Genomic DNA, 72,089 nt, shown 5'->3' with positions numbered 1-72,089 from the left:
ATCAACATATTCATTCTCTAGGCATAAGCTATACATTTAGTTGGCTACCTCCTTCTCTTTAAAAAATATAATAAAATTCTCAGCGGAAATTAAAAAAAAATGTTGAAGTGAGGAAACACGGTTGAGGTAGCCGCCGTTGGTGTGTTTAATGCGCTTTTCCTCCTATTGTCAGGATATGCCGAAATAAAGCGAAAGTAGAAATTAAATGCCGTGCACGTCCGCGCCAACAATGATGCTGTAAGCTTTTAGCCACAACAAAAGTGAAAAGGTAGAGGCAACGCAAGATAGTCCTCAAATTACGTAGGTAACAGAACTCCGGGAATGACAGTTTAGGGGCGGGGGGGGGGGGGGGGGAGAACTCCGGAGGGGGCTGAACCCCCGGAGCCCCCCGTAGTCGCCGCCTATGCCTTGGGACATATCCTGATATCACCCTAAAATGGTCCTCCAATTATATACCAGGTATGCTCTGAGTATCTCCTTGGGACGGACGAATGAACTTGACCAGGAGCTTTTCAGGATTATATTGCTGGATATCCTTCGGATGTACAACTGCATCATAATGCCAACATCCCAGAGACTCACTAAGGATGTCTTTGCGTTGTCTGGGTGGAGCCTGCAGTAGAATTCTACATGGCCGGATATGGAACCCAAAAATCTCAAAGTTATAAAGCGAAATTTAGTGATAGATCTGGGAGTGGCGAACAACGTGCACTTTCAGAACATCTGCCTAAGTATGCAGCCGAACAGTACGTGCAACAAATCTCAACACTCTGCTTAAGATACCTGCCACACTTGCCGTCACCACAGCGACAGCTCAGAGAAACAAATTTCCGACGCTGAAACGCCTCGAAACGCATATTCGCAACAGCTCTGTTGAGGAACCATTGAACGCGTTGGCTCTGCATGATGTCGATCTACAGAGTTGACGTGAGCAGCGTAATCTCAACGTTTACGGAGAAGGCACGGAGACCTCTGTTCTAGTCCACAAAGTTGACTTCCGGACTGAAGCAACCAGTGTGGAGAAGGATTCCGAAGCAAACGGACGCATCGCACCACGGACGACGGTGGCGTTCATCCGTCCGTCGACGGCCCCACGCCAGGCAGTCAGTCAAGCTATAATTCCTATGTATGGGCGGGCGCGTTTGTGTGCATGACCTGCTCAACAAGTGGGCGCATCGCCCGCGCTCTAGTTAATAAATGTCCGCTTGTCAAAAATATCTCGCTATTCACGCCATACGTTATTGGCCGCCATCGATTTTGTCTGAGCGTCTCTGCCGAGCATTTTCCTTGTTTCGCTCGGCAAACCACTTTCAGTTTCATTTTCATGGTAATGGTTTCTGTTCCTGTATTTGGTCACGTGCGGTTACGTCACCGCTAAACTTGACGCCTGCGATGCACTCGCCGGGCTGGCCAGTTTGCCTGTCGTTCTCCAGGCCAATGAAAGCCGGCCGGTCGAGCAGCGCTTTGGTGAAAGCGATTGTGCGAAAGGCCTAGTTTTGGCGGTAAGTCGGCCGTGCGCGGGGTCTCCACCCTGTTACGCATGTTTTGATGCATTGTCCTTGCAGAAAAAAAGAGGATTAGTACCTCGTCGCGTCACCCGGTAAGTGACGACGCGTGCATGCGCCATAATCGGCTCGAGCACGTGGGCTACACCAAACGCGACTCTAGGCGCGTCTTTGGTGAGGACAAAGGCACGATTCGGCACTGCGTATAGCCACCTATGGCACAAAGTAAGCATTGCTCGAGCGAAAAGCAGTAGGATGGCAGGACATTTCGCTCGTCGTTAGAACTATGCCAGATCAGCTTCTCACCGTAGTCGCGGCCCTTTCGCAACGGCTGCCGTGTGCGTTGGTGTACGCCTTTCGCGAAAAAATAATTCGGCGCGTTCGATGGACGTGCGCATGAATGTATATTCGGCACGTTCATCACATTGCGTGTATTCGTACTTTTGTATTATTTAACTCTATGTAGACGCTACATGACCGCCGCTGTTCGCGTGCCTATTCGTTCGTTTTATGGAATTGCGGAGAAGACGCGGACACAACGAACGAGCGCCGAATTGATTAGCGTGTTTTTCACGTTTCGTTAGGGCTTATATATATTCACACCGGCGACTGACAGTTGTTGCGCGACAAAGTTTATCGCAAATGATTGCTTTTCTGGAAAAGCGACTATTTTGGGCCAGTCTCTCGCTGCTCGATTTTTCAATCGCGCGACCGTGGTCCCAAAGCTGCTCAACCAATGAGCGCCGCGCCGAAAGTGATGTTATGTGTTTTTATCCGGCGGTCCTCCACGCCATATGCAATGTCCACGCCACCATACAGACTACAGGCCGGTAATCGGCGTCTCAATTGCCTTGCCTCAGTGGTTATGATGGCTGCTGCAGGGCACAAGCTTGTGGGTTCATTTCCCAGACGTGGTGGCAACACTCCGATGGAATTTTAGAATGCTCGTGCACTCGCGATACAGGAATCCCCTACGGCCAAAATTAATCCAGAGCCCTTCGCATACCTCGTAACCCACTGTTCAGTTTTGCAATGTTGAGCCCCACGATTTAATTTTAGTTTTTGCTTTAAAAAACTCCAGAGGCAGTCAAGCTGGAGCGGCAGATTTGTGCTTCGTGGCATTGCTTTCACCATGAAGGTGATGACAAGGGAGAGTTGGTGTTTTGAAAACGGGGCCTGACACAGCTGCATTTGTGATAAGTTGTAGCCAACTGGTTGCCATAAAAGGGCATTGCATTGCACAGAAATAAGGGACACAGCATACACCACTTTGTCGTCCCTTGCAGGATGGTCTGGCCTGGCTGTAGCACTTGGAAGGGCATGCGAGACTGCCAGTAGGCGCTGGCACCAGAGAAGCCCATGGCGACAAACGGCTGCTTTTTGCCATTGGCGGTATCCTATCTCGTGGCCCGCAGGATCGGGTCCTCTCCCAGCATTCTCCAATTGCCCCTCGTGTCATGTGGCTCCATCATATGCCTGCAAGATATAATCTGTCCTTCACCCCAGTCTAGAGTTGTACTCTGGTTAACCTCCCTGCCTTTCAACTCACATTATCTCTCTATGCCTGCAAATTTCCTTGTGTCAATGCACAGCCTCTGCTGGGTATCCTTGAACCCACTCTGTTGTGTACCACTGCTTATCTGCACTGCCCGACTCTCTAATCTAAGCTAAGACTACTCTACCTGTCTGCTCCCACACTTTCTGTCTCGACATTACAATGCCTGCCAATGTTGTGTTCCACCACTCATCTTCTCACGCTTCCTGTTATGCCCCACGTTCAGCCTCTCTAGGCTACCACTGATCAAGTGCCACTGACTGTGTACTGTTCGAGCATAATGGTAAGCTGTCATTCACAACATGCGAGTGCCTGTTATCTGTGCGTCAACCCATTTCATGATCAATTGTCACCTCAGGGCAAGTTCCCATTTTGCCTTTTTTCAAGAGGCCCTCATTATGCCATGGTCAAGCTGCTGACGGTGGAGCGCGACATGCTAACAAAGTCGGCTCATTTGTTGTAGGCAGTCTTAGCCTCTGCAAAGGAGGAGGGTACTCTGAACTTTTCGGTCATACAGTTGTGCTCTTTTGTGCAGCTACCCTCTCTATTAAGACATGCAGGTCTCAACACCATCGACTAGACCTCAGTGCTGCCCCTCGAGTGAGGAACACAGTGCACGTGATATAGCCCTGTGCTAGCTGCTGTTCACAGTGACTGGAGTGAAAAGGCAAAGGTATGCAGGGCAGTGGATGTAGTGAGCAATCCAAGAGCACCCCACACCAGTTAGCAAGGTTTAAAAATTACACCACAGCATACAATCATGTATTAAGTCAAAGTATAAAATTTAAAAATTATGCAGTATTGCCAAGACCAATCTCTGAAATGAACATTCATTGTCGTGGCGGTGATGAATGAAATTATGCAGTCAAATTTGCTGGATTGCTCTGTTGCAAGCAGTCCCTTGTCCTGTGGATGTGCATGCGTTTTTTTTTTTTTTTTTTTCATTAATTTAGAATCAGAACAAGGGACTTTGCAGTTGGCTTACTTTTTAAAGTGAACCTCAAAAGTTGAGGGACCACAGGGTCTAAAAAAAAGCTGCACATCTGCAAAGCCTGGACATCTGCACTGTAGCCATGCGCATAACATTGCTTTGTATGGCTACAAACTCCTTGGAAATTCAGCATCTTCCTTGATCCCGCAACCTGTAAAAAGAAAGATTTGTTGAGGCTAGTTTGTACATATAGCCGAGCAGAATAAAAACAGCGTGCACTAAATGGTCAAGAAAGGAAGGTAAATATTCATGGCCCGTTTTTCTGTAGTGCTGTTGTACTGCCATAATTGCTTCATCAACTCTCTTCGATGATCTACGGGATAAGGAATTGCTTGGCAAACACTCCATCACTCCTCTAGGGTATTTAACTAAACTCCGGGAGCACCCGCTTACAAAAATATTTCTCGTGTGTCATCATGGAGTGTCTTTGAAGTGCAGCGACTGCATAAGCATTAATTTCTTGGAATTCAAAATGGAGGAATGTTCCGGAATTGTTTCTTTCCACAAAATGAACATGGAGGATTAATGTAACTCTAGGATTGATTCAACATTTAACCTTAGTGTCCATCTAAATGAACCTAAGAAGGGGTAGATAAGGCTCAACTGCTATATCACTGCTCTTAAATTTTCGTACAAACATTTAACAAAATAGGGTATAAGGAACTGGTGGATATAACAGATTAGGATTCCCCAAATTTCATTATGAACAATAATTTAAAATTAAATTTTAGCCAAGCAAAATTTTCTACAAACGGATACAACCAAAAAATGTTTAGTTCAAAACAGATTTATAATTATGCCCTGGCAATTGAGCCACAATCTGGCAGCGCATGCTGATCCAAATGGTTTGCCTGTTGCATCAATTCAACACCTCCTATCGATTTTGGCAGCAGCTGTGCAGCTGAAAGGGGATATAATTGCAGCTGAAGGCCTATCTTGCACACTTTCTTATATGCACATTGCTGTAGAATTTCCAGACTTGGTTATTTTCTTCCCTGTAAGGTATTGAGTGGCCAAGTCCAGTGCATTTCTCTAGGAAAGAATACAAATGCTGTCACAATGGAGCCACCTTTAATGTTGAGCCGACTGTTTTGTCAGCCACCATCTGTCATGTCAGATAGCACCTAGCATAGCACGTATCTGCTTTTGGTTTTTACTGGCACGTACGTACGAAAGGTGTCCACTGAGTTCCGGTTAATTTCACAATGGGATGCAAATGTAAGCACAGCCTCTGCTGGCAATGCTGCTGTGTAGGCTCTGTGTCCAGATGTGAATAAGCATTCTTTTCTAGGAATTTGTAGTGGAACAGCCACTGACGCTAGTGTCAGGGCCACCAGTGACAGAAACTAGGGTGCCATCAGAACTGCAGCATTGCCGACAAAAGTTGCCCTGCAATAAACGATGTATTGGGGAGCTCCGTTATCTAAAAACTGAGAGGAAAGTTCTGAAGTTGTGAAGCATTGAAAATTTAAAAATTGCTTGCTGCGTACTTTGCATCAGTTTGCGATCACGAGTGATGGCCAGCAAGTGTGGTCTTCGTCGGGGACATTGGATCTGCCTGCATCATCAAGTGACTTTATTGTTTGCAACAGTGTCTGGTCCAAAAACTTTGCTCAACTGCCGGTGGGCCTCTGCCCAAATCAGCTTCGTCATACACAAAACCTTGATTACTCTGAAGGACTTGTATTCAGTGGCAAACTGTCCGGGCGGCCATTTCCCGTTTTGTATATTGCAATGAAAACTGCCCTTGCATGCATTTGTGCCTGTGTGGGTGTGTGCTGACTGACGCCATCATTTGGCTATCTCAAACTGAAACAGTTTCTGCATTTTGTCAGTGATGCTGTAGCTCGGGCAGAGGTGACAGCCTTGATTTAGTCCCTGGTGGCAGTTGACATACAAGATGCAGTAGTGAGTGAGAAGAGCTAGAGCAACCAAGGGGCGAGATTTGCTACAACTAGGCCAGTATAACGTAAAACTATTCCAATCTGAGTCGGCCATTAGCCCTCTGTGACAGGTTAAAGCGGCTCCAGCTCTGCCCATATGGGCGGCCGCCACGGAAGGCTAGCGGCCGATTTGGAATAAAAACAGCTCTGAATAGTTTTACGTTATACTGCCTACTGTATGAACCGGATTAAAGGATGAGTAGAAATGCAGGTCGACCTCTTGCCTTGAAGTGGGAAAAAAAAAGGAAACAATGAAAAAATTACTGGAATGCTTTTATTTTCACAACGGCTTTGCAGCTAGCAAGTTGACTGCACTTTCCCAAGTAGCTCTCGCACACAAAGCTCCTGCACAAAGCCTGCAAGTGCATCTTCAAGCTGTAGTAGTAGTCTTCAACACCCATGAATAGGCATTTCAGATGAGTTGTGCGTTGGTAGTTCTTGTGCCCACCAATATCAGACGCTTTCTTCAGAAACGCCAAACTGGTGCTGAGTGGCCATGTTGCCGTTCACTTCGGCAAAGTCTACGACTATCTTGAACCCGCTGATGACTGTCTCTGCGTGTCACTATTCGTTGATCATTATACAAAAACAAAACAATGTAACGCGAGAGAGAGAGAGACAAACGAGAATGGAAAGGTAGGGAGGTTAACCAAGGGTGTGCGCGGTTGGCTATCCTATGCTTGGGGAAGGGGGAGGAGTAGGTAAGGAGCGAGAAGAAACATAATGAGAGTCAGTCATTCACAGAGTCAGTTGTAGAGGAATGTCTGCTATCGCAAGTGTTCATACAGTCCAGTCGCCTTCAGGAAGTACAGAAGGGCTCTTTGGCCTTTTGCATGCAAGAATGCATAGGCCATAGTCCCAGGACCTTTTCCTCCGGGAACACTCTATTATCTAGTAGGCTGAGTTCAGCTTGTAGAGTACGTGTTGAGCCTTAAAGGATGAGCAATGACACAGAAGGTGCTCTAGAGTCTCATCGCACCCGCGCAAATAGCACGCCGCACTGTTGGCCATTCCTATTGCGAATTAATAGGAATTTGTTAATGCAACGCCCTACCACACGATGTAACACAAGCATAGTGCGAAACATTGGGACAAGATGGGAACACGCACATTCCACTGACTCGTTTATTGACGAAGCAGTCGCCTTATATACGTATGGCACAGAGGCATGCGCAAATAGAGATGTAAGCAAGCGAGCTGTCTTATCTAACACCAGGATGGGCATATCACTTGCCACATGTTAACAGTTCACAATGCACATGTACGATGTTTGTGTCAGTGCGTATGATGGAGAACTAGCACATGAGCTATTTCTAATGCAATCCGCTTCTATGATTTAGCGTGCCAGCTGCAAGCTGTGCTTTGTCAAGTCCTCACCAAGCTCAAAGAAGAGCACATAGCCGCTATCACGATAGTGGATACCCAGGTGTTGTTAACCATCTGCTAAGCTCTCATAGATGAACATTGAGGCATCTGGCGTTTTGTCCTGCATATTTCTTCTCTCAAGACAGCGGTACTAAGTATGCCATGGCTGTGACACGGGATGCAAAGTGAGTTTTGTGTTTCACAGAACATCTACTGCGGCGGGCTTCAAAAGCATTCACAAGCTTGCAAAGCTTGGATAGTTTTTTTTTCGGAGGAGAATTAACTACAGTGGTGCCAGCACGCTGACCAAGCCTTTTCAGCCTGTGTTGTGTAGATATGGGAACACAGCAAGAAGCCAGTTCTCTATAACAGGTGGACATCTCAGCTTAGCTTGTTCATCACCTTCAGAAGCTTTTCTGCTATGACAACTATCAACGCCTTTGGGTAATCGGTGCTCAGTAGGCGATAGACCTGAGCTTTGAAACTTCGCCGTCTAAGTGTGGGCACGACCTCCTGAGGGCATTGCCAAGGCTGACATTTATAATGTTCCTTTTCACAAGTTGATTGAGTGTGACGATTGGAACGACAGAAGGCGCTTTCTACTTCTCGATTCAAAGTACCAGCACAATGTCTGCTCGAAAGGCACAGCTAGAGCTCCAACAAATAAATGTTAAAGAATTCTTGGCAAAAAGCTTGTGCGTTGAATCAGTTTGGGCTGGTTTCTGAAAATTCTAGACGCACTTAAGGAACACCTGCAGCCGTTGCAATTAACGCATAGACTTCCTGGCCGTCGTGCTGACATCAAGTGAGATAACCTATCTAAATCAGTTCTCAACATTGTACGTGTGCCTTGTGAACTGTTAACATGTGACAAATGGTATGATCATCTTTGTGTTAGATAAGATGCTTCATTTGCATCCACCTTTTTCTCGCCCATGTCTCTGTACTACACGTATATAGGGCGATTGCTTCATCAATAAGCTTGTTGGAAGTCGGCACAGTGTGCATCTTTCTATCTTGTACCCGTCTTTTGCACTGTACTTGTGCTGCAATGAATTACCAACATGCCCGACTCTACCTTTGTCAGAATAAACAAATCGCACACAAGGTCGGTCGGAAGAGCGCACACAAGAACACACAGCAAAAAAAAGAGCAATCGCATTTAGATATGGATACGGCTTTAGCTATGCATCAGACAAAAATTCGCACTCTGCTAAAGACAAAGAAAGGGCAATTTGCACTTGCCTTTTTGTATTCCAGTTTATTCAGTACGAAAAACCAATAGACAACTAAGCCAGACAAACCATTAGGGATATTCAATGCTTTTGATTAAAGTGTAGACAGTGCTGTGCCATGACAAATTTCAAGGATGGTTCACATCATGAAAAAGAGCCTATGCGTTACTCTATGTGACAATGCGGAGACTTTCTTACCACATTGTTGCCTCATTTAAAACTTATTTGGAATTTTGCCGCTGCTTCTAGTGTCTGCCATTACTTAAAGTGTGGTCTTCCAGCTAGTGTGGCTAGACCTGTTCTATAATTCCATTTGAGCAATTTCTTTTACCTTTGCTGCCTTGTGTTGGTGTCGTCTAGTTAAGCTGCTTGATGTCTGTGTTTTCTGTATGCGTTGTTAAAGGGGCCCTGAACCACTTTTTATCGATGCGGAGAAATGCATTTGAAGTGAAAATAGGCTATTTCAGAAATACTTTGCCGCAAAAAGTACTTCAATGCGTTCAAGTTATTGGCAATCAAACACTGCATCTGCTGTGCGTCCATTCCTTCTTCAATGCCTTGCACTGCGAAGGCTATGGCAGAGTGGGGCGGGGCCACAACGCTCTGCCTTCTGTATGTCACCGTGGCGTGCAGTTCAAATTTCATTTTGGATGTGAATGTAGATGCCACGGCTTCGGATTTTGGTGCCTAATGCGCCAAACGCGGTTGTCCTCAGTGAGCCGCAGTGCGCTAAGCGAGTGGACTCGTGGCGGCACCCCGCGGCGGTGTAACCGACCGCAGCGACCAATAGCAGCCGCGTATTGCAATGTGCTTTATTACCTAATAAATTACCAGGGTGCTTTATTACCATTTACCAGTTATTACCAGTGTGCTTTATTACCTAATAAAGCGCACAGAAGAGAGTGAGGATCATGACATCTGTTGAAATGAGAGCGTTAGAGAGAAAGATAACTTTGCGCTCTGCTTGCGAGCTCCACACACCGCGTACAACAGCAAAACTGAGATGTTCACAGCAGTGTATGCTACCCGCGAACTATGTTATTTCACCAAACTCGAGGGGCGGTTCAGGGCCCCTTTAAGTGTTTCACACGTGGCCGTCCAGGCTGCTAGCAGGCCCAGTAAATGGGGGAACAAGTTCTGGCTTCTTCTGAGGTGTGTTTCATGCCACTCATCGATCTAGGAGCAAAAAGTTAAACTAGACTTGTGTATTACGCCTCTGGAATGCCAAATTGCCAATATTACCGTCACCACAATCCTGGTAAGACAAAAAAGCCCTACACTCTAGAAAGTCCTGGCGGCAGGTAAGTTTCATTTGGCTGTATCACAACGAGTATCTCTTGAAAGGAAAGATTGTCATCCACCCGGATGAAGCTCGAAGTCGAGAAGGAAACCCTTACACGAGTTTCCGGACCTTTATGGGTCTCGGACGAGGATGAATTTTTCCTGAAGTGTGAAGGGCTTTTTTTGCTGTCGTGGCTTCATGCTGCATTTGGGTGGATGCCAATTTTTCTTTTCACGAACCTTCCTCCACCTGGTGGGATTCCGCAGAACTGATTTGCCGGCGAGTACCTTAATTTGGCTTAAGTTGGACATTACTAATGCCAGAAGGCGACTATCATTACAATGCGAAAGTCAATTGTAGAAGAGCTCGAAGCACGTGTCAAACTGGTTAGCAAGAAATTGTACCTGAAAAGGAGATTTCAGTGTGTGTCTACGAATAAGATCTTTTTCCTTGATTTTTGAGTCGAGTGTGCTGTATGGTCCCTCGAAAACTCTGGCCTATATGTTCTTTTATTACGTAAGGGGTGGGAATTACATATAAAATTATTCATGATAACGGTCATGTTGTTCGAGATGTGACTGTGCCGATAAATGCTGGTGGACTGCTGATAGCTGTGGTGCTGTCCAGACATACTTGGTTACTGTATGACGAAAGAGGATGAAAAAGTGACAGTACGGGCAGTAAGGGAAGCAACGCTGAGAGAATGTCCTGTGTGAAGTGACGTGTGTTCGTGGTGATGTGCAAGGCGAGTAATCGAACATATTGGCTAGTATTGAACCTTTTTTCTGGCTTAGTGAAAGTTATGTCATTAAAGTACCAATCTAAACTAACGTGCTGTTTTACTTTTGTGTTTGTTTAATGTTTGCAACTAAATGAAGCATGGTGGTTGTCATCTTTTGCATGCACGTACAACTTTGATTTTAGTTGTGACCCAATATGTGTACTGTATCAATTGGCTTGCATGATTCTCGCACCCCCACATGGGCCATGGAAAATTTTTTTTTTTCATCGAGTTGTCATTGCCCCCTCAAAAATTACTGCACCGACTATCGTCTGCTTGTTCCAGCCGGTGATAATGGTGGTACGTGGCAGCTAAGCACACTGTCAGTGCGCGCACCCACAATCCAACACAAATCACAAGTGAAAACGTTTCAGCGACTTCGTTAAGTTCCTAGTTGGAATTCTGAATGGATAACGCCAGAATTGGTTGTTTTTGTGTCTCTTTGCCATAGGCTGATAAGGAAGCTATGTGGCTGGTTTCAAGCTGAAGTTGGCCCAACGTTGACATTGGTGACGCAGCTAGCGATGAAGCAATAAACGACGACGTGTTGACACTGACTTTGAATAGACCGGCCCAAAATCACGTTATTAGTTCGTTTAGCAACTCTGCTATTGTCTGCAATTAAATTGCTGCTATTGTAGACTCTTTGCTCTTTTTGAAAAAATTAATTTTGCTGCGCATAGTAATATTTTGCGTGAGCTTTCAGTGGCTGGCACGAGAAATGTAATTTGCAGTCGCTTCATTTCTCAGTTTTCCTTTAGCACCTAGAAAAATCATCCCCACATATTTCTCGCATTCTCCAACATTGCATCAATTTTCTGCAAGTGCGAGCATTATGCGAGTAAATACAGTACTTAAATTGCAGTTTTCCTGCTGGAAGATCTTACCTGGTGGCTTTTTACTAGGCATAACTCTCAAGTGCCACTTAACCTTTGTAAACACGCTTTGCGATTCTGCCAGAGTTTCGTTTTTTTTTCTGCTACACGAACAAGCACTCTTTTGGTGGCCTTGTGGATATATTCTTTTTTCCCGACACCCTGTGGTACTTAATTACCAACATTTCATTTCAATGCTTCTGATGTTTGACTGACTGCAAGGCCTGCTTTTGTGAAACTTGCCACATTCACTGCTGTCAGACGTTTTATAAATATTTTGTTGCTTTTCTGAATATCAACCATGAAAGCAATAATATGCAAGCAGTGTAATGGCATAATGTTTGTAGTTAACTTGCATGTTAGCTTAGATTGCAGCAAAACTGCAGTCTAAGCCAAATTGCATTCTTAGCTTAGGGATTGCATGTTTGCAACAGCTTGCATGTATTTTTCTTTTAATGACATTTATAGGACAAAATTCACTGCTGCAAATGGTCAGTCTTGGGAGGAACGGAGGCAATACAGTGTTAAGACAATGTGAGAAATCTGGATTTTGACTTTCACTCAATAATCTGCATAAACACTTACTCCCTACTCTTTACTTGCTCTGTATTGGAAGTGTGTGCCTAAATGCTCTAAAATATTCATTTGCTGCTCCAGAGTCCAAAAATGTGCTTGAAAATATGTCACTGTGAATGCTACCAGCCAGCATTTCTATGACACTCAGTGGGAGCATCACTTTATGTAAACATAGCAAAAAAAACAAAAAAACTTAGAGGCTCAAGCATTATTTCTAAATCTAGTATCCAAGGATTAATCCACAGATGTCTAGTTGTGGACACTAAGTGGACAGAGTTCTTACACATTTTATTTTTATTTAAAATACCTTCAGGGCCAGAAAACAGGGGAGTAGGTTACAGATGATCAGGTAAATGTGGAAGAAACAAAAAGCGAGAGAAATTTAAACCTGCAATGATACAATGTAAGCCAGGACCTTTGGGAAAAGGTGATGTTTTTATAATGTGTTTATCTGTGCAGGAAGGCGATTGTGCTGTTGACCGTGGTAAGCATGATTGAAAAAAAAAATAAATAAAGCAGTTTTACAGAAGAAAAGAAAAGCCAACAACTTATTCGTATTCATGGTCCGAGTGAACAATAAACTCAGTGTGGAGGAGAGGATAATGGAATACTGCGTGAAAAATGATCAAACAAAACAACGGGAGAGCAAGGGATGATCGGCTAGTCATTGCAGATATACCGGGTGTTTCAGCGAACACTTTCAAACATTTTTAGAGCTTGCCTGTGGCAGATACCACAATTCTAGTTTATGAGGTGGTCTACTCGAAGAGGCGGACATTACTTGCACAAGAAATTGAAGGGCATAATCGAATAATTAAGAGAAATTTACTGTTTAAGTTTTTAACTATCTGATGGCCCATATTGCAAATTTACAAATTGTAACCGTGGAGTTTGCAAGGCGGTCGGACCCACTTGGAACAAATTCTCTGGGTGATACCAGTTTCGAGTTATTAATTCCCGAACCTTGCTTAGAAATGCGTTGGCGTTCCAGTTACTTGCTTAGTAAAACGTCGCTTTATGCATTGAAGCATAAAAGTAACTGGAACGCCAATGCATTTTTCCGCAAAGTTTGGTAATTGATATCTCGAAACCGGTGTGATCCAGAAAATTTGTTCCAAGTGGATCTGCCTTGCGATTTGTAAATTTGTAATATGGGCCATCAGGTATTTAGTTAACTTAATTAGTAAATTTGTGTTAAATATTCGATTATGCATTTCAATTTCTTGTGCAACTAATGTATACCAGCGCATTAACAATTGTGCTATCTGCCACGGGCAACCTTTACCAAATTGTGAAAGTGTTCACTGAAACACCCTGTATTTGCAGTTCTATCATTTCAATGAACTGAAGTTATTTTCAGGCATTTCTAGTCCAGCCACTTCTAGCCATTTTTAGTACTATGAATCAATCTGTGTTTAGTTTATTTCCTCGCCTATCGTCAGTCGTGATTTAGATCTTAAGCATAGGCAGCCTATCCTAATTTAGAGCATGATGCCTCGCTGCACACACAATGCTCACTCTCTCCCTCTTTTCCTCTTTTTATTCCCCCTTTCCCTTACCCCTTGTGTAGGGTAGCAAACCGGACGTTCGTCTGGTTGACCTCCCTGCCTTTCCTCACTTCGCTTTCTCTCTCTCTCCTAATTTAGAGCAAATAAGCATTTTTGAAAATATTGGAAGTTTAAGACTCTGTGACAGCTTCATATTGGGTTAGTTGGCAATAATACATCATGAAAAAATTTGGAGGACGCTTAAGCTTTGCCTTTAAGAGTAGAACGAGATAGCATTCAAAGATACCTGAATGCTTGTCAGGCTTCCCGGCAACTGCAGCTTTCTTTTTTCTCCACCTTCGCCTCTGCGCGCCGCTACAGTTTTACGCTGCCGAGGAGAAGACCGCCATCTGGATGGGGATTTCGCAAGTAACCTACTCGAACATGCCGCTGTTGGTATGGTAGAAATGCTGGAAAAAGGGTTTGTGTTTGAGTTTCCTCGTAACAGAATTATGTTCTCTCATACATTCAAATTACAATCCAACGCTATCATGTCTGTAGGTTGTGGTTAAGTCGTACTTTACTATTTTTCTGACTGATTTTACTTTGAGAAATTCAATTTTGTTCCCTAGCGCCCCTGCGTGGTCGGGGTGGTTTGGGATGATTTTCTCTGCCTCAGACGCCAGCGCTTACGCCGACACCGACGTCGGATTTTCTGTGACACGGGGCCCTTAACACTATCGCATTAAAAAAGTTTCCTGCTGACCAACAGAGAAAAAAAAAAGTAGCAAAAGCAAACCGAATTACGTGCTTAAGTGCCTTGTTCCTCGTTGATCTGTGTGAAGGACTTGGTTCTGTTTAGAGAATGACAAAATAATGCCGGTGTTGCAACATTGAAGAAGCTTTTCTTCTAATTTTATCAGTTGACTTAAGATATCTGCAGCTTGCAAAATTTGAAATGCTGAGTAATTCGACCGCACTTCCTTATAGTGTGGTGCGACTTCGACGAAGTCATGAGAACACCAAAACACAGGACAAGCTTGCGGCGTGTTTTTTGTGTTTACGTGACTTTGTCCCCGTCTTGCTGCATTCTAAACAAGTATAAACTAACTCGGCCAAATTTTAGTGTTGGTTGTGGCTCCGAAGAGCACTCGCGCTACCGTCCCGGGGTTGGATTTTCCGTGCATTGGGTCCCATGCTTTGGGGCGGTTGGTGATCATATCCATTCAGATGTGCCTTGGTATACCCGCCGTGGTTGCTCAGTGGCTATGGTGTTGGGCTGCTGAGCACGAGGTCGCGGGATCGAATCCCGGCCACGGCGGCCGCATTTCGATGGGGGCGAAATGCGAAAACACCCGTGTACTTAGATTTAGGTGCACGTTAAAGAACCCCAAGTGGTCCAAATTTCCGGAGTCCCCCACTACGGCGTGCCTCATAATCAGAAGTGGTTTTGGCACGTAAAACCCAATAATTAAATTTTTTTTTTGTGCCTTGGTATGCACCTGTTTAATAAAATGGTTGACTGTGTTTTTTTCCTTCCACTCTTTGCACTCTTCTCGCTGCTCTGGGGAGCATCCCTGTCATTGCTCTCCTACCACATCCACTGCAGGATGAAGGCCTCTCCCATCGAGCTCCACTTAGCCCTGCGCTGCACCAGCTGACCCCATCTTGTGGTGCCTGTGAATGATGACCTTATTCAAGTGGAACATCTGTGCCCTAACCTGTGCCGGCTATGTAATGCTAAACAACCAGCTGCTCTCAGAGCTGCACAGGTGGGCCGTGATAGGCATGCGCTCATGCCTCTGCTCCTGCGTTCGTCGTCGTCTGCTTCCACAGCTACACTGCGTTGATGCTAATCATTCCAGTGTAGAATTTCACTTCTCTTCTGTCATCGTAATGGGGAGGCCGCGTTTACGGGGGTATGAGCCATTGCTTAAGGGGGTATGAGCCATTCATTGTCTTATGTAATGAACAGATTTAGTTCCGAAGGCATTCCTTGGAAATGCATCCAAAATAATCGCTCTCGGGGCAAGGGCTCGTCGTCAACGTGCCGATTCTTGTGCGAGGGCGTCCGAAGCCCAGGCGAAGTGTCGGCCAAGAGCCGCAGACTCCAAGTTGAGAGAGCGCGATGTTCAGGCCAAACGTGAGCGTCCTTAGCTCTCCAGAAACCTGACAATGATGTTGCGTGCCTCGGCAACGCTAGCGCCAACTTCCTCGGTGCGACGACCAGGCTTCAGCGCCAGTTTCTCAACTGGACTTTCGAAGCCAGCTGCAGTGCGTGTGACCGGTTGTGGTTCGAGCACAACCTGGTACTCGTCAGTGCAGTTTGTACGGAGGAACACTGAAGAAACACACAAGCTTCGCTTACCCCCTTCTCCTCGACAGGGGAAGGGCTACTGATTTTTTCATCACACCGTGTAGTCGCACCACGTAGTCCTCGGCTGTGCGTCTCTTTTCTTAGCACCTGGGCCGTGGCTCTAATAGCTAACGTTGGAAAACTGTGTTTATTTTGCATTCTTGATAGCCATGTAGGTAAAGGGTTTGGTGGGAGAGCCTAGGAAGGCTGTCAAGGCTGAGCGTACACTTACAATTGATGTATTCATATACAAGCGTCAAATGGCTCATTGAGCGAAAGAAGCCGGCGGCGTCTGCTGCATCGAGAAAACTGCACACAACTTCCCATTGGTTGCGATGCCACGTCACGAGCACGCCTCGTGCGCTTGCTGGCTCGGGCCTTGACGGAGCAGAGCGGGGGAAAGGGAACACCTGCTGCTGCAGTATTGCATGAGGTGAAATGGCATCATGACACCGCGGCACCCTTTCTCTCGCTCTCAGAAGCCTGTGCTGTCGGTGCGTTCTTTGCCTGTGCAAGGTCTCGCCTGCGTTCTAACTGTGCCTCGGGTAAGGCCAAATGAAATCGCGCCAAGCGTTTCAAGGCGCTTTCTTGCCTGCAAGGAGTTCATAACTCGAAGGACCGCTTAGCGGCAGGCAATTAGACATCACAACTCGTAAGAAGTGCTTAGCTGTCCGTGGATTTCTCAAATGAACTATTGCAAACCATGTAGGCTGGCAGCCCCTCCTCCAACATAGACCAATTTCAAAAAGAAAATAAAGTGACCTGCACCTTCATTGTTAATCACTTGTGCGACAAGTGCTTCAAAGACATGCAAATTCTTAGTAAGTGCTGAGAGATGTGGTGTGATAATCAGGCTCAGTAAATGGATCGCAATTCTGCGCCTGTCCTTAAGGGGCAGTGTTCTCTGTGCAGTTTTCATGAATTGTGCCAAAAATGCCGACTTGTGATGTGCACATTTCGTCGAATATGTACTAGTATCTCTTTTGCTCGGCTCTTGAGTATGAGATATTGTGTGAAGCCAGCTGAAACGGTGTAATGCCCTTGTATGTCCTGCTGTAACGTACACTTTTGTGTGCCCACTTATCTCTACTGACGTGCCTGGAAGTTACTCTGTAGCAAAATGTGTTCAGCTTGTGTAGCTCGCTGGCTATGGGATTCGGGTCACGGCTTTGATTCCCAGCCACAGTGACCACATTTCCATGAGTGCAAAAATGCTGGTGTGCTTGACTTCATTTGCACGTTGGAGAACCCCAGGTTTTGGAAATAATCCGGCTACTGTGCAGTATTTCAGAATGGGCACACTCACTTGCTCCACACACTGGTGAGGGAGGAAGGGGGTGAGTATCGTTAAGGTCGGCACGAAGGAAACTCTATGAGAGAAGCATTGAAATGAATGTAGGTGAGTGGCAGTGAACGAGCAGGGTGCTGGTAAACGCGAATGGAAGCGACTCTGAACGCCGAGTAAGCATTGGTGTGAGCGAGTACATAGCCTGCGAAAGTATTAGTATCGGCTTATTCTGCCTGTTCAGGAGATTAGACCCCACAATTCTGTGCAATGATTGAGCACATTGCTGGTTTGACTAGGGTGTGACGTGCACTTGTGTTTTGTTAGGGACAAAGAGATATGATGCAACGTAGGTTGTGCTTTGTACTCGTGGTTCATTGCAACACTTTATTTTCGTGCTCAAGGATATGTTACTGTAAGCTGGAATATATACAGATAATAATGTCAGTGTTAGCGTGTATGAGGTGTTGGCAATCGAGAAACAAAATGCACTCGTGCCAAATCCTCGTGACATAGAACGTGCGCAGCACCTGCTCGAGACTAGCTGATTCGTAAACAAGCGTTGTGTTTTATAGGAACCATAAAGTGAACCTGTGTATCTTATTGCACTAAAATAGCATGCTAAAATACTTTGAAATGTATTCACTTGCCTGGACTGCTATTTGGGAGTGAAAGATAGGAGAAATATTCATTCAAAAGCAATTGCATATTGAGCAGGTGTTGTTGCCCTTTTGCATCACCATAGCACACATCTGCAAACTCACTCAAGTTTTTCGTAAAGTTTATGTATTCTACTTTTTCATGAACGTTAGAGCCAAGTTTTACGCAAACTCTGTGCATGAAAAAGTTCTCAAAGGGGTGAATTGGAAGATGGAACAGTGAGACATTGCAAAATAATTCAGGCAGGAAAGAAAGGTTTTCTAGAATAGTTAATTGTTGGGCTAGTTGGTTCTGCATAACTGAACAAGTAACTCAGCGCAATATAAAAGACAGAAACAAGGGATGAACAAGGACAAGCACTACTCACAACTGTTTAATAAAGGGACAAACAAGGACAAGCGCTACTCACAACTGTTTAATAAAGGGACAAACAAGGACAAGCGCTACTCACAACTGTTTAATTAAACAGTTGAGCAGCGCTTGTCCTTGTTTGTCCCTTTCTTGTTTCTGTCTTTTATATTGCGCTGAGTTACTTGTTCAAGAAAGGTTTGTGTATCTCAAGTTGCAGCAGTATTTTCATCGCTAAAATACCGCAATTGCAGTAATGTCGATGGATTACAAGTTCGGCCAATTAAAAATGTCCGACATTATAATGCCTTCATTAGCAGACTTGATTAAGCTAATCTTTTTATCAGTATTTCCAGGTTCACTCCAGATTGCTAAAGTTACTGTTATTTTCCAAGGCGGTGATAAAAACAGTGTATCTAGCTATAGATCGACATCTATCCAGCCCGTCTTTTCGAAGGGTATTGAGAAATTGATATGCAGCAGAATGACCAGTTCTTTTGTAGTCTTCATAGAATCGTAACGCCATTGATTTTTTGTTTTACTAAAACGCTTTCTGTGGAAACCTACAAGCTGGAACTACGGTGTTTAGATGTGTAACGAGTGCATTGCACATGTCAAGTGTCACGTGTGTATATGGGACGAGTAGATTTTCAAATAAGCAAGTTGAAAGTCGTGCTGTGTGTGTCTCATCTTCACCTATAGACCTCATCTTTTAATCACACTTACATTATCGTCGCAAAACTTGGGTACTGTGAAAAAGTGTGAAATGTTTTTCATTTGATCTTAAGTCACAAAAAAGCTGCAAGGTTGCTCAAACAGGGTACAAACCCCATCAAGCCTTCATGGCTATTTTGTCTTTGCCACCAGCATATGTGTATGTTCTTTTTGTATTTATGCTGGAAAAAAACATTGTGATGATTCCTGTGCCTCTCTCTTGTGGCAGGTCAAGGTGGCGTATCATCATCATCATCAGCCTATATTTATTTCCACTGCAGGACGAAGGCCTCTCCCTGCGATGTCCAATTACCCCTGTCTTGCGTTAGCCGATTCCAACTTGCGCCTGCAAATTTCCTAACTTCGTCGCCCCACCTAGTTTTCTGCCGTCCTCGACTGCGCTTCGCTTCTCTCTAACTCTAATGGTCCACCGGTTATCCATCCTATGCATTACATGGCCTGGCCAGCTGTTTTTTTCTCCTGATGTCAGTTTGAATATTTGGCTATCCCCGTTTGCTCTCTGATCCATACTGCCCTGTCTTTTAATTTAACATTAGGCCTCGCATATACCAGACGGGTAATAGCTGCGACCAAGTTTATGCTGACAAGCACGTGTATACAGTTGGTGTAATTGGCCACAGTGCAGTTGTAGGAAAAGTAGCTGTGATCTAAACACGGTGCATTATTTCTCGTCATTCATTGTTGTTCGAAGTTAGCTACTGCTTGTGTGCCGAGTCTGGAGATAATTGTTAATACAGTGCATAAATATCCCCCAAAAGGTGTGTGCTTATAGGTAACCAAAATTGTTTGATATTCCTCTCTCTCTCTCTTTGTGTCCATGGGAGTTCTATGAATTTTGAAGTTCACAGGTTGGCAGGAACGTCATAACGAGCATAAAAAGATTAAATAATGTGGCTGCTGTTTGTAATTCTGAATTGCTGCATCTGTTGTGCAATAAGATGCAAGTGCAAGATGTGGCTGTTCTGTGTGTTGTGCCTGTCCACGTGGATGTACTTGCCATCAATCATGCCAACATAATAATCATTCACGATTTCACTGTTTTTCAGGTGACGTTCTCATTGATGGCAAGTGGAAACACAGAAGATGTGCTTCAGAATAGTGTTTGCCTGAGCGTGTTGGTTGCACATTGCACTGTCCCTGTCCATGCCTTCTGCTGGAAACCATTTGTGCTGTGTCGTCTTTTATTACAGCCATCATTGCCTATTTTTGTGGACTTACTCCCCCGAGATGAACAAGTTGCTCATATTTAATGTCTGCCAGTAGTTGCTGGCTTTGAAATGATAGTGTGTCGGGTGGGGAAGTAAGAGAAGTATTCACTTCCTGCCAATTATTTCAATCATTTTATTGCCCAGATATGTCATTATTATGAATGAGAGTTGTGTTTTCTTTTTAGGACAAGGCGCTGTATGCCATAGTAAAACCAAGACATCACCTCTATTCTAAATGGGGGTCATGCAATCACTTCTAGGGAAGTCACCTTCAGTGGATACTTGATTGGCCAAGCGAGCATACATAACTTGAATAAAACATTGCGCTGCATGATACAATTTGCCAAAGTGACTAATCGATAATATGGCTTGTGTTTGCCAGTGGGTCTTTCCAAAATTGGTGCATGCTGTTTTGATGAAGCTAGCTTTGTTATCGTGTGTGTGCAATAATTGCTGGTTGGCAGTCGTTTACATTTTGATGGTACAGTAGTGCAGCTGCTGCTTAAACTGGCCAAGTTTCGATTCTTGGCGCTGCCGTGTTCTGTGTTTCAATGTTCTTATCCTTTTTTTTCATACACGCTACAATTTTTTTTTTTTTTGGGGGGGGGTGCTTTTACCTGATTAAGGAAAGGATAGTAAGTAATTAGCTGCTGAGAACAAGACATTTTTGTAAGAGAGGTGTATAGTGCCATGGCATAAAGTGCAAGCTTTAGTTGTGCAGAGCTCATAGTGATCTGCCCGCAATAGCTGCTGTATAGCATTCCATGTAGGGTCGTACTAAGAGCAAATTGTGGCATTGTGTTTTTGTTGGTCTTTGCTGCATAATTTTGATCGAAATGCTCAACTTCAAAACTAAGTATAGCGGGATAAGGCAAAGTCAATGCCGTGGTGACTTGCTCTTGCCCTCGATGCATGAAGGTGAGCCGCCCACGTTGGATTGGCCACTGGACGAGTCCCCGCGGAAGGAACTGTCGGTGTCCCTGCAGAGCATGGCCAACTTGGAGAAGTCTTTCACCAAAGAGAGGCCTCGGAGTGCAGCTTCAAGTGTGGGCGAGTCTGTCTGCCCAGTCTGCTCTCGCGAGTTCAAGATGCGTTGCCACATGGTTGTCCACCTGCGCAGTGCCCACGGCGTGGACCCAGCCACCTTCCTGGATATGCCGCAAAGCCGGAATCGGCAGGTACTTGGATCTTGACCTGTGCTCTGCTTGCTCTGTGTAGTACAGTCGATTCCAGATTCATCAAACTCCAAGGGGATCGCGAAATAGCTTGATTATTCGAAATATAATGAAGGCCTATCTGAGGCTTATCTGAAAGCTGCGTAGACAGTTTCCCAAGATAGTGAAAAGCGTGAATTTATCGATTTGCTTCTTCAAGCCCTGTTAAACGCACAAATGTTACTTTTTGCACTCCAAAGATTGCATCAATCTTTACGTAAACCTCATCAAATGTGGGCGCTGGGAGCGAGTAGCTGCCCTCATTTCTCTGTCGGCAGCTTTTGGTGTGCATCTTCGGCCCCTGTCAAATGCAAGGTAGCGTGATCCTGTATAGGTTTGCTTTCCAAACCCTTACAAGACCGCATCCTTGGTTCGCACGGGCGTAATAGTCGATCCCGGATGTATCGAACCCACATATATTGTGTATAACGCCCAGCAGTAAAATTCCATTAAAAATATTTCTACAAAATTTTTATATATCGAAATACCTACATATCAAACTTTCTTGTGATCCCCGGGCCTTCACATTCAATATACAGTTAAAGCTGCTTATAACGAACCTCCATATAACGAATTCCTGGATATAACGAAGTTTCTGTATTCCCCGCCGCGACTCCATAGAAGCACGTGTATTTGAAACCTCTACGTAACGAAGTGGCAGCGGGAGGCCCCATCGATGTAACGAATTTTCGTTACATCGAACGCTACCTCCCTTTCTCGCCTCCCCCGCCGTACCTAGAGCGGAAGCGCGCTAGGTACGGCGGGGGAGGCGAGAAAGGGAGGTTAGGTTAGGCCCCCCTCCCCCCTTCTCCCTCGCGTGCGCAAGATTGAGTCTGACCCCCGCAAGCTTTCACTCGCACACACAGCGTACGGTGCGCGGCGACAATGTTGCCGTGTTTGGACTCTACACGGAACCTGAAAGCGACGTCCACGGCGACGGCACAAATGCGCTTCGCAATAAAATGTGCTTCTGCGCGGTTACGACGGCGACAGCGACAGCAAATTCGCACCCCCTACTGGCAGCTTCTCCGCGTTACCGGGAACTTATCTCGAAGGCCATGCCGTTGTGCGCGGCAATCGGCAGAAAATACGTCATGGTGACCATGTTGTAAGTTCACTATCGCTGGCGACTGTTGTCCGGGCGTCGCAACTCGAGAATCGAACGTCCGCGCGCATGAGATTTTGCCGATTTTGTGCCTGTGCGTGTAGAACAACAAAAATAGTACGCACTAACCGTTTCGTGGGCAATGAGCGACTACGGCTTTAGCGGTCAGCCAATACATGGGGTTCATTGGGGGCTGGGTGGGAAAATCTTCGTGACTAGGTTTAAACCGCAATTACGCATTAAGCGGCTACGTATTAACGAGGTTTGACTGTACTATCTGTACTTAGTATAGCTGTCTGCTAATTTGCTGTCGCAATCGCAAAGACCTTCGCCTTTCGGGCAAAACTGGGACTTTTTTGTTCATCGCAACTTTAGTGTATTGGGGGTAAATCTTGTGCGATAGTACATACGGTAAGCGTTTCTTTTTCCAATTTTCGTGCCGAACCTGCATATAACGAAATCCTCTTTATAACGAAGTTTTTCGGGAAATTGTCAATTTCGTTATATCCAGGTTTAACTGTATTTGGGTTCGACTGTATACAAAATGTACGGACGTGAGCAGCCTTGTCTAGAATGCGGGAACGGCGGCTTCCGGGGCTCTCCGGAGCCAGCCAGCGACGTCTTAACGCTAGCTGCTGGGTCCGACGTCTAACCGTAGGTGCTGGGCATGTTTGGGCCCAGCAACTACCATTAGACGTCGCTGGCTGGCTCCAGGGAGCCCCGGAAGCTTGACAAGGCTGCTCTAGTCAAGGTGTTCTAGACAAGGCTGCTCGCATCTGTACTAGATGACGACGCTTATGTCTGACGCCGGTGATATTATTGGCGCGGGGATGCGTTGTCACGTGAGATTTTAAAATTTTCGATGGCCATTTTTTTTTTATTTTTGAAGAAATAAGGACCAACCAAGACCTAGGTTGCTTTATACGCTGTATTGATTAGTTCTCGGCATCCTCCACACCTCTTGTATTGCCACCTTATCGAATAGGTAAGTTCCCTTGTTCTACAACCAAGACGACTTGAAGGTGAAAGCCCGCAGCTAACTCAGTGACACAATGACCACATTTTTGCTGAGTCGTCTTCACTCACAACCCATATTTTGCAGTCAATTTTGCAAGTCATCTTAATTTCAGCAAACTCAGATCGCGACTCGGCAATTATTTTCGATGAGTCATCTTCACTCTGAACCCATTATATGCAGTCATTTTTGCAAGTCATTCTTTATTCACCAAACTCGGACCGGGACTCGGCACTTTTTTTGCTCAGTTATCATTGCTCTAAACCGGCAATTTAGTCATTTTTGCAAGTCATCATGTTTTTTTGCAAGTCACCCCTCCTATGATTCACTAAACTCGAACTGTGACTTAGCACTCTCTTTTGAGTGGTCACTCTCACTTACATCCTCAAATCTCACTTATATATTTTTGCAAGTCACTCCCCTGCTCAATATCCCCTTGATTCACTCAATTGACACTTGATTCGCTCTTGTTTCACCCTATCACCGCTTGGTTCACCTTCATTCACTCAAAATTCACTCTTCATTATCTTAGCTGACTATCTCATCATTCAATGCCATCTCCATATTCCATATCTCGATCCCCATGCCATCTTTTCTCGACATGATCATTCTTTCAAAGTTAATAAAGTGCCATTCATCCTCTCATGCCAACTCATTCATTCCTCACGCAATCATTCAGTGGAACAATCTGCCATCACACATCGGCACAAAAACTGACCAAAAAATTCGAAGATTTACTTCGCTGTGATAAAAATGTGTAATATTTTGTTGATTGTTCTTTTGTTCATCCTTACCTTTCGCATTATGCTTAATGTTTTAATTGCTGTTTTTTATTATTGCCCTATGTATTGTTATTCTTCCTACAGTTAAACCTGCTTATAATGAACCTCCATATAACGAATTCCTGGATATAACGAAGTTTTTCTATTCCCCGTCGTTACTCCATAGAAGCACATGTAATTGAGACCTCTACGTAACGAAGTGGCAGCGGGAGACCCCCTCGATATAACGAATTTTCCCTTCCAACAACCTAGAAATTTCGCCCCAAATTTTGTCATTTTTGCGCGAGCAGCAACTGGAAGCACCTTCTCCGCCGCGACGGAATGCAAAGCGAGCGCACGTGTGCGATGCGGGCCTGGATCCCTCGACCCGGCGATCTTGCCGCCGCGGGCGTGACCTTTCCCCCTCCCTTAATTCAAACCTGATCCTGCCGCTTGCTGCAGCTGGCCTAGCCCGCCAAGCCGGCACTCTCCTTTTCGAGTTGATGTTGCCGACGCGCAGGTACACGCTGTGACACATCACACTCGATGAGCGAGGAAACGCGCTGTCAAACGCTGGCGGCGTGTGGAAGTGCGCTGGAGAAGTGAGCCAAGTGACCTTCATGCTGTTGTCTATCGCTTCAACGCAAACTGAGCGCCGAGAAAACAGCACGCACAAGCTACAAGCCGCCGACGCACCTATACTGCTAGACTCTGCCCCAACGCAGATCGCTTTCAAGATACGGACTGCGCACCGCCGCGCAGTACACAGTTGAGTAGTAGTGATTTTATTGAAGAAAATGACGCTTATTCTTCAATAAAGTCACTACTACTTCTGGCTCGCTTCTCCAGCGGTGCTTCCACACGCCACCAGCGTTTGACAGCGCATGTCTGCGCTCATCAAGTGTGATGTGTCACAGCGTGTACCAGCGCGTCGGCAACATCAACTGGAAAAGCTTGGCGGCTTGGCGGGCTAGGCCAGCTGCAGCAAGCGGCAGGATCAGGTTTGAATTAAGGGAGGGGGAAAGGTCACGCCTGCGGCGGCAAGATCGCCGGGTCGAGGGATGCAGGCCCGCCTCGCACACGCGCGCTCGCTTCGCATTCTGTCGCGGTGGAGAAGGTGCTTCCGGTTTTGCTCGTGCAATAATGACAAAATTTGGGGCAAAATTTCTAGGTTGTTGGAGGGGGAAATTCGTTATATCGAGGAGGTCTCTACGCAGTTGATGCCAGAGTACAGTACAACGCCGCCCCGCTATCCCTCCCCCTCGCTCCCTCGCCGGTGCCTCGAGTGCAACAGAAGGCACGCTTCCTCCCTGCTTTTCTTGCACACACGAGATTTAGACGCGATCTTCAGCTTCCCTCGCACGTACAGCATACGGCGACTGCGTTATCACCCTTGGACTTTATACGGAATATCTATAAGCCAAAACCAATTTAGGGGCCACAACGCGCCATAGACACCATCTTTATATAGCAAATACTGATCTCAAGTTCCATACTTTTGCTGGCGGAAACCGAAAATACGTCATAGTTGTCGCCCCCGGCACTTTGGACGGCTAATGCCATCGTCAAGCCACCAAGCCAAGCGACATGAAAAGTCAAAATGGCCGCTCGGGCCGGTGCTGGGTGGCAGTTCGCAACGTATGATGCGGGAACAGTCCCGCAGTTGCGACGCAACAGTGGGGTTACCAAAAATGCGTTGGGTTCTATGGGAGCTGTGCTGGGACCGGCCGAAAACGACGTAACAGCCGGGAAAACGCAGCCCCCGGGAACGTAACAACGGGGTTCTACTGTGACACTATACGACACTACGACGCCATCGTGACGCTCGCTCTTCATTTCCGATGCCTCATGCTTGTGCGAAACGACACGTGTCCATGCATCCGGTACATGGTGCGACATTCCAAGGATGAGTGCTTCGGCGAAAACGTAAAATGGGTGCGCGTTACAATTGAGGGCACGTTAGAATCGAGTAAGTACGGTAAGCGTTTCTTTTTTCGAATTTTCGTGCTGAACCTGCATATAACAAAATCCTCTTTATAACGAAGTTTTTCGGTAATTTGTCAATTTCGTTATATCCAGGTTTAACTGTAGTAGGTACAGCACAGGGTTCGCACAGCCCCTTGAAGTCCTTGAATATCCTTGATATTGACAGTATAAGTTCAAGGGCCCTTGAAACTACTTGAATACCCGTGAGCTCCTTGTAATCCTTGAAAATCCCGTGGGATTTGTTCCGCTAGAGGAAATTAACGATGTACCTCCGCAAGTCATGCTGATATTTAGGGCCCTTTCGCTTACGAATGGCCATGAAAACAAGCTGTGTTGACTAAAGGGCAACATCAGGAAGTTTCGGTTTTAAATCTCGCAGCCCCTACGTCGTCTGGCAACTAATATGCATTGGAAATCCAATCCAATCCAATGCGAGGCATATCGCTCGCTCGGCTTGCGTATAGTGCCTAGAATATACTCTAAGTGTGCCGTCCACTGAGCGTCTCCAACGCGGGACGGTGGCGCGGGCAGTGATGCCTGCCGCCGCAGGCCACCAGACGGCGATGCCTGTCGGCACCATGCTAAATCCTGCGGTGTTCGACTCGCGTTCGTTAGCGATGCGTTGATTGCTACGCGTCGATTGCAATATGCTTAGTTCATTTCTCGCCTTGCTGCCGCTTTCGTTGCAGTCTTTTCTTCTTGCGAGTGGGTTTTTTGCATCTATGTGTGCACTCGTCTGTCTAAAGAAACTTTGAACAGGTCGTGAAACCGCGATTTCCCAGAGACGCGGAAAGAAACGGCTCATCTCATTACCCAGCGCGTCCGCAGACCCCGGACGTATTGCGGATTGGGACAAGAACATAAAAGGCAGATCGCCGGGCAAATGGGGAGACTCGCGTCGTGTCTTGCCTGAAGTCCGCCCATGTCTCAGCATGGTCCGGCACAGTCTCGAAGTGCAGCGCACCAAGCGGCCGGCGGCGGCAGGCATCACACTCGGTGCTACCGCGACACCCGCTCTCGGCACCCTAGTAAGTGTCTTTTAGGTACTATAGTCGGGCCGTTTGTCGGCCTCGTGCGTGCCGTTTCAGTGAAGTTTGCGTTGTGTGTTTACTTTGACAAGATGCCAGGCGGGAAGTGCAAGTTTCAGCCTGCGTGGCTGCAACATACGGACTATCGTCACTGGGTGAGACCGGAACCAAGCGATCCTTATTGAGCAATGTGCGCATTATGTCAGAAGACGGTCGACATTGCAACGATGGGGGAATCTGCCTTGAAGAGCCACCAGAAAGGCGGGAAGCACCGATCCAAAGCTGCAGCAGGTGAGGGCTGCTCATCCGTCGCAAGTGTGTAGTGTTTAGGGAAATTAAATCGCGTAAGGATGCCGAAATTTTGCAAAATGATTTGTGCAGAATATCAACGTTGTGTCAAAATTGGAAAATGAGTCTAAACGTCCGGAAATGTTGCTGCGTATCATTCACCAACAGGATTCGTAAAGTAGATATAACGTACGAAATCAATAATTCAATTATTAGCAATGAATCTCATTATAAATATTTGGGCGTCTATTTTTTTGACAATTTTAAGTGGATTAAACACATAGATATGACCATGACAAAGGCAGGTAGAATGCTATACTTTATACGCAGAAATTTTAGGCAAGCCTCACAGACCGTGAAACAAACCCTCTATCTCATGTATGTAAGATCTATTCTTGATTATGCCTGTGTAATCTGGGACCCCCATCAGCAATACTTGATCGACAGACTGGAAAAAATTCAAAATCAAGCAGCCAGATTTGTTAGCAACAATTATAATTCCTTTGCAAGTATTACAGAAATAAAACAAACCCTGGGATGGGAGCCACTAATGGTGAGGAGGCAGAAACTGCGGCTTAAATTTCTTCATAGCATTTATTACAATAGAAATGCCATTAACCCTCTTGATTATCTCTTCGCACCAACGTACGTCTCAAATCGACGAGATAATTCACGGAAAATATTAGAATACTCCTGCAAAACCCACTCTTTTGGCAGTACCTTCTTTGTAAAATCAATACAGGAATGGAACCGACTCCCGGATGATATCGTTAATGAAACTGATAATGAAATCTTTTTTTCTTCCCTGTAAAAACACCCACAATACCACTGCCAAAGAGAGTGGTTTGTTGTCCCGAAGCGTTTGGGTGTTTAATGTATGGTTGTGTCACTGTTTATAAATTGTGTAATTCACTGTTGTTCGAGTGTTTTTTTTTCTTAAAAATATCTTGTGTATCGTTGTATTTTTCGTAATTATCATATCGATTGCTATTTGCGTTATGTTACTATCCATATGTACCTCCCCTACGCAATGCCGTATGGCGATGTAGGTGAAGTATAAATAAATAAAAAAAAAAGTTTCATGCAAGCGGCAAATCTGTCGTCCGAGGCTGCTTGTCAGCGTGAAAGCACGGCAACTTCCTCTCGGGCTGCGACACTTGACGAAGACTGCAGAAAGCATGATTCCGTGATCGAAGCCGAGATTTTGTGGACGATGAAAGTTGTGTCCTCACACTACTCCTACAGCTCCAGTGGATCCATTTCCCAGCTATTCCAAAAGATGTTTCCGGATAGTGAGGTCGCGAGAAGCTTCACTTGCTCTGAGAAAAAGTGCGCGTACGTCGCGTGCCACGGTCTGCGCCCATTTTTCACTTCGCAAGTACAACAAATGATGGAGAAGTCTGACAATTTTGTTGTGCTTTTTGACGAAACCTTGAATGAATACCTGCAAAGAAAACAACTTGATATTCACGTCAGATTGTGGAATAACTGTGAGGTGACAACCAGATATCTGACTTCGACATTCATGGGTCACAGCACAGCGGACGACCTTATGCAGAAGTTGACGGAAACACTCGCGTCCTTTCCCCTGAGCAGGATTGTGCAGCTCTCGATGGATGGCCCGAATGTCAACTAGAGTCTTTTCAACAAGTTGCAGCAGCACATGAAGAATGACTTTCAATTTCAGTGCTTGGATATTGGTTCATGTGGCTTGCACACAGTGCATAATGCTTACAAAGCAGGAATGCATGCGGCAAGCTGGCCAGTTGACACCTTTCTGTCGAGCTTATTCTCACTCTTCCATGATGCACCGGCCCGCCGTGAAGATTTTGTTGAAGAAACAGGGAGCAAGCTGTTTCCACTTCCTTTCGTACCCCACCGTTGGGTCGAGAACGTGCCCGTACTGGAGAGAGCCCTGGCTATGTGGGAGCATTTGAGGCACTACACCGAAGCAGTGAGCGACCATAGGCTACTCTTGCCGAAATGTAGAGCGTGTGAGAACGTCAGTGCTTTTCTAAAGGACCAGCTTGCACTTGCGAAACAACTTTTCCCTAAACGTTGCAATGGTTGTGCAGCCTTTTTTGACTGTTTTTCAGAGTGATTCTCCAAAGACATTTTTTTTAGCAAAAGAGCTTGAAACTGTCTTGAGGAGCCTCCTTGCAAAGTTCGTGAAGCGCTCGATATTGACAGAAGCCACGAGCATCACGACACTGCTGCGAATTGATGTTCATGATACTGCCAATTACACGTCACTTGAGAAGGTGGACGTTGGACGTGTGGCTGAGAAGATCTTAAAAAGCGGAAAAGCGAGTACCAAGTGTGTTTTTGAATTTAGGGGCGAGTGTCGTAAGTTCATTGTGAACATGATCCTGAAAATCATGGAGAGAAGTCCTCTTAGGTACCCTCTGGTTCGAGGGTTGTCATGTTTCGACCCCAGAGCCCTCACACTACTCCTAGTGGTAGGGAGGTGATTTATAATTTAGGGTTTGTTTTGACCATAAGAAAGCTTATCTACTGCTTGCTGCCTGCGTTTAAGTTTACGTACCAGCTAGCTCTGTTTCGAGTGTCGAACCTCCAGTGGTGCAATTCAGGCGAAGACAGAAATGTGCCTTGGGAAGCTTAAAGTTGTTCTTAACTGTTTAATTGACAGTAAGCTTCTTTCTGAGCACAAGAGAGATATTGTGTGTGCACAGTACATTCAGTTCTGCCAAGAAAAGTGGCATGAACTGCAAAACTATGAAAGAGACCATGAACACCTTGACGTTCTCTTCGTGCGCCTTTTGAAGCGTGACCCGGCGTTCTCGATGTTATGGGAAGTACTGAAGGCCCTTCTCTTGCTTAGCCATGGGCAGGCTTCAGTAGAAAGAGGTTTCAGTGTAAACAAGCAGATCGCCGTCGAAAATATGGCAGAGCTCTCGTATATCTCACAACGAGTCATCTGCGAGGCCGTGAAAACCCACGGTGGGCTGCTTAACGTTCCACTGTCGAAAGAACTGAAGTCATCAGTGCGCCAAGCCAGGCATAGGTATGCGCTATACATGGACGAACAGAAGAAGCAAGCTGTAGCACAACAGGTAACCTTGAAGAGAAAAGCACTCGAGCTAGAGCTACTGAGCATGCAAGAGAAGACAAAGCTCCAAAAAAACTCTGAAGTGCTTGCAGGAGTCAGCGGATCGCTTTTCGGAAGACGCCGAAGCAAAAAACGACCCGACTTGTCAAGGCAAACAGTTTCCGTCGAACAGCCAAAGATAAAGAAGCGGAGATAACAGCTCTTGAAAGAGAAATTAATGCGAAAATAGGGCTCCTTTCCTAAGTCATGTGAGGAAGTACAATTACGCTAACGCTCCTTGAATTCTGCCTTTTTGCATCCTTGAAATCCTTGAAATGTCCTTGAATTTCCAGCCAAATATTGTGTACGAACCCTGCAGCATTTATTAATGATTCTATCCCCCCTCTATGTAATACCCTCCCCGTGAGGGCCTTTAGAGGTAACATGAATAAATGAATTACTTTTCGTTTGACTCCTATCACCAAACTAAACCATCTTAATTCACCTTCAATTCTCTCTTAATTCATCTCTCTGTATACCCATTTTTTATCCTTATCATAACCATACTTACACCCATTACTGTCATTAATCTCTGTTATTGGCCACTTTTTGTGTTTATCGACCCATTTTTCCCGCTTTGTCATGCTGATTATCATAATTAAATTAATGACTATCATGATCATTTATCAACATCTATTTATATTCCTCGTGTAATTACGTATGGATTGATATATAATGTTATTGGGTTTGTAATTATGTTAAAGGGGCCCGAACCACCCCTCGGGCTTGGTGAAATACAGTTAAACTTGGATAGAACGAAATTGATAAATTGCCAAAAAACTTTGTTAGAAAGAGGATTTCGTTATATGCAGGTTTGGCACGAAAATTAGAAAAAGATACTTTGACCATATTTACTCGATTTTGTTTTTGTCGAAGCACTCATCCTTGGAATGTCACACCAGGTACTGGATGCGGGGACGCGTGTCGTTTCGCACAAGCGCGAGGCGTCGGAAACGAAGAGAGAGCGTATAGTGCCGAGAATGTACTGGCTAGTGTGCCGACCGCGGCTTTCCGGGTGGCACCGTTTGCAATGAATGTCGGCGGCTGCCGCTAGGAGTGCTGCAGTGCGGGTGTGTGCCGCGGCGCCGCCCGCTCTTCATAGACTGCCGTGTTATCACAGGGAAGTTGCTGTGCTTTTTGTATTTATAAAGCCGTAGGAGCAGTAAATTTCTCATGTAGGGAGGTGATTTCTAATTTAGGGTTTCTTTTGACTATAAAAAAGCTTATCTACTGCTTGCTGCCTGCGTTTAAGTTTACGTACCAGCTAGCTCTGTTTCGAGTGTCGAACCTCCAGTGGTTCAATTCAGGAAAAGGAAGCTCTACATTCGTTTTCTAAGACACTCCAGCTCATTGCAACAAAGAATTTTTAAAGTATACTTATTGGGCGACGTTTTACTAATAGAAAATAAGAATGCCTAATTTGTATGGACATGTGAAACTGCACTATATATAGGATGTTTTTCTTTTTGACAATACAGCCTTTTATTTTTAAAAAGTAATGAACGAAATGAACGCGGTGTTTTCGCAGACGAGTTCATAGGCGAGGGGGACATTGCTTCAAATAACGTGAGCTTCAGAAAACTTATTAGGTAATCTTTATGATTACATTTTTTATTCGTGTCTGGGGACCATTGTCTAAATGGAAAATTAGCTAGAGGCAGTGACATTTTCATCCACACCCATCTTTTAAAGACCTGGAGAATCGCACCTAATTCGAGATATTCAAGAAGTGTGCGGCGAAGTTCGAATGACAGCATGCCGCGGCAAATCCTAACCCGACACGCAGCCGCACACGCTTGCCAGGCAAAGCGTATTTGACGCATCAGTAGCTGCCGCGACCTAGCCGAGACGTTCGGTTTGCTACTTTCTCGCACGCTTCGTCACTCCGTTTCGGTCTGATAACGGGGTCGCCTTTTCTGCGCACCAGCGGATAGCCCGAATTTACCTTTGAAATTCGATGATAAATATCTCGAATTAAATGTGACTTTCAAGGTAAAAAAAAAAAAAAAAAACAAAGGTGCGTTAAAATGTGAGTACCTTCATATTCGCCAGTTCAACAACTGTATAAAAAAAAGCTAGGTCATTAATAAATTTTTGTTAATTCATCTTCTGAACCTCACATTATTAGCGGCAATGTATTTTCTCCTTGCCTCGAAACTCATCTGCAAATCAACGCCATTTCGCTGGTCTTATATAGCCTCTTTATAAAAAATCTTAATTGTCTAAAAAAAAAGCACCCTATATACGACTTCTCTTCGATGATGCTCGTATATGTGCTACGAATGTTCATCATACGTTTGACAAACTCACCATTGTATCGCATGCCGTGATGCGACTTACGTCGTGCAACAAGAGCTGCTCTTTCAAGGCAAAATATGAACTTTTGCTTCACGTGCCAGAATGTTCCTATATGGAATTACTCCTTTTGATTGTTCGTTTTCCCCATACTTTCCTGCGCTTTCGCTTTTTTTTTCCAATATAGCAATTGTATGGACACTCCAGGCGAATTTCCACCGTCGCCGTGATGTTCTGTGTATAAAGTCCAAGTGCCATAACATTGCGGCCACACGCCGTGTTATGTAGGTGCGAGCGAAAGCTTGCGAAGGTGAGCCGAGAAGGATGGTAACTTGGTTGGTATATGAGAACTGTTTGGTAGATGGGCAGAAAACACCTACAATATTCCCAGTACATTGTACTTCTTTTCATAAGCTATAACAAACATTTTTTAGCGAGAACCATGTCTCTATAGTACTGCTTCTTTAAAGCAGGCTTTAATTAAACTGCGTCGACCATAAGGAAGCAGGAGCTGTTAATTAAGGCAACTTTCTTGATCAACTCATCACAAGTTGTGCCACCTGTTTTTTCTTCTATCTTCATCTATCTATCATCTTCTTTAAATAAAGGTGGCAAGTAAATTATTTTGAGTTATTCATTTCACCTTCTCAATAGGCATAAGCTAATGATTCCACTGGCCCAAATAGCACGATTCATCCACGCGACTTCAATAGAGATTGAGATTTCATTTCAGTATTGCAGTACGGATGGCGACTTAAACTGGTGGTTTGCAGCCGTTGTGCGCCATCATTTTGCAATCTATCAGCACTGGCGACTTTGAAACTACAGCGTTGGGCGCACTCTTCTGATACAGAACCTTTGTGGTGGACACCAGATTCTTCGAAATTCTCTGATTCGGCGCTCTCAACGGCTGAGCCCCCACAAGGAGGCCACTGACTGGGTGCGCCTGTGCCACTTAATTTGATGGAAGTTCTTTCACACATATATATATTTTGCCTCTTTTAATTTTCTGCTTTGAGATACAAGGTGTGTAGGATACTTATGGAATATTGTACGTATCGCATTGATTTCAGACGGGATTTATTGCGGCGAAGATCGTTAAAAACGCCGTTCACGATGATAGTGAACGTGCATTCGATGAAACGGCTTTTTAAATACTTTTCACACACCACAGCAGTTGGCGTCAGCGTTTTGTCGTTTCTTTTTATCCTTTGTTCCCATTCTGCGAGCTGTATGCCATCAGATGGTGCAGTGAACAAGAATACAAGCCCTTCGCTCGAGCACTGACTACTCCAACACAACCACGCAGACCTGTCTTCACTGTCGCTGTGGTTTCAACATTCTTTCACCGCCGTCACATAGTCGTCCTACTCACAGACACGGGAGCAGACAACCACAAACTCACTTGAAGCTTTGATGACGCAAGAACAAACACGCAACACCGTAATGACACTGAAAACGCAAACACAGAAATCGATGCAACCACTCCGAAACTGCTCCAGCCAAGCAGACAACACGCGGAGTCTGCACCCACCTGTATTGCTGCGACCCCTGTCGGCCACCGTGGGCATTCATTGCAGACGGTGCCAGGCTCCTCCATTGAAAAGAGCGGGTGGTCGGCACACTAGCCAGTATATTCTAGGCACTATAGCGAGCGACACGATGGCGTCGTATCGTGTCACCTAGTGTCAGGTTAGTGAAGTGAAGTGCAGAGACTTGCGCAGTAACCAAAGAGTGTGGCGCTGCCAGCGCATTGAAAAAAAAAAGTTTTTTTTTTTTTTTTCCTTCAGCAACATCAGCAGGAAACAGAGTGCCGGCTTGGCGGGCTGGGCTAGCGGCAGCAAGCGGCGGGATCAGGTTTGAATGAAGAGAGGGGAAAAGGTAACGCCTGCGGCGGCAAGATCGCCGGGTAGAAGGATGCAGGCCCGCCTCGTGCACGTTCGCACGCACACGTGCGCTCGCTCTCACCTCGCAGTCGCCGTGAATTTGAGCACGCCAAGCGCAACGCTGCCGCTTCGCATTCCGTCGCGGCGGAGAAGGTGCTTCTGGTTGCTGCTCGCGCAAGAATAACAAAATTTGGGGCAAAATCTCTAGGTTGTCGGGGGGGGGGGGGGGGGGGAATTCGTTATTACGAGGGGGTCTCCTGCTACCACTTCGTTACGTAGAGATCTCAAATACATGTGCTTCTGTGGAGTAACGGCGGGGAATAGAAAAACTTCGTTATATCCAGGAATTCGTTATATGGAGGTTTGTCATAAGCAGGTTTAACTGTAACATAGTCTGCGGGTAGCATATGCTGTTGTGAACATCTCAGCCAAGTTCTGCTGTCGTATGGGGTCCGTGGAGTGCGAAGTCACCTTTTTCTCAAATGCTCTTGTTTCAAAAACTCCGTGATCCTCGCTCTTTTCTGTGTGCTTTATTTTGTAATAAAGCACACTCCCACACAGGGCTGCTATTGGTCGCTGCGATCGGCTACAGCGCGGCCGCCACAAGGTGCCACCACGAGTCCACTGGCTAAGCCCACTGCGGCTCGCTGAGGACAACCGCGTTTGGCTTACATTTAGCACATCGTAGGCACCAAAATCGGAAGTCCAAAATGAAATTTGAACTGCGCGCCATAGTGACGTCACGGAGGCGGAGCGTTGTGGCCCCGCCCCACTCCGCCGTAGCCTTTGCAGTGCAAGGCATTGAAGGAACGGGAGCACAGCGGAGGCCGTGTTTGATTGCCAATAACTCCACTTCTGCTGAATGCATTGGAGTAATTTTCGGGGCAAAGTGATTCTGAAATAGCCTATTTTCACTTTGTCCACTTCGATAAAAAGTGGTTCAGGGCCCCTTTAAGGAGTTATCAATTTGTAGTACATATTTTCCGGATTTCTAGAACACTTTTTCAGTCGCCTCAAAACGAGACATATAAAAATTTCGCCTTAATAAATCGGCGTTTATTAAACTTGAGTATTAGATGCTTGTGCACAATGACAAAAGAAAAGAAAACAACAGAACTCTACTAGCATCAACAAAAGCCGATCAACATTCACTGGGTGCTGTTTGCCCTCAATTACTTTTTTTTCTTGGCCACATTTAGTTAGCTGTAACTAAACAGTGTTTTCTGAGAAACCCTCATGCATTTCCATTGTAGCTTCATGCTACAGTCGAGAGAATGACAACTTTTCCCTTTCATGAACTTTCCTCCACCTTGTGGGCTTTCGTAGAACCAGACCTGCCAAGTCACCCGGATTACCCGGGAGACTCCCGGAAGTGGACCATTTCTTCTGGCTGACAGGAAAATCTCCCGGAAATTTCAGTTGTGTCCCGTTTCTATCCACGCCCAGCGCTTTGTCAGGCCACATTGCTAGAAAGAATTCAATCCAGTTGGAAGTGCATCGCGTAAAACATTAAGAAAGTAGTAGGGAATGCCCTATACATGCGCTATTTCGTTAACCGCAGAGCCGCTCCTTGTGCCCTAGTGGTCCTAGCTAGCGAGCGAATTCCGCAACTAGCAACACTAGACTCTGCATCGTTCCGCTCAGGCATTGCGTAGGCCTACGGTCAGTCATGGCTTTAAAAGTAAGGAGCGCTAGCGCAAAAAGTGTCAAGTATGTTAATGTAGTGCTCAGCCGAAGTGACGTTGGGCATTTTGTTGATACTACAGAGCAATGCAGAGTGCGAGTGGCAATTTAATATCGTGAAAAATACGAGGAAGCAGTGCCGCTCGTCCAAGACACTGGGAAACGTCGACCTCGCAAAATGTGAAAGAAATGGAATTTCTTACAATCAATCATTATCTGAAGAATTTCTCAATACCCGCCGTGGTTGCTTAGTGGCTTTGGCATTGCGCTGCTAAGCACGAGTTCGCGGAATCAAATCTCGGCCACGACGGCCACATTTAGTTGGGGGCGAAATGCAAAAACGCTCGTGTGCCATCCATTGGGTGCACCGTAAAGAACCCCAGGTGGTCGAAATTAATCCCGAGTTGCACACTACAGCGTGCCTCATAATCAGATGGTGGTTGTGGGACGTAAGATCCGAGAATTTAATTAAATTTGAAAGAATTTTTGAAGCCGGAATTAGCAAAAGTGAGACAGTGACGTGCATGTGGCCATTGGTATATCGTAAATAAAATTGGAAGCAAGTTCTCCTGGCAGTACTTGAAAATGTAGACGTCGGGGGGGGGTTGTGTAACTGACTACCCCTCCCCCCCGGTCGGAAGAACGCCTGGATGGAGGTTCGTCACACTTGGTAGGTATGCAGAGCTGATTTGCCGAATCTTAATAGTGTTCTGCAAAGTCAAATCGTAAATAAAATTGGCAGCAAGTTCTGGCAGTTCTTGAAAATGTAGTCGGGGGGGGGGGGGTTGTGTAACCTACTAACCCCCCCCCCCCCCCCGTTCGGAAGAACTCCTGGATGGAGGTTCGTCGAACTTGGTAGATATGTAGAGCTGATTAGCCGCATCTTAATAGTGTTCTGCAAAGTCAACTAAAGAACACATTTTCTTGATCGGCCTGTATATCACATGTAGAGCTCCACAAATTGCTCCTAAATGCATTTCAACTGCTTTAAAATGGACAATTCGTGCTCCAAACCAGGGGCCAAATTTAACCTTAAGGGCCAATATTTTTGCTCCCAGAGCTGCTCCAAAATTCACTTGGCGACTTCCATCCCGGTGACAGGAAGGTTGAGCGCATTTTGCGTATTTATGTAAGCTGGTGCAGTGTGATGAGTTATAGTATATGGAGAAACATTAGGCTTTCATTCTGGCAGCTAGTAGTTCTGTAGCTGGATGTGATGGCACAAGATTTAGTGCACACTGTGCCATGGGGTAAAGTGAATGTGGTTAAGTTTCAATCATACTAGATATGTGGTGGTTAACATATCTCTTCTGTTTCCTGTTCACCAAGGGGCTTCAAAAAGGTCGCGCGAAGCACACGACGTCCCGAGTAAAAGCTGTGCACAAGCGGCACCGCGAGTTGGCCAGAAAGGCAGCAGCAGAACGAGCAGCACAGCACCAGTTGCCGAAAGCAGCCGCTGCAGTGGCAACTGTCGGCACAGTCTCAAAGGCATCAACGCCTAAGGCAAAAAAGCCCAAGCCAGGTGGCTCAGCACAGCAGCCGTCGTCCAGCCAGCAAGTCACGTGAGTCTGTGCAAGAGTAATAGAGCGAGCGACACGATGACGTCATAACCTAGTGTCAGGTTAGTGAAGTGAAGTGCAGAGAAGTTGTGCATCTGTCGTGCAACTGTGACAGATGCAGAAACGCTGCAGTTAAACCCGTATTTAATCAAGTCGGTAAAATTGGCACTTTACTTCGTTATTTCGAAATTGTTATTTGAAATGCAACTTTTTATGCAAATAAGTACAGTCGCCTGCTGATAATTCTTGCACGAAAGGGGCCCTAAAAGTTTCCCAATTATTGTGCAATCAGAAAAAATTCATTTCAATTACGAAAAACATTTCACGATTTCATTTTGATTCGTTTCATGCGATGTCGATATCTTCACATCAACGGCCCCTGCAACTGATTGTGTCGCCCGCAGTGGGACGACGTCATCAGTGGGCCTATCTCCACACAGTCGAAGCACTGGAGCGTCAAAACCTGTCGACCCCACAAAGGAAGCCTCGCTTGAAGTCGCATGAATTCGAGGCGTCGGGTGACAGCGCGTTGTTCACTTCCGCCATGTCTGTTGTACATTTGCGATGTTGCGTGGGTGTTGTGTCAGAGAAATCAAGCAAGGTCTGCTGTGGCATAGGAAATTTCGGTATTGTTTCTGGTGTTGTTGTACGAGTAAAATGTTTGCCATTTTCTCGCTAATAGACGATAACAAAGTCATCATCATCATCATCATCAGCCTATATTTATGTCCACTGCAGGACGAAGGCCTCTCCCTGCGATCTCCAATTACCCCTGTCTTGCGCTAGCGTATTCCAACTTGCGCCTGCGAATTTCCTAACCTCATCATCCCACCTGACTTTCTGCCGTCCTCCACTGCGCTTCCCTTCTCTTGGTATCCATTCTGTAACCCTAATGGTCCACCGGTTATCCATCCTACGTATTACATGGTCTGCCCAGCTCCATTTCTTCCGCTTAATGTCAACTAGAATATCGTCTACCCCCGTTTGTTCTCTGATCCACACCGCTCTCTTCCTGTCTCTTAACGTTACTCCTAAGATTTTTCGTTCCATTGCTCTTTGTGCGGTCCTTAACTTGTTCTCGAGCTTCTTTGTCAACCTCCAAGTTTCTGCCCCGTATGTTAGCACCGGTAGAATGCAATGATTGTACACTTTTCTTTTCAACGACAGTGGTAAGCTCCCAGTCAGGATTTGGCAATGCCTGCCGTATGCACTCCAACCCAATTTTATTCTTCTGTAAATTTCTTTCTCATGATCAGGGTCCCCTGTGAGTAATTGACCTAGATAAACATATTCCTTTACAGATTCTAGAGGCTGACGGGCGATCCTGAATTCTTGTTCCCTTGCCAGGCTATTGAACATTATCTTTGTCTTCTGCATATTCATCTTCAACCCAATTCTTGCACTTTCTCGATGAAGGTCCTCAATCATTTGTTGTAATTCCTCTCCATTGTTGCTCAATAGGACAATGTCATCTGCAAACCGAAGGTTGCTGAGATATTCGCCATCGATCCTCACTCCTAATCCTTCCCAGTCTAAGAGCTTGAATACTTCTTCTAAGCATGCAGTGAATAGCATTGGAGAGATTGTGTCTCCTTGCCTGACCCCTTTCTTGATAGGTATCTTTCTACTTTTCTTGTGGAGAACCAAGGTAGCTGTGGAATCCTTGTAGATATTTGCCAAGATATTCACGTATGCCTCCTCCACTCCTTGATTACGCAATGCCTCTATGACTGCTGATATCTCTACTGAATCGAATGCCTTTTCATAATCTATGAAAGCCATATAGAGAGGTTGATTGTACTCCGCAGATTTCTCGATTACCTGATTGATGGCATGGATATGGTCCATCGTAGAATACCCCTTCCTGAAGCCAGCCTGTTCTCTTGGTTGACTGAAGTCAAGTGTTGTCCTGATTCTATTGGAAATTATCTTGGTGAATATTTTATACAATACTGAAAGCAAGCTAATGGGTCGGTAATTCTTTAATTCTTTAACGTCTCCCTTCTTATGGATAAGTATAATGTTGGCGTTCTTCCAGCTCTCTGGTACACTTGAAGTGGTGAGGCATTGCGTATAAAGGGCCGCAAGCTTTTCAAGCATGATATCTCCTCCATCTTTGATTAAATCTACTGTTATTCCATCTTCTCCAGGCGCTTTTCCCCTGGTCATATCTTTCAAGGCCCTTCTAACTTCATCGCTCGTTATAGAAGGAGCTTCTGTATCTGGTTCATCACTATTTCGAATGGAAGAAGCTTGGCTGTTTTGGCTACTGTACAGGTCAGTATAGAATTCTTCTGCTGCTTTTACTATGTCATCGAAATTGCTGATATTACCATGCTTATCTTTCAGTGCATACATCTTGCCTTGTCCTATGCCTAGTTTTCTTCTTACTGATTTCATGCTGCGTCCATATTTTACGGCTTCCTCAATTTTTCCCACGTTATAATTTCGAATATCCCTTACTTTCTTCTTGTTGATCAGTTTTGACAGTTCAGCGAATTCTATCTGATCTCTTGAGTTGGACGCTTTCATGTTTTGCCGTTTCTTTATTAGGTCCTTTGTTTCTTGGGAGAGCTTACCTACTGGTTGCCTTGGTGCCCTACCTCCCACTTCAATTGCTGCTTCTGAGATCAACCTAGTTACGGTTTCATTCATTAGCTCTATGTTATCTTCATCTTCCTGTTCTAAAGCTGCATATTTGTTTGCGAGCACCAGCCTGAATTGGTCTGCTTTTACCCTGACTGCCTCTAGGTTGGCCTGTTTCCTCTTGACTAATTTCACTCTCTCTCTCTTCAAATTGAGAGAAATCCTAGACCTCACTAACCTATGGTCACTGCACTTAACCTTACCTAACACTTCTACATCCTGCACTATGCTTGGATCGGCAGAGAGTATGAAATCTATTTCATTCCTTGTTTCTCCATTAGGGCTTTTCCAGGTCCACTTCCTGTTGCTGCGCTTCCTGAAGAAGGTATTCATTATTCGGAGCCTATTCTTTTCCGCGAATTCTACTAACATCTCTCCTCTTGCATTCCTAGAATCGATGCCGTAGTTGCCAATGGCTTGCTCACCAACCTGCTTTTTCCCCACTTTTGCATTGAAGTCGCCCATGACTAAAGTATACTGAGTTTGCACCTTTGCAAACTCAGTATACTAGTTCAACATTGCTAGTTCAACATCTTCATAAAACTGTTCTATTTCTTCATCATCGTGACTAGAGGTTGGGGCATAGGCTTGCACTACCTTCATTTTGTACCTCCTATTCAGCTTCATTACGACGACTGCTACCCTTTCATTAATGCTGTAGAATTCATCAATGTTGCCCGCTACGTTGTTATGCACTAGAAATCCTACCCCGGATTCTTTCTTATCTGGAAGACCTCTGTAGCAGAGGACGTGGCCGTTAGTCAGTACTGTGTAAGCCTCACCAGTTCTTCTAACCTCACTAAGGCCAATAATATCCCAGGAAATGCCTGATAATTCTTCAAATAGTCCTGCTAAGCTAGCCTCACTCGAGAGGGTGCGCGTGTTGAACGTTGCCAGGTTCAGTTTCCATTGGCGGCCTGCCTTCAAGTATTCAGATGTAACAGAAGTAACAAAGTATTCAGAAGTAACAGAAGTATTCAGAAGTATTCAGAAGTAATAAAGTATTCAGATGATAACGAAGGTTCGTAGTTGTAACAGCTGTATTGACCCTTTTCGCGGCGATCCCGTGGGCGCTGCCATGTTTGATCACGTGGTGACGCGTCCATTGCTTGCCTCAACTGCCTCCGTTGCCTCCTTGTTTACAATGGAAGTATATGACGCCGGCGTGGCTTAGAAAACCTCTGTTTTGGTAGATATTGTAGATGGTATAGCTGGGTGGACGACACGAAGCTTTGATCACAGCTTCTGAGATCATGCAAAAGCGCTTTCGAAGCTCATTAAGCTTTGTCCTAACGGTGCGAGCAGCATATAACGTGCTTGTTCTAAAAGCGGGGCTAAATATGTATTCCAAGCTATCCAAACATTCCACTCATGAATTGAATCAGGATTAGTCTGTCTTGCTCTTTGTTCTTGATTTGGCAAATATTTTGAAGCAGCGGCTTGTCAGTTTCTGACTCAGTGAAGTTCCTCGGTGCAGCCACTATTTGATTATTTTCTGCCTAATCGCTCGCGGGTGTGCTCAGTTCCGATAGATTTGTTCTTGATGCGCGCAAGGCTTGGAACGTAGCTGTTTTTTACATTGCAATACCTTGTAGCAAATATATATTACCGCTAGTAACTCACTTACTCTTGTTAACCGTCATGAAACATTCGGCTTCGACCATTCGTGCGCCATCGGTGTAGTCGGTCATTTATTGTGCGTATATCGTGCATATATATTTAAGTGTGCGCCCATTCACTTATTCTTGATGCGTCGGCGATAGAGTGGGCGTAAGTTTTCCTGCCATTTGGGATAGATGTGTATAAATAATGTGCGCAAAGCTTATGTATAAATAATGTGCGCAAAGCTTACTATGACAGGAAGTGGCACTACTTACTCCCTTTGTCATTGTTTAACGAGTGGTACTCACTCTTGCCGATGTTCTGTTGCTCAAGGCCTTTCTTTGAAGGTTAGCGATACAATGCTGGCGGATGAGCAAATTTCTGTATCCTCGAGGAAAGCCGTACATTCCGAAGTGCCGGTAACATGTTCGGACAGTTGCAGCAGTGGTCGGCGAACTTGGCCACACAGATTCATTCTATTCCTTAACATGCCAGTCACTATTTTTGCAGCCAACTACTGCACACGTCTTCAATCCACATGATTCAATCTAGCATGATTGGAGCACAGTGTGTTAGGGAAAACTCAGTTGCATTTCCGACAGCTGATGGCACAGAAGCAAGGTAGAAGCGGTAATGTTTTCGTATTCGTGCGTGGTCACTGAGGGGACGTATGGCGCGCCGCCGTGAGCGCCCTCTCGTTTTTCTAAAACAAACTGCTCTGCAAAAAGGGTCAATAAATTGCAGTAAACATTTGTTTACAGAATAAATTAACAAGCATGGTGGCATGAACAGGTCTCGCTCAATGACTACGAATGCTCGCTACCACAGCATTTCACTGCCTCTCCGAAACTCGAGATTACGTGACTTCCAGCACTAGACACCTGAGAACGCAGCCTTCAAATAGAGCATGCAGGCATCGTGAGCAGGGTATGGGATGCCACCATCCTTCTCGGATCATCCTCGCAGCATACGTCTCGCACTTTATTACGGAGCACGACGGCGAGAGGCCCTCCTTTCGTATTGTGCTCGTACCGCAACGTATCGAGCTTCGGAGTCTGGTCTCTGTCGTACGATTTCAGAGGCGTGTTGCGAGCAACGCGTGTAATTCACCCGTTTGACCGGATGCAGCCATGGCTGTTTCATTTGTCGCCTCGGCAACCCTTCGTGGCCGCAGTGAAATTTCATTTAATGAAATCGCTTATAAACGCATTTCATTATATTGGGGTTCCAAATACAAGGTATTCTATGGAGTTATAAGAAGTTCCACTTATAACAGTTCCAGATATAACGATCTATCGGTTATAACGACTACATATCAGGGCATTTACGATTTTCCAATCCTGCCTGTTGAAACTGCTTCCAGATGTAATGAACATTGTTTGAATCACCATACTGTTACAATTATGTTTAAATCATAATTGAAAAGCTTGCAACCCTTTATACGCAATGCCTCACAACTTCAAGTGTACCAGAGAGCTGGAAGAACGCCAACATTATACTAATCCATAAGAAGGGAGACGTTAAAGAATTGAAGAATTATAGACCCATTAGCTTGCTATCAGTACTGTTTAAAATATTCACCAAGATAATTTCCAATAGAATCAGGGCAACACTTGACTTCAGCCAACCAAGAGAACAGACTGGCTTCAGGAAGGGATATTCTACGATGGATCATATCCGTCATCAATCAGGTAATCGAGAAATCTGCGAAATACAATCAACCTCTCTATGTGGCTTTCATAGATTATGAAAAGGCATTTGATTCAGTAGAGATACCAGCAGTCATAGAGGCATTGCGTAATCAAGGAGTACAAGAGGCATATGTGAATATCTTAGCTAACATCTACAAGGATTCCACAGCTACCTTGGTTCTCCACAAGAAAAGTAGAAAGTTACCTATCAAGAAACTGGTCAGGCAAGGAGACACAATCTCTCCAATGCTATTCACTGCATGCCTAGAAGTATTCAAGCTCTTAGACTGGGAAAGCTTAGGAGTGAGTATCAACGATGAATATCTCGGCAACCTCCGATTTGCTGATGACATTTTCCTATTCAGCAACAATGGAGATGAATTACAGCAAATGATTGAGGACCTTAACCGAGAAAGTGTAAGAGTGGGGTTGAAGATTAATATGCAGAAGACAAAGATAATGTTCAATAGCCTGGCAAGGGAACAAGAATTCAGGATCGCCAGTCAGCCCCTGGAGTCTGTAAAGGAGTACGTTTATGTCAATTGCTCATACGGGACCCTGATCACGAGAAGGAAATTTACAGAAGAATAAAATTTGGTTGGAGTGCATACGGCAGGCATTGCCAAATCCTGACTGGGAGCTTACCATTGTCGTTGAAAAGAAAAGTGTACAATCATTGCATTCTACCGGTGCTAACATATGGGGCAGAAACTTGGAGGTTAACAAAGAAGCTCGAGAACAAGTTAAGGACCGCAGAAAGAGCGATGGAACGAAAAATCTTAGGACTAACGTTAAGAGACAGGAAGAGAGCGGTGTGGATCAGAGAACAAACGGGGATAGATGATATTCTAGTTGACATTAAATGGAAGAAAGGGAGCTGGGCAGGCCATGTCATGCGTAGGATGGATAACCGGTGGACCATTAGGGTTGCAGAATGGATACCAAGAGAAGGGAAGCGCAGTCGAGGTCGGCAGAAAACCAGATGGGATGATGAAGTTAGGAAATTTGCAGGCGCAAGTTGGAATACGCTAGCGCAAGACAGGGGTAATTGGAGATCGCAGGGAGAGGCCTTCGTCCTGCAGTGGACATAAAATATAGGCTCATGATGAAGATGACTGTTACAATGAACGCTTCGAATCCAGTCACGGTGAAGAGCGGGCACACGCAAAGTACCAACGCACAGAAGCATGATTAAACAGCTGTGTGCGTCCTGCTCCAGTTCAGCCGCGACGATGATACGGCCTTCGAAATGTGCGAGGGACCACTGCACACGGATTTGGGAAGCCGCGAGGCAGGTCACTTGCTTTCAAGGCTCACCTCCATGGAGGAGGCGTACAGCATTTTAAACAGCAGGGCGTGCACTGCCGCGTGCGCCACTTTGATATCTGTGGCACTCGCGGTCATTGTAACCAGTTTCACCCTAGTACTAAATTTGTCATGCACCACTCTACTACTCCTCTTCACTGTATTACCTTAAAGGCCCCCAGGATTGGGGGTATTGCATAAGGGGATGGCTAACAAGTATGAAGTAAGTAAATACACAAGGAAAGGATGTTTATGTACGCGCTTGTTCGCGGTTTATTATGGTAGTTATGCAGTTCAAAAATGGCGATGGGCACGTGATTGCGGCGATGTCGTGTGGAAGGCCGTTCCAGTCCGAGGCTGGGCGTGCACAGAATGATGAGGCAAAAGTGGTAGTGTGCGCACGTGGCCGGGCGACTTGGAGGGGATGATCAAATGCGGAGGGAAATGCGTGCCAGAGGACTGATGTAGAGTGGATGATGACGTGAGCTGTGAAAAAACGTACGGAATGAGTACATACAATGGAAAACCGACTATAAGACTTTCAGGGGATCACACAAAACCGTCGTATAATCCGGGCATCGTATAATTGAAAAAAAAAAAATAGTGCATATTTCAAACATACACACGGCATATTAAATGAGATTGAATTAGGCAACTTGGGGCATGTTCCCGGCGCCATACATTTACATCTTCGACCTTCGACGAGTTAACAGCTATTGGTTATAAAGATGTGTAGATGCGATACCGATAAAAAAAAGTTGTCGCAGTTTCACCTGAAAGGTGAAGCATCAATTGCGATAGCAAATTTGAAGAGAGCTGTACGGAGTAATGATAGTAGCTTTATCAGCTGTATAAACTTGGACATGCAGCAGCACCGGCAACACGCAGAACTGTTGTCGACGCCGTCGGCGTTTTGCCCGCGTTCGCTCAAAATGCGTGCGGCGTTGGTGACTGTTGCCGGAGCCTCTGATATAAATAGGCACTTGGTGCCGCAGCTAAACGTCGCCTCCCTTCCCTCCCCCTCCCCCCCACAGCCTTTCGTGCGTCGGAAGAAGGCACGTTTGCTCTACATATATGGTGATTGTAGAGGAGGAAAGAGACGCCTACTTCTGCAGCCCTTAAGGGAGCACAGAGCAGAACGCGCGTTTGTTCTCCGCCATGCGTTCACTCCCCGTGAAAGCGCGCGTCCCTCGCGCCCTTTCACTCGCACATACAGCGTTCGGCACGCGGCGACGATTTCATCTCCATTGACGTCATACGGAACTTCACGGCGACACCGACGGCAGAAATCTGCTTTTGAGTGTCCATATAGTTGCTATCGCAATAAAACTAAGAATGTAGGCAGTGACACTCAGTCTTGCCAAAAAAAAAACGGGTACAGACCACCTGAATAAGCCCACGGCACGAACCTGCACTGCTCCAAAGAAGGTAGATTGAATTATAAAGAAATTACCGTATTTTTGATTTTAACGAGCATATTTTTCATGATTTTAGTTGCTTCAACTCTTGTGTTGTTTTAAGCATTTGTTTTCAAATGACCAATCTTGCTGTTATTCGACTGTAAATAACAGCAAGATTGGTCATTTTAAAGCAAATGCTCTAAATTCCGCGATTTCCAGCGCTACGTTGACAACCTGTAACTTTACGTCTCGATCCAGTCCATATACAAGTCGACTGAAGTTGGAACTTGTTTTTGATTGGAATCGACGCTGTTTTCGCTGTGCTTGTGCCCGGTTGCGATGCCGCAATACCCAACGGCTATTTTGCGGTTCGACTCCGTTCATTTGCGATGTTTAGGCAACGCAGCGCATTCGGCACGACGGCTGCTTCAAGAGACGAGCAATTTTGATGGCCAAGAAGCTGGGAAAGTCTGCCGCGGTTTGGTGTCTCAACGAGTCGATGATTTGCGGATGGCGGGACCAGCGCCTCCTCTTCAAGTGCGAGTCCAGCCGGAAAGGCTTTGTGGAACTTGAAGTGGCCTGGTACTGACCCCGAATGAAATGTTTGTGCGGTCTTTGAAGAAGTGCTTGAATTTCAAACAAGCTTGATGGCACGGAAAATGACTCGATTCTTGGGCGATCACTTCTGGAGATAGTTTCAGTTTCGTGGGACTGTGCTCGTCCCGGTACCGAACTTCTCAAAGTATGCGGAATTTTTGCGAAAGGGAAACTATCTACAAAAGTGATTGCCCGAGAATACCACCCAAGGAAAGCTCTGTCTCCTCTTCGGACGGCAATGATGAGTGAAAAGAACAAGTTTCCAAATTCCGTTCATCTCTCATTACATTCGCGGTTTTATTTGTATTATTTCGCGTGACTGGAAAGTCGCCCCTCGCGTTACAATTGCGGTCACGTTACATTCGGACCTGTTATCAGCCGGCTGCAGTGTGCTCACGCGCTAGCCTGCGTCTCCTAAGGGCTTTTTTTTCTCCTTTTCTCAGACGGTACTGAAAGAGACGTCGTACGAGGCGGGGTCGGCGTAGAATTGCATTGTGTAATGGAGGTTTTTAATACATTATTTCTATGGCCGTTTTGCTGGTACCAAACCAATCTGTCGTAAAATGCGGGTCATCGCATGACCGGGGGACATATAATCGAGGTTCCACTGTACTAGCGATATGACGCCAACAAGCCAGGGTGGATATGCTGGACTCAGCTTTTAATGATGATATACCGGCATTATATGAGTAGCATGAATGAATGAAAATCTTGTGGCACGATTTTGTAATGATTCTAGGCACTTTATTAGGTATTTTTGGTTAGGGCTCCAGATAGCAGAGGCATATTCCAGCTTAGAGCGTACGAGTGACTTGTAGGCAAGGAATTTTAAGTCTGATGGTGTGACGTAGATGACTTTTTAAGAATCCAAGGCTTCTGTTAGCAGATGATATGACTTTAATGGTATGTGCGTTCCAGGTTAGATCATTATACGACGTTACGCCGAGGTATTTATAAGCCTGGTAATTCTATTGTAACGTTCGAGGTAGTATAAGGAAACAGGAGAGGATTACGTTTTCGATTGAACGATACGAGTTTGCATTTATCAGTGTTTAGTTCATAGTTCCATGAGCCATTGGTTGCAGCAGTCCTGGACGCAGTTTAGGTCTCTTTGGAGAGCTAGTTGATCAAAAGGGTTATTAACTGTGCAATAGATAATCGGCAAAGATTACAGGAGTCATGCGTTGGTAGGTCGTTAATATATTTTAGTAGGCCTGTGCGAATAGTAATATTTTGGGCCGAAGCGAATAGTCCTTGGCGTCGAATACTTTCGAAGCAAATTCGAATAGTTTTCAGGTGTCCGAAGAACAAAACTGAGCAGTTTAAAGTTGTTTTATCCAAAAATGATTTATTTCTGAGGTTGCAACATACAAAGGCATCACAGAGAATCTTTTGATAACATATCTTAACCAGTAAAAAAAAAATGGGATGTATATAGACTAGTTGTAGAAGATGCTCCCATCTACACAGATAACAACCTACAGCGCACACACACACGCATAATACATAACAGAAAATAATGGCATATAGACTAGCAGCTCCACAGGCAGTGACGGAGGTGCCACCTTCTACTAGTTAAAAGGCTACATCACACACAGAAAAAAAAGATCGTTTGATAACATGTTTCAATGTAAACAAGATAACACAGCTCTACATGCAACTAAAAGGTGTTCCCTTCTACAATTAATAAAGTCAAAAATTTTCATGCAGAAAAACTAGTTGCTCCACATGCTGGGGAAGAAGGTGCTCCCTTCTACAGGTTACAACGGCACCCGCTGTCGAAAATAACCTTGCACTCGTTGTCTGGGTTGCTGGCACTGAAAGGTACCTGCGGGCTACCCTTACAAGGGACGGGTAAAGGTGGCTGCCTTTGCTCTTCCCTCAATCGAGTGGGTTCTCACAGCGAGGAAGGAGGGGAGATCTCAGGTAGCTCTCAACATCATCTTTGATGGAAGGACCAGACATAATAGAACCATCTGATGCAAAGCTTGCAAAGGCCCCCCACACAGAAGCATCTTGGGAGCTATCTAAACCTGTTTCACACTCACTTGATGTTTCACAGCATACAACTTGCAGTGTTCCCTCTGCTGCTTTGGTGAGAACAGCGCAGGCCCACTTCTTCTCTGCCCTTTCCGTATAGCAGGCATCCTTGAATCTTGGTCTAGCAACATCGCTAGGGCTGTATCCTCGGATGCCTTGACACCAGGAAACCTTGCCTTGATGCTGCGTGCCAGACTTGAAGCAATTGCCGATGACTCACCTGATTGAGCTGCGTGCCGAGCAAGTACAATGCCAGTGCACTCCAGCAATGGAATGACTTGGGACAACGTGGGATATTTGTCCCCAGATAGCTCTGTTGTGGCTTGAGCAAGTGGATCCAGTACCTTCACAGCGGCAGTCATCGGCTTCCATTCAGCTGCAGTGAGGTTATCAACCGCATCACACTCCGAAAGCTCCACGGTGATCGGTTTGTGAAGCATGAGTAGCCTAGTCATCATCTGATGCTCGCTATTCCAATGCGTCGGAACATCTTGCATCACTTCCAGGGCATTCAGCTGCATTTCCCTGTATACTTCCATAAGGCGCGCCCTAGCCTTTGAGCTTTTCTTACAGCAGCCAACGATAGCCCTGGCCTTCGTGCACAGTTGGGAAAATCCAGGTACATCCCGCTTGACATCACTCACACACAACTGCAGTGTGTGCCCAAAATATTTTATGCCTATCCAAGACGACTGTGTAATTGCTGCAGTGATATTTCTTCCATTATCTGTAACAACGTACACTGGCACAGTACCTGGATCCGGAAGTGCCCACTCCTCCATCACGCTTCTTAGAAACAGCACCAAGTTTCCGGCTGTGTGAGCGTCTGCCATTTCTGTACATGCCAGTGCATGCACATGAAGTTGAAATGAGCTGTCCATGATGTGGCATGTTACTGGCAAGTAGATTTCATTAGCACGCAATGTGCAAGTGTCCGTTTTATTGAAATGGCCTCTACTCCACCGTCGATCACCGCCTGAAGGCTGTTTATCAAGTTTTGCTTCTTCGAAGTGTAGAGCTCCGGAATTATTGCTCGGGAAAACGTTGTCCACAACGGCACAACATACTCTGGCCTAGCAGCGTTCATAACGGCCACAAAGCCCGGCTCCTCAACAACACTGTAAGAATGCATCCTGTGCGCTATGAATCCGGCAACGGCCTTTGTCATTTGCTGTAACTGAAGGCTGTTGCATGTCAGGTTTAGCAGAAGACTTCACGCTTTTCCGCACACAACGTTCCTTTTCGTGAGTCACGTAGACATCTGGGTGCTTCTTTAAGTGCGGCGCCAGAGTTGTCGTTAGAGTCTTCAGAATGGAGTGGCACTTCAGACACTGAGCTTCTTGGCCTGGCGGGACCTTTACAAAGAAGTTCCATGTCGGGTTGGCACCCATGGACGCATTGGTCATGTCACTTGACTGAACTAACTGATGCACACTGAAATTCAAGTGCGGAGTGCGATCAACACCTGCTCACTGCACGCGTGTCTCACTTTAACCAAACAATGAAACAGGAGCCTTAACGAACGTGCGCACGTAAGATGGCTACGACAATGCTCTGAATGTGGCTTAGCTTGTCTTGGCTTCACGTGTAGTCAAGATGTAGGCCTGATGTCAAAGGCACTGCGGCTTGCCTAACGAAACCGAAACTCCTGATAGTACTTGCACGCAGTTTTAATATTCGTTCACCCCGAATACTTCAAAATATTGGACATTTTAAAATTCGAGTCGAAGCGCTCGAATATTCGCACAAGCCTATACAATACAGTAGCCGACCGATTTTCCGGACTTCGCGGGGACTGAAAAATAGTCCGAAAAATCGAGCAGTCCGAAACCCCCCCCCAATAGAAATAAATTGGGAGGCTTAGAGCGGCTTAAGAAAAATGTCGCAGTTTCGCCCAAAAGGCGGAGCATCGAGTGCGATAGCAAATTAATAGACAGCGATACGAAGTAATGATGTTAGTTTTATCGGCCGTATAAAGTTGTAAATATGTGCTTACTAACTAAATAAGCACGGCGTCACGCGCGCACAGCTTACATTAACACATCTCGCTAGATGACCGCGGGCAAATTGACCTTCGCGCTGTCTATTCTCTCGCTTCAACGCCAACGCCGAAAAAAAAAAAAAAAACACCAGCGCATACGAAGCTACTGGCACTCTGCGCACACCCTTTGTACCCATCGCAGATCGCGGGCGCACACTTCGGCCACATAGCAGATCGCTTTCAAGATACGGTGCCTGCACGGCAGCTCCGTCGGCAGCAGCCGCAAGAGCTCAACGCAACTCCCCACCGTCTCTGTCGCCTTCTCCCCGTACCCCGCGAGCGAACGAAGTCCGCGCGCGCCTCCGGCAGCCTTGCTCTCTCGCGTGCGTGAGATCGCAAACTTTTACCCGCACACAGCGTACGACGCAACCGAAACTATATATTAAAAAAAAAAATGCAAGTGCCGCTCTTTGGAACGTTTTGTCAGCCAAGGAAGAGCGGGCATGGCCTTGGAGACGAGAGGATAGCGTGCGTCTACTAATCTTGAAGGCTATACAGGGGGGGGCACTGGAAGCCAAGCCCGGCCAAGCTAGCGGAAAATCCAACATGGCGGCCCTCAAGATCGGGTAGCGTGGCTCGGAGCGAGCGATTTAGTCCGGAAAATCGAACATTGGCACCTAGATTCGTCCGAAAAATCGGTCGCGAAAATGCATTAGATCTATGGGAATCCTGACGGTGCATCTATGAAGTCCGGAATATCCAACAAGTCCGAATTATTGGAGTCCGAAAAATCCGTCGGCTACTGTATTAGTAATAGGAGGAGACCAAGGACTGACCCTTGCAGTACGCCTGATGTTACCGGAAGAAAACTAGAGGTTTGATTATTAACCTGAATGAATTGGGTACTAACCGTACCCAGTTCGTGTTCCAGAATTTCCTTTATCCACTGCAATATGTCAGGATGTAAGCTTAACCAAGGAAGCTTCAGTAGAAAGCGTTTGTACCTTGTCGAAGGCTTTCACAGAAATCTAGGAAGACTGTTAGTTTGGAGGTTAGAATCAAGGTTCACATGCAAGTCGTGGACGAAAATAGCTAATTGGGTTTCACAGGATAAGTTCTTATGGAATCCATGTTGAAAAGGATGAAAGAATTTAGTAGAGTCAAGAAAATTCATTATGTGAGAATAGATGACATGTTCCATGATCTTGCATGGCACACTTGTTATAGAGAGAGGATGGTAATTGAGGGGTGATGCTTTGTTACCTTTGTTCTTTGTTACCTTTCTTGACAGGACAGCTTGAATTCAAAATGGGAAACTAAAAATGTCGTTTACACAAAGCCTACGGGTAAGCAATATTTAGATCATACTATACTACAACAGAACCCCATTGTTACGTTCCCGAGTGCTGCGTTTTCCTGGCTGTAACCCCGCTTTTGCGTCGCAACTGTGAGACCATTCCGACATCATGCGTTGCGAACTGCCACCCCGCACACGCCCGAGCGGCCATGTTGACTTTTCATGCTGCTTGGCTTGGTGGCTTGACGATGGGATTGGCCGCCCAAAGGTGCGATCTCGCAAACAGCTCGCTTTTCCGTTCCTTCGCTTGCCCTCTCTGGATTGATCACAATTGTGATTGCGTCAGCGGCCGTCAGAGACAGCGGGGCAGTACCGCAGATTTCCCACTTTGTGACGAAGCAGTCAGACCGAACGTGCGGAAAGCGAGCTGTTTGCGCGATCGCACCCCAAAGTACAGGGGCTGATACTTACGACGTACAGTGTGGACCGCTTATAACGTAAGTCGCTGGAGTCGCGAATATCCGCACTATAAGCGGTACTACACTATAACCAAAGCAACAATTTTCAAGGCCCGCACATATGCAAAGCATGTGCACCGAGCCGCCACGCGTATGCGACAGTCGAGTAATGCGGCTAGAACGTTTGCATTGAAATCTCGTTAATTCGAAATAATTCACGCGGTGGCGCCTCCGACCGGCATTGCTCCGGCACCGCCATAGAGTAAAAGCTTAGGAGAGACCCCTCAATGTCGCGCGCGAACAAAACAAAGAAAAAGAACGAAAAAAACATGCAGTGGAAATGTCACTCTCTCTCAAATGGCAAGGTTGCCGATTCTCCGTTCCGCCAGAACATGCGTGTACGTGCCAACGTCTCAGCTACGCGTAGAAAATGGCAGTGAACCTTTCTTTCTCCTTTATGCTTCCTCTACTTTCTAGTCACGTGTTGACCTTGCACGCTGCGGCTACGGCGCAGAGGGAAGCAGCCGCGCTGTCCCAGGCCGGCCAACGAAACTGCCCACGGCTGCAAACGCCCACTTCCCGATAACGGCGGAAAACGAAACTTTGGAGCTGGCGCCGGGCCGGGTGGAGCAGCGGCCGTGCACGGTGACAGTCGAAAGTGAGGGAGCTGCGAGGGAGGGTGAGGGGAGCCACCAAAGCGGCGGAGTTGCTGAGGCGAAATCCGCTTCCCTGCCGCCCTTCTCCCTCGCATTCCACGGTCTCCCCGTGCGCCCTTCGCCGTGCTCTCCCGGCGCCGCCCGCTCCCTGAAGTTTCGTTTACTGCCGTTATCGTGAAGCGAACATTGGCAGTTTCGTGGCCCTCGCTGGCTATGCGCACCGTGATATTTCACGACTCGCACTCAAGATTCTGGTTTCAGCCTCACTGTCTGTTTGTTCGCACCACGTGCCCTTCTCCTCCACTTCGTCTCTTTCTTCCTCAAGCACTCCTTGGGGTGCCCGTTTGAGGGGAGCGTTGGCCGTCTCCGCTGACTTCCGTATTCCCAGGCAGCCACGCTGTAACCGGTATTTCGTTTCCCGCAACTGCGCTATAAGCGATACGTGTATACATGGAGTGCTATGGGAAAATTAACGGGAGTCTGAAAAGACCACACTATATCTGGTCCTGCACTATAAGCGGTTACGTTATAAGTGGTCTATACTGTATTTTCGGTTTCCGCCCAAAAGCATGGCCTTTGAGATCCGTATCTGCTATCTAAAGATGGTGTCTATGACACATTGGGGCCCTAAAATTGGTTTTGGCGCATAGATGTTCCCTATAAACTCCAATGGCGATAACGTCATCGCCGTGCCTTCTTCCTTCGCGCTCGAGGCACCAGGGAGACGGATAAGGGGCGGCGTTGTACTCTGGCATCAACTGCTTACTGTGCGCCCGTGCGGGCCATATCTTGAAAGCGATCTACGTTGGGGGCAGAGTCTAGGCAGCTTTGTGTGTGCTGTGTGTTCTTGGCGCTCTAAGGTCACGTCGCTCGCTGCTGATGCCGCGCTTCCTCACGCCAACGTTTTGACAGAGTGCCCGAGCTCATCGGGTGTGGTGTGTTCATGTTGGCCAGTGTGCGCTGACACCATGCTTGTTAATATAGTTAATAAGCGAATGTTTACAAATTTAGCCGGACTCATTTTTTTTTATTTTTTCCCGTTTCTTGGCTCTTGCGTTTTCCAGCTCGTGTTTTTTTTTTTTTTTTTTTTTTTTTTTTTTTTACGGTTCCGTAAAAAACATATCAGCGGGGTTCTACTGTAGTCACCACCAGTGACTTCTTGGGTAGGCACAACCCATCAGACACATCTGTAGCAATGACAGCAATCTCGCCATTTAAACAATATAAGGGCAACACTAACTGAAAGAAATTACCCGCATAGCACCCTAAACGAGGCCTACAAGGATGCATGCAAATTAGAGAAGAGCTCAGCGTTAGCTAGAAAAGAGTCTACAACACAGTCCAACCAGCTAGCATTCATGACCAAATAATCCGATGCGCTCCAACACATAAACATTGCTCTACAGAAATACTATCCAATCTTGGCAAGCAATGAGTGCCTTAGAAAAAGCATTGCCGGATGTACAAAGAGACATATCGCTGCAATAGAAACGTCAAGGACATGTTAGTACATGCAAAATTAAACTCTCGGTGCACAGTACACATAAACTTTCGGTGCCTGTGTTCGCCCCAGGTGCAAGCACCTTCAAAAGACATTTTGACCTGCACTAGTTCAAACGTTATCTACGTGTTGGAGTGTCTGCTTTGCGACAAGCAATACATCAGCGAAACACGACAGCCAATTAATGTTAAACTAAACGGGCACCGCGTGGACACTGTCAAGAAACTTTCCAAAGCAGTGGCCCAGCACTTCAATCTATTCAGGTCACAATTTCGATTAAATGAAACTTTATAACTTACTGTCAAACTTCCCGTTGCCAAGAGATTGAAAATATAGTCATATCTCATTCACATATTTAACGCTCTCCAACCAACAGGTGTAAATGTTTCGAAGGGAGCTCTTGAATCCATCCTCTATGCTAATCACACAGATATAGCCCTTAATTATTACTTTTGTTTTTCCACGCTTACGTGTATGCATGCTCTTTCATTTGTACTCTTAACTGAACCAGAGTCCCCCAATACCATCTTGTATTGAACCTATTGAAAACTCAGAACGAACACAACTTGCTACCAGGTGCTCTCCCCACCTCTTTGGAATTCAGAAAGATTAATTGAATAGTTCCTGCTTTCTTTAAAAACCAGACAACTGGATTGGTTGCACTTTTTTAGGTTCATAAATTATTTCCTGGTTCAGGTTATCTCCAATCCCCAACAGAACCCCAAGACCAGTACGCCTACTGTTTGCCTTTATTTGAACCACTCCAAACTTCACCCCCAAGCGTTTGTCATGTTTCCAAGTTTCCTGCTGTTTTGTTTGGCTTCTTGAGGTCAAGGTTTTCTCAGCGATAGAAGTGACTGGGCTGTTGGGAAAATAGCTCTGTTCCAATCTTTCCATCTGTATTTGCAGACTTCTCAGGCTTGTCATGCTTGATGCAAAGTCTAGAGAAATCGTGTAGCTGTAGGGTGGCTCTACGTTCCTGTTGCAATTATCGACACACTTTTGTGGTCATCTTTCTCATGGGCGGTGACAACTATTGTTGTAACGGAATGGACACTAGCCAGGCAGCTGTGCATCTTTTTTCTTGTGTAATAATGCTTTGCCATGGTCCATGCAGTGGTGGCAGCAGCAGCAAGGCTGCGCTGTCGTGCCAGTGTTGTGGCCGTGTGTTCGACATCCCTGCGGGGCCTGCTGAAGCACGAGCAGGTGCACCACCAGGTGCAGGCCGTCAACAAGCCCCTCTACAAGTGCTTCCGGTGTGGCAGCATCTACAAGTACTTCGGTGGACTGGTGCGACACAGGCTCACCTGCACCAAGGCAGCCACCAAGCCAAAGGCACCTGGCGCCGAGGCGTACAAGTACGTTCGCCGATGATGCACTGTATATTGGAGGCACTGTATTTTCTTTAGTCCATCCTCAAGGTCGAGGCGTTACAGACTCGACAAGTGGTTCAAAAACACGAAAAAAGGATGTAGACTACCTCAGCTCTGGGTAATAGAAAGCTTTGTTGAATTTTACTTTGAGGCCATACATTTCTGTGGACCAAAACTTGCATCATTTTTATCACGAAATTAATGCACTCGCCCGATAATCTGAACTTGACCGGTCGGCACACGAATGCCTCATCCCAAAGGTGACCCCGACGAGGTCATTCCTAACAGCCTTCTGCAGAGCTTCAAATAAAAATGTCGGCCGATAGTGTAACCCACAGTTTTTGCAAAAAAAGGTGAGACATTCTAGGTGTTACTGTAGGATAGAAACTTGAGCTGTGCAATGGCCTTCATTATGAGCACGGCAGTGCAAGACAACAGGAGGAAAGACAGGCTGTCAGTGCTATTGGTGTTAGTCTGATGTTGGAGCCAGCGTCGTTACCATTGTCAGGCGGCACAGCAAGTTGTGTGAGAGCGTAGGTTTCATTACGTGCTTTCATAAGGAAAACTAAAACATCGAAAGACAGTTTATGTGCAGTGGTGGCAATGCTGGTTCAATCTGTGCAGACTGGAATTTCTTACTTCGTATTGCTCGAAGGGGGTCTTTTTTCATCTAAATTGTGCCACTGCTGTGCCACGACTTTATTTCAGTGGAGCTACCAAGCAATACAGTACGAAGCGTGGTGTGCTGCTTTCTTTCGCCGCATTTGTTCATGGTGTGAAAGCCAGTGAGCTGTTCCGAAAGCTGACAAAATAATTCCTATTCTTATGCACCAACCGGGAGACGTGCGTGAGGCTACAATAAGTAGGGTGGCCGTTGTTGGCTTCCTGACTGTGTGATCAACACAGTAGTTTTATGCATCGAGGGCTGATGCGTGATGGAGCATTCATTCGCTCCGCATCGCCCTCATAGCTCTCCTCTCCCATCGGCGGGCGCACCTTGTTGAGAAGTGTGCTTGCTACCGCACTTGTCGGTGTAATTTTCCTGCGGAAGCTGCATTATAACCGGTATTTAGTCTCGCGTGGCTGTATTAAGCGGTATGCATATACATGGAGTTCTATGGGAGGGTAAACGGAAGTCAGAAAAGGCTGCGTTGTAGCCAGGGGGGTATTCTGTAAGAGCCCACCTAGTGGACTATCCACTTCGGCTGTTGCGATTGGCTCCTGCGGCTGGAGCCAATGGACTACAGCCGATGTGTATAGTCCACTAGGTGGAGTCTTACAGAATACCCCCCCAGTTCTTCACTGTAAACAGTTGCGTTATAAGTCGTCTAAGCTGTACATTTCTTCAAGAGAACTGAGGTCATTGAATTTAGCATCAGGCCTTATAACAACACGCATGGTGATCAAGTCCTAGGCCACACTTCATGCTCTTTGTGAGCTATGTCTTTGGTGAAGCCCACGGTAAAAAAGTGGAACGCGAAAAGCAAGGGGCCTAGCTCTATACGCCTTGTCCTGTGAGCGCACATCAGTGGCAGATTAAAGATTACGTGCTCGCTTTGCTGATTATGGTTCATAAAACAAAATTAGAATGTGCAGAATATCACACCTTCCTTAAATGGTTACTAAAGAAGCAAAAAAATTTCAGCTACACCAGAAAGTTAGCCATCATGTAAATAAGAAAAGCGCCTCTCTTACTGTCACTTAGCAAGCAGGAAGACGGGGGCGGTGTTGATACTAGTTCCTGCTTCGGCTTGCCACAACCTATTAGATTTTGATGGCGGCTGCTCGTGCATAGTTTGTTTTTTATCAGTAAAGATGGACTACGTATTGTATTGCAAGAGAGCCAAAAGTCTCAACTTAGCAAATTCCAAGAATGTTTGCCTGCCCAAATACGAAAAAGTACTACTTTGAAATCCGTGACGTCATGCTGGCGGTCATGTATTGGCACAAAATTTCATCAAGATGAACCCTTCATTTGCTCTTTTTAATAATCTACTTATTACCGCGATAATCAAGAAAATGGCGTTTTTAAAGAATATTTCATTCAGACTAAACTGACGTAGTGTTTCTCTTTAGTGTCCCTTAGCATTACGCAGCGCAGCCGGTAGCAGTGCATTGTTAGTGTAAGCTCGCTGCTGTCGTCGTGGCGTGCTGCGGTGAATCGCGTAGTTTCTCCTCGCTCTTAAAACTGTGCATCCTTTTCCTGTGTGCGCTTTTGTGGAAGCTTTGCACGTGCTCCACACACAGCAGCCGCTGTTGCAAAAGTAGATTCTGCCTGCTCCAGGGGCTGCTTCAAAATGCCGAAGAGCATTCCCAGCACTGAACCTGCCGACCTAGCGGCAACAGAGCCGTGCGACACATTTTTCGCGCATCGAGAGCTTTGAACTGCAACGGGGCGGCGTCTAGGTGTGTGTCCGCAGTGCTGGTGCAATTGTTCAAGAAATGCCGTGGACTGCATGGAGGACAATACGTTGTCGCACGGGATTATAGAAACTTGTTTGACTGACCCATGATGGACAAGCTTGGAACATGTCTTGGGATTGTGTGTCAATATTTGACAGAAACGAGCATGCTAGTTTTTCTCAGCGCCACTGCAGTGTGACTGTGTTCTCACTCATTCATGTTGTCTGGGGTGCAGGTGTAACAAGTGCGGGGCTGTCTTTGACAACCAGGTCAGCCTTAGCAGGCACATGGGATCACACACGAGAAAAGCCCGGGCTGCATCCGGAAGTCAAGTGCCATGCCAGTGCAACCTGCAAAGCTGCAAAGTGTGCAGATGGCACGAGAAAGCCAGTGGGGATGTTGCCGACAACAGTGACGCAGGCAGCTTTTACAGGTGCTACCTGTGTCCACGGGTGTTCTGCACCAAGGAGAAAATGACCAACCACCTAATTAGAAAGCACATCACGATTCCAAATTAACTCAAAGATGCTGTTGACCTGAGCAGTACAAAACAGACGCGCAGAAATTTGGGGAAGTTACAGTGGGAAAGAAACTCATTTAACAGGCGGACGAAAGGTAGTAGGCAAGGCATTTTTCAGTTCACTGGCTGTCCCATTTCAGAACAACATGACAACACTACTATACCATGGTTTCATGTTTGTGCCTTGGGGATTGTTCTGGCAATTGCGGTGAGCAGAACAAGCTTACACACTGAAAACATGCAGTAAGAAGCCGAGAGTGCGTATATAGTTATGTTAGGAATGTCTTACAAGGTGTGTCACAGTAAATTACTTGACCCGATTTACACAATCAACTATGGCCCCTCATTGCATTTGTGTACTGCAAGCTGTGCCTTAAATTGTTGGTGGAGATAAGAGTGGCTGTGTGCCACATTCAGCAGCCCCTTTCTCAAACACACACACACACAAAAAAAAGGAAGACATTGTCGACTGCCAAGTGTGCAGGTGTTGTTCCCCATTCTATCAAGATGTGGTATCTCCCAGTGATTACAGTCACACACAGGTATTTCTTATCGGAAACAAACAGTGTTGAGAGAACGTAATTTAAGCGAAGTAGGCAAGTTGTTTCTTGGCCATAATTGAACCTCACTAGCTTATGCTTTGTTTTCGAACAAATGTGCTACTATAAAAGCACTGTATTTTCATGCCTGTCAGTGTGCATGTGTGCCTGTTTGCATTTTCACAGCACGTGTTCTAGTTTCCATTCTCCATTGTTCCTATCACAGAGCCTTTTGGTGGTGTGCTTAATGCAAATAAATATAGTGTTGCATCTGTTTTGTCTCCTTTCATTTTTGCAGTAATACAGTCTACTTACGTTAATTCGACCCTGATGGGACTGGCGATGTTGATTGAATTATTCGGCAGGTCAAATAAACGAGATGCAGGAAAAAGGACACAGAGCTGATTCATTTGAAAGTGTTTGGCTAATTCTAGAATGCCCCCGAATCAAACGTGCACTTGCTTTCGACATGTACAAAACGGAAAACTAACGTAGAGATAACATTGAAGCACCTGAACAGAGTAGATATCTAATGCACGCCCGATCATCCAGCAAGAAAATTGGGGCTGGGGTCTAATATGTGTTGCGTAGTGGCTACCGATCTTCTTAATTCATCTTTGCCACAATACAGCCATGTTATACAAACGCTGCGACCATGATTTAATCGGGTAAATAGTAGCGTAATAAGACATTGTGAGCTACCTTTATTGCTCAAAAATCAACCTAGGACAGGCCGGAAATAGGCATTTTCGATGGGAGATGATGTCTGTTCACCGCCTTCACTGTCGCTTGAGCTCTGCCTTGACACACTACCAGCAAACTGGTCGCTATCAGGGTCGCCAATTGGGTCGGGTGCGTGTATGGGGCGACTGGTCAAGTTCAAATTATCTGGCGAAGGCCAATTTTAGGATTGAAATAATGAAAGTTTAGGCCCATGGGAACGTATGGTACTTTTGGCCGGGACTTCCAGCCAGGATCGAATTAACGGAAGTGTACTGTGTAGCACATCTTTGATGCATGCATTTGTTGAGAACATCAAAGGCAAATTATACAGGACTACAAAGTTGAGCAAGATAGTACCATTTTATATTTGAATCTAAATATTGCAGAAATGCCAATATGTATACTAAGGATGTGTAACCACATAGGGTGTTGTTTTGTGCGAGTTAGTCACGAAAGTTACACATCTAATTAAGTTTGTGTTCATTTAACTTGAGCTATGCACTTAATAGTACATACTTTAGGGACCCAGCAAGTTTGTTAAAGGGTCCCTACCAATTGTTATTTAAGGAAAAAACGCTTCTAGGGCAGCTGGTATTTGATACTGCTTAATGACGTAAAAGAAACGTAGCTGAAGTAAGTAAAACAAGAAAATTCAGTATTAGAGTAATTTTTACACAAAGGTTATGAATTTTCTAACAATTTCTTTTTGCATCAAAAACATCTGCAGAGGACAAGAAGAATAAGGACGTGTGCATGCATGCGCTGTGCTATGCAGTGTCAATAACCTAAGCGGAAAAAAAAACGGGGGGTTGGGCTGACGCCCATGGCCGGTTAAAAATAAAAAGAAGACGGTCTGATCTTGGTCATCTGGGTTGGGCCGGGCGCTTTTTTTGCAAAAAGGCAGCCGCTTCCCGACTGGTCGGCAGACAGTAGGCCGACATCATGAGCGCTGCTTGAATCGCACACGGCCGAACGCAGCTGACAAAACGGGCCGGCCTTTCCCCACGACAACAGCATGGCTTGTCCGCGGCCACTGTTATTTTGCCGGTATTCATATTGTTACGGGGAAAGAGGTTTAAAATATATTTACAGGGAAATATATTTACAATGCAGCCACTGGCATACAAAACATACAAGGTGGCAAAACCAATCCCCGCGACATAAGAGAGCGTTGTCGTCTTGCGTACTGTCCTTAGCTTCGTCTCAAGCAGCGCTTGGTAACATGACCCCCGGTGGCGAAGGCGCCGTCCCGGTGCTGGCTAGATCGTCCGAGTTTTATCGCTTGAGGCGGGTGACGTGTACAACATTGGTGGAAGGTCGAGACGTGGTGGAATCGAGGGGCGTGATTTCAGATCTGACATCAGTCACTTGGCGCAAGACCCGGTACAGGCCAGAGTACGGCGAGATCAACTTTTCACAAAGGTCAACGCGCCGTGACGGTGTCCAAAAAAGGACCCTATCACCAGGGCTGAAGTGAGCATCGCGGTGGTGGGCATTATAGAAGAGTCGTTGCTTGTCCTGCGAAGCGGTAAGGCGCAGTCGTGCAATCTGGCGTGCCTCTACCGCTCTGAAGATGGCGTCACGGGCGTATTCTGACAAGTCGAGAGTGGCGGGAAGGAGGGTGTCAAATGGCGGCGTGGTATTTCTTCCGTACGAGAGGTAAAACAGAAAAACCAGCAGTCATGTCGGGAGGAATTATAAGAAAATGTGACAAAGGGCAGAGTGGCTTCCCAGTCATGATGGGCGGAGGAAACATACATAGCAAGCATGTCTTTGATAGTTCTATTAAGATGCTCAGCGAGGCCGTTAGTTTGAGGGTGGTACACCGTTGTCAACTTGTGCTTTGTAGCGCAGGAGTGCAAGAGGTCCTGGACAACCTTCGAAATGAAATAGCGGCTCCAGTCTGTGAGGAGCGCCATGGTGAAGTATAACGTCTTCGAGCAAGAAGTCGGCGACGTCGGTTGCACAGCTGGTTGGAAGTGCCCGAGTGATCCCGTACCGAGTCGTGTAGTTGGTAGCGACTGCTATCCACTTATTTCCGCAAGTAGATGTTGCAGCCTTATTAGGAAGGCAAGAAAAGTTGTGAGCAATGCGACGGCTTTTGGTTTCTTCGAATCGGCGGCATTCAGTAATTATGTCCTGCACTGTTGACAAGTTCTTGAAAACGAGGAGCGTAAGCACGTCATCCGCGATTTCTTTGAGGATGTGTGCGACCTTTTCCGCTTCCGGCATCGTCTCATCAACCTTGCGACAAAGAGCAAGCACGTCCTGAATACATGTCACATAGGACTTAAGGATGGGCGATTAAATTTTTTATTCGATTAACGATTAATCATTCATCATTTTAGCCTTTAATCTATTAATCACTTTCGATGCATGGTTTTTCATCGATTAATCGAAATTTTGCCGGGCACTATAAAAAGGTTGAAACACAGTTAATTATTTTTCTAAGACCCTATTTTAATGTTTGAGAGGTGGAACCAAGTTGGAAATCAAGTGCCTAAAGGTTAATCATTAATTTGTCAAAGACTAAATAGAGTTGGCACTAGTGGCCTTGGAAAATATAAATATTACATCTTATAAAAATGAATTTAGAGCACCATTAAACAAAATAAATGGCACTAGTGAATCCCTGTGCAAGCCAGTTAAAGAAGAAATTAGAAAAATTGCAGAAGTGAAAGGTGAAGTCCAGCTAAAATATGCAAGGAATTGCAATATGCACAGGGCAAAACAAAGTTACTGGGGTGAGGCGGAATTCAACACGTCTGACACTATATCAGATGCCATACAATTCGTCGTGCAACTGGTGTTCATTTCCTGGGCGTCGCCATAGACTGCAAGGTACTATGGCGACGCGTGGTTGAAAGTGCTGTGGGCGCATCAGTGCAAAGAGTCAACGCACTTCATCGCTTGGCAGGTGTACGTTGGGGAAACAATCCAATGTCCATGCTGTACGCTGCACTGATACTAAGCCGCATTAGCTATCAGCTGCCACTGATTACCAAGTCAATTCGTGCCCTAGGAGGCAGTATATAAAAAGGGACTTCGCTTGGCGATGGGAGTTCTTCGGGCAGCTTCAAACAAGAAGGTTACTAATGAAGCAATGTCTCCCACTCCGCCTTTTGATATCTCGGGCCTTGTTCACGCAGCTATCAAGGCTGGGCGAGTCCCCCGCAGGCACGACGCTTCTCTGGCAGCTAAGGGTAAGAACTCGCTCCCATTTCCATGCAGCAATGAACACCTTCCAATTTTCAGGACTGGAATGGCCTAAACTGAGTAGCCTTGACCCATCATGGTCTTTTTCGGACGTTACCTGCGGCCTCAATGTACCCCGGCTATGGGCGAAACGCACCATTCCAACTGCCGAAGCTAAGCTTGTACTGGGAAACTTGAGCACAGCGTATCAAAGCCACCTACAAGCGTAAACAAACGGGTCGGTGTGTGCACAAGTAGATAGCTGTGCAGCGGCATTCTGCATACCCTCCCTTGATGCATCATGGTGTGGCCGCCTGAATTGCGTAGTTTTGTCTAGAACAGTACAAAGCGCTGCAATTGCCACGGCCTTGCGAAAACTACGGGCCTATTCTGCACGCGATATCATGGTGCTGACGGATTCAAAGTCTGCATTACAACAATTACACCTTGGCCTACCTCGACAGAAGTTTACAAGGCAATCTCTAGCACTGATCAAATGTCTAATGAGCAAGGAATTTAACGTAAAATTTCAATGGATCCCATTCCACGTAGGAATTGAAGGAAGCGAAATAGCCTAGCGCTGACATGTGTCCCAAAAGTGAGAGCGCCAAGCATTTTTCAGAACTCTAAGGATGCAATCCGTAATCGCTTTAGGGCAATCTACAAAACTCCACATCAAACCTGTGTGACCCATCCGAGGAAGCGACGCTGTTGTACTGCATCAGAATTGACACTGCGTACCCAGGCTTGATCATTCAAGACTGGACGTTGTGCTTCCCCGCTCTATGCCTTCTGTGGTGATATCGGCGACATTGAACATTTCATTTGGCTATGCCCACAGTTCCGACAGAAAAAAATGCGATGGTCGACAGCCTGCAAAAGAGTTGTCTTTCACACACGATCTTTGAAGACGTCGATTTCCCCGGAGGGCCCACGGCAATCGGGAAGAAAGTGTCACGAGTGCCGATTGCCTTCCTGTGAGACATGGGGCTCATCGACACCTAGTGACACACCCCTGATCTCAACTCATAGGAGGTTCGGGCGGAACAATTGCCGGCTATGTATGCCAGGCTAATCCCGCCAGCTGCAACGCTACCACCCCCAAAACCATAGTTTAGGATTTTAAGCCACGTGCTCTTTTCTACAGAGCGAAGGAATGTCAATTTTCATGGATGTTTGGGTGAAACCAACACCTTCTTTGAATCGCCACACAACCAGCATGCGAGAATTGACGCTCAGAAGCTACAGATTTGCTGTAGCTTCTGAACTTCATCGTTATGTCAAATACCTGCTCTAAACCGGCGTGCATGCTGTGCCACGTCTTTAGGGGACTGGGAGTGACGCGATGATCAACGACTGGGTTGCTATAGTATGCCTTAAATTGCGCATTTCAAGCCTCAGGCTTAGGGTGGCGTGTTGGCATGTGCGGTGTGGGTGAACAGAGGGGAAGCATTCGGCTCGGCATCACTCGGGACTCGGAAAAACAGTCGACTGTCGCACAGCCGCACAGTCACTGCTTGTGCTCCGCCATTCTAATGCAATTTCAACATTTTCGCGCAACTCTTGCCAAACTATCGAAAACGACTAATCGAACATGTCTAATTGATTAGGTCGATTAAATGAAAGCAGGACATCGGTGAAGATAAATTTGTTTTGCGGGATACTTTTATTCGATTGATCGATTAACCGTTCATCGATATTACCAACCCTAATAGGACTCTGAGCACGTCTGAGCTCGGCACGCACAGTCTTTCTGCGCGGCATGCCGGCGGCCAACAGTTTTGCCAAACAAATTGGTGAGCTTTTGTTTGCACAATCCCCAGCTGGTGAGTTCCTCTTCGTGGGTCTCGAACGAACCAGACGCGTGTTCTTCCCGCAAGGTAAAATGGCAGGTCAGCATGCATGAAGGTCTGGTCCCAGTGATTGCTCGCACTCACCCGTTGGTAGAGTTGAAGCTAGTCTTTTACGTCGGTGTTGTCTGTGCTGGAAAAGGTGCCAGGGTCGTGCTATTGTGCCAGGATGAGGGTGGGCGCGGTTTGCAACGTGCCCAAAGCATTCTCGCCTTGAGCTGGCATTGTCAGTGCCGCCAAGGAGCGCCCGCTGCGTAAATCCATTGTGCTTCTTAGAGTACCCCACATCTTTCACCGAAATGTTACGGGCAAGGTGGTTTAAAATATATTTACAGGGATATTTACAATGCAGCCACTGGCATACAAAACATACAAGATGGCAAAACCATCCGCGTGACATCAGAGAGCGTTGTCTCCCGTACTGTCCTCAGCTTCGTGTCGAGCAGCGTTTGGTAACAATATTTAGTGTTTGCTTTCTTTTTGAGTCACGTCTACCGGGTACCTTAAAAAAATCCACTTATTTTTTTAAGGCCCCTTGTTGCAGATGCCAGCATATTCCACTTCATTCTGCATAAGTTGCAAGTGCAGAAGCATTTAATTGAAAAATTGTGCTAATTATCTTTTAAATAGTTGCTAGTTACAAAATTGGTTCCAACTGAACAAGCCCTGCATGTTAACGGGCTCATTTCCACCATTGCAACAGTGCACTAAAGTTACTAATTAAAAAATAATTGTCACAATTTTGTCAATTAGTAACTTCTACTACTCATTTAGAAAGTGATGTTCGCCTGGTAAATGTAACCCAGATGAAGCGGAATGCTGGAAAGGCATTCTGTAAGTGTCCACCTCGGGGACATGTCCATTTTGTCTGCTGCTGGAGTTCTGATTGGCTGGGCCGGGGTACGCGTAGGAAGGAGCTAGGCAGGTGCCCCCAGCCAATCAGTGCTTCAGCAGTAGGCAGACAAAAAGGACATGCTTGCAGAATACCACTCCCCCCCCCCCCCCCCCCCTTTTGGTATCTTCAACAGTACTTGAAAAAAAAAATTTGAAAAATAGTTTGACATAAAAAAAGACACACCCCGTATAATTGACTCATTAATTCATGCATGTGTTTGTAACTTGTAAAGAACTCGACGGAAACTGATAAAGCTTTTCCTCTATTTTACTGAACTTCTTTCTCTTCCTCCTCTCCTCTGGTACTCGTGCCACTTCGTCTTCATCTTGATGGCACTCCACATTCTCCGGGACCTCTGACTCCATACCTCCTGAGATATTAAGGAATGATGTTCCCAACGGAGCTAACTTTGACTGTCTTTGCCGGAGTCTCGTAGTACACTGACTTGAGGATTCCTTGCTGGCTTGCCGTTTTGGTGAACATGTATGGACCACTAAATTGGCACTTAGGGCCGCTCAGTCCTTTCTTGACGAGTATGAAACTTCCAGGTTCAACCACAGGCAACTTGCGATAGTGCCTATTTATTGTCGATGTTTCTCTTCATTCCAAATTTACATTTCATTTGCTGTTCGACTGTCTTCTCTAGAATGTATTCTCTAGAAAAATAACGCGGCTGGCAATTCATAACTGATGATCAGCAGGAAGCCAAAAACTTGTTCCATTTGCAGAAAGGTATGGACTGCAGCCCAACCCCTCCGTGTAGGTATTATTGTGGTGAGTCACTGCAGCTTCCAAGGCACATTTCCACCCACCAGGGAAGGCAGGGTATAAATCCAAGTACTTCTTGAGGTCGCGAATTAACCTTTCTGCAAGTGTGTTGCCTTCCGGGTGGTATGGAGTCGAAAACCTTAGAGTGATGCCTCTCTGTTCTGCCCATCTTCTGAGTTCGCTACGAAAAGCAGGCCCGTTATCAGAGACCAATGCTTTAGTTGCCTTGAAGATGACTCGTTCCATTAGGGCGATTACAGAGTTGGCATCCTCCTTTCCACATTTAGCTGCTGTCATTCTAGTACATTTGTCAATGGCGACAAATTAGGGCTGCGTTCTCCGCACCCCTTCCCCCTTCTTTTTGACTTCAGCGAAATCGAGGCAGACAACTTCAAAGGGTACGCCCGAATACTTGGGAATGACCATTTCGTTTCCTCGAGGTTTATGTTTGGCTTTTCCCATTTGACACAGGTGGCAAGTTCGGACATATTCGTGTACGTCCTTTTTCATACTTTCCCAGGTAAAGCGCTGGTTTATCTTTCTGAACGTCTTTGAGAATCCGTCATGCCCACCCGATTCGGCGCTGTCGCGGTAAAGTCGCAAGATTCTTGGCCGGCATGTGTCTGGCACGTAAAACTTCTCACCCTGTGATCGAATTTCCTCAGTTCCCTCCCAGATGTCGATGGCGCACGCTTTTTCTGTATTTGCTGCTGATGGAATATGCAGCCTCGATAATGCATCAGCTTCAGCTGGTCTGTGGGTCACTTTAAAAGTGAATTGCTGCAGTTCGTTGATCCACCTCACAATTCTGCCTTTGGGTTGCGAGAGATGGAGAAGATACAGCTTGAACTGTCGACTTTCAAGATACGTTCGGAACTACCTTACAGCCACTACCACTGCAAGTGCGTTCTTTTCCGTAGTAGCGTAGTTTTCTTGCGCTTTGGTAAATGTGTAAGAGTAATAACCCACAGCCTTGAGTAGGTGTGCTGGTTGCTGTGGGTCATCCCATTGGTAGAGGACAGCCCCAGTTTCGTAAAGTGATGCGTCTATGCAGAGCTCGAAAGGCCTTTCGAAGTATGGAAGTATCAAGACCAGATCTGAAGATATTGTTACGGGCTGCCTCCTTGCATCAAGGAAGAAGACGATGATCGCCGGTGGGGACGCTTCGCGTGTTCAGCCATCTTGGCCATCTCAACTGGTCTTTTGCTCTCCGTCTCGCTGATTACACTCCAATATTTCTTGCAGAATTTCTGGCAGTTATTCTTGCCATCCGAAAATTGGGTCCACAGAATTCTAAGGTAATAGTTGTTACAGATGCGCTTTCGGTCTGTACACATTTAACTTCCAATAATCAGTCACACCTACTGAGTATATTTTCGACTCTTGCCCCAGAAAATTTATCCGAAGTCCGCTTTGTCTGTGTCCCCGGACATAGTGGAATCTTTTTAAATGAATCAGCTGACTCGCTCGCTTCGACATCACTAAACGGTTCGGTCATAAATGTTCTTCCTGATTTCTCTTTTATAACAGGAGCTAGATTTAAATGCCTTTTATTGCTGAATTGCCATGACTCGTCCATACTTTCTTCAGGCGATTTTCAACATTTAAAATTTCGGTGGAACACGAGCAAGTGCCTTTCACGCCAATGTGAGGTGACACTGTCAAATTTCCGCTGCAGAGTTCCCGGCCTAAATTTTTATCTTCATAGATATCTGGTTTATCAATCACTGACCTCTGCTCGTTTTGTAATCAATCGGAAACTATTGACCATTTCTTTCTTGCCACCGCTTCTCCTCCCTCCGTAGAATGTTTCTGTTATTTCCAAGTAGTAATCTGGGTTTGGCACTTACAACGCCAAACATTTTGTCTTTTGGGGCCTGTCAATTAGGCACACGTCAGGGTTCCATGATCACTGCTGTACACAAAATCATTGAAGCATCCAGGAGGTTACGCTGCTAGGGTACCGACCGTGGGACATGTTATTTTATGTTTATTTTTGTAGTTAGTTTTCTCTTAATTTTTATTTAGTTAGTTTATGTATAGGACGTCTCAAAATCTGTGTTAAGGAGTTGCCAAAATATTAATTTTGATTGTTCACCTTTACCCCTTTGTTCGTTGTTAGGTGTATGTTTTATTTTATCCAGTGTGGCCAATCCCCCTCGTGGGTACGAGCCATGTTTTGAGGCAACAACAACAACAACAACAACAACAACAACAACAACAACATCTCTGCCAACAGTCCCTGTTTATAAATGTCGTCCCACTTTTATCGATTTGACACCCCGTCACACATTGGTGGGAGGTGCTGGGTATTCTCGCCAGACGACGGAGCTCCGAAGCGGTCGACGCTGCGGTGCGACTACCATGGCACACCAACCGGAATCTGCTTCTGCGCCGCGGACACCGATTATAGTAGTCCATCCCCGAGACCCTGGAACGTTCAACGGGACCGATGGTATCGACGTTGAGGAATGGCTTACGCTATACGAACGCGTGAGCGATTCCAACCACTAGGACCTGACAGTCATGCTGGCCAATGTGGTTTTATCTCAGTGGAACGGCGAAGTTGTGGTATGACAATCACGAGGCCGACTTTGGGGGCTGGGCTACATTAAAACAAAAGCACCGTGACCTGTTCGGTAAGGCCTCCAGTGGAAAAATCGCTGCGAAGCAACAGCTGTCAACACGCGCCCAGACGGCCACGGAATAATATTTGTCGTGCATACAGGATGTGCTGGCGCTGTGCCGTAAAGCTGACAGTAACATGCCAGAGTCTGACAAGGTTGGCCACGTCCTGAAAGGGATAGCGGACGACGCATTCAATTTTCTGATGTGCAGAAATTGTGCTACCGTCGATGCCATGATCGAGGAGTGTCAGCGCTTCGAGCCGGCTAAGAGCCGCCGCATTGAACGACCATTCGCCCGGCTTCCCAACACCGCTGCAACGTCTTCGTGTGAAGAGCGGCCGCAATCTAACCTTTCGCCCCCTTCGGCCGAATTGACGAGGATTGTCTGCCGCGAAATCGAGGCAATGGCTCCCGCTAGCCTCTTTACCAGCTCTAACGCCGGCGACTCGACCGCCCCAGCGGTTTCACTTGTCCAAGCCATCGTGCAAAACGAACTCGCGAATCTCGGGGTTCACGCTGCTTGCGCCATTGTCAGCCGGCCCTACACCCACTTCCGGGGCCCCGACATCGTTCCCTCGGTATCCACGGTTTGCTCCACGATCTCGGAACCATGCTGATTGGCGAACTGAAGACGATCGGCCTATCGATCTGCTTTAACTGCCGCCGGGTCGGGCACGTTGCTCGCTACTGCAACAACCGCTGGTCGTTCCCGCAACGTACTCCATCCTTTGGCCATGCTCGCCGCCTTGATCGCAGCCCTTTTGAGCCACCATCTGTGGCACACCCTTACAATCCTGACGCTGCCACGACATGGTCCAGCCGCTCGCCGTCACCTAGAGGTCACCAGTCGCGTTCGCAACCGTACCGCCGTCCGTCCTCCCGCTCCCCGCCACCTCGCCGCGCCCCGTCGCCAAGCAACCGTGGCTCCTACATTCCGGAAAACTAGTACACTGTACGGAAAACTAGACGATGCAGCGTGCGGAGGTAACGCTGCATCGACGACGCTGCCCGAAAACCCTCTAGTTACTCTGCCGACTCGACGATGTGTGTTGGACGTTGACGTTGATGGCGTGACGATTTCTGCACTTGTCGACACCGGGGCTTCTATTTAATTCTGTCATGAGCTCTGGTCTTCGCCGTCGCCTAAAGAAGGTGGTCACACCTGCTGTTTCCCACGTTGTAAGCGTGGCCGATGGAGGAACTCGATCCCACCATCCTTGGCATGTGCACCGCCCGCATCACCATCGCCAGTGCGCGAGACTAAATACCGACCACAACATCGCCCAAAGTTAGCGGTATAGAAAACATCATGCTGGCAACTCTGGGCTGCTCACCAAAACTAGCTCTTTCATGTACCCAGAATGGAGGCCGAAATTCCCTAGTCAACTCGACCAGTTGAACAGGCGAAGTGAAACTCGCTGTGCATATTTTTTCGCGGCTGTCCATATGATTAATGATGGACCCGCCAATGCGCATTGTTCTGTTTATAATATTTTCTGTGTTTGTTTGTTTTAGCCAGGATTGCGTTATTTCGCGAGCGCTCACATGAATTCACGCGTAGATTGTTCAGACTGTCAACAACTTCATCTTCGGCGATGCCTTATGTCTTGTGTGGCTTTGCGATCATTTGGATAAATCGTCTTGGTGGCGACGATTGTTGACCCTTTTTGTGTATGTAAGTGGTCGATTGTGTGTGACAAGGAATCGGTTAGTCGCATTAACCTGTGTGTGTGTTTATTTCACCAGAAATTTAGTTCGCTCCGCCGTAATGCTTCAGGCTCTTTATATGTTCTCAAATTGCGCAATCAGTTCACATCTGTGCGCCCACTAACCTCATGATTCCAAAAAGTCACGTTAGAAACATGAACTTTCCGTTTTCTTGAACCAGTAAGCTGTTGCCGGTTAG

At 46.1% G+C, this 72,089-nt stretch overlaps 1 protein-coding gene across 2 annotated transcripts; it reads left to right on the top strand.

Annotated features, from left to right (window-relative positions):
- Positions 1 to 20,831: 20,831 nt before the first annotated feature.
- LOC119430979 (uncharacterized) lies at positions 20,832 to 60,400 on the top strand. Of its 2 annotated transcripts, XM_037698443.2 has the most exons (4): positions 20,833 to 21,365; positions 37,887 to 38,119; positions 56,408 to 56,648; positions 59,302 to 60,400. In XM_037698443.2, the coding sequence occupies exons 1-4, from the start codon at positions 21,024 to 21,026 to the stop codon at positions 59,305 to 59,307; spliced, it is 822 nt and encodes a 273-aa protein (XP_037554371.1). In that variant the 5' UTR covers positions 20,833 to 21,023; the 3' UTR covers positions 59,308 to 60,400. The 2 variants fall into 2 exon arrangements, with proteins under 2 accessions (XP_049513722.1, XP_037554371.1); XM_049657765.1 differs by lacking the exons at positions 56,408 to 56,648; positions 59,302 to 60,400 and adding an exon at positions 38,521 to 38,632 and having other exon boundaries at positions 20,832 to 21,365.
- Positions 60,401 to 72,089: the final 11,689 nt, after the last annotated feature.

Source organism: Dermacentor silvarum, chromosome 10 (assembly GCF_013339745.2).
Source record: "Dermacentor silvarum isolate Dsil-2018 chromosome 10, BIME_Dsil_1.4, whole genome shotgun sequence".
In the NCBI taxonomy this organism is placed as follows: Eukaryota; Metazoa; Arthropoda; class Arachnida; order Ixodida; family Ixodidae; genus Dermacentor; species Dermacentor silvarum.
This window is presented reverse-complemented; position numbering and strand designations above follow the sequence as displayed.

Coding starts and splice junctions, on each gene's coding strand:
- LOC119430979 (XM_037698443.2), top strand. CDS start 21,024: ATGCTCAACTTCAAAACTAAGTATAGCGGGATAAGGCAAAGTCAATGC. Junction 21,366..37,886: donor CGCAAAGCCGGAATCGGCAG/GTACTTGGATCT, acceptor CTGTTCACCAAG/GGGCTTCAAAAAGGTCGCGC. Junction 38,120..56,407: donor TCGTCCAGCCAGCAAGTCAC/GTGAGTCTGTGC, acceptor TGGTCCATGCAG/TGGTGGCAGCAGCAGCAAGG.